Source organism: Gobio gobio (assembly GCF_949357685.1).
Source record: "Gobio gobio genome assembly, chromosome: 21".
Lineage (NCBI taxonomy): Eukaryota > Metazoa > Chordata > Actinopteri > Cypriniformes > Gobionidae > Gobio > Gobio gobio.
Window position 1 is genome coordinate 16,494,757 of NC_137117.1, and position 57,885 is coordinate 16,552,641.

General features: G+C 39.0%; 2 protein-coding genes across 3 annotated transcripts; one reads left to right on the top strand and one right to left on the bottom strand.

Moving 5' to 3' along the window:
• Window positions 1-14,672: 14,672 nt before the first annotated feature.
• On the top strand, window positions 14,673-23,161 carry alkal2a (ALK and LTK ligand 2a). The gene is made up of 6 exons (XM_079803722.1): window positions 14,673-15,424; window positions 16,209-16,485; window positions 17,264-17,317; window positions 17,411-17,491; window positions 17,710-17,783; window positions 22,394-23,161. Exons 2-5 carry the CDS (start codon window positions 16,254-16,256, stop codon window positions 17,772-17,774), a joined length of 432 nt encoding a protein of 143 aa, XP_079659848.1. The 5' UTR covers window positions 14,673-15,424; window positions 16,209-16,253; the 3' UTR covers window positions 17,775-17,783; window positions 22,394-23,161.
• Window positions 23,162-24,607: 1,446 nt separating this feature from the next.
• On the bottom strand, window positions 24,608-57,623 carry acp1 (acid phosphatase 1). 2 transcript variants are annotated; one of them, XM_079803724.1, is made up of 6 exons: window positions 57,561-57,623; window positions 56,149-56,222; window positions 54,197-54,310; window positions 42,732-42,793; window positions 36,893-36,998; window positions 24,608-24,944 (listed from the first exon to the last, which is right to left on the bottom strand). In XM_079803724.1, the coding sequence occupies exons 1-6, from the start codon at window positions 57,601-57,603 to the stop codon at window positions 24,867-24,869; spliced, it is 477 nt and encodes a 158-aa protein (XP_079659850.1). In that variant the 5' UTR covers window positions 57,604-57,623; the 3' UTR covers window positions 24,608-24,866. The 2 variants fall into 2 exon arrangements, with proteins under 2 accessions (XP_079659850.1, XP_079659849.1); XM_079803723.1 differs by lacking the exon at window positions 54,197-54,310 and adding an exon at window positions 54,369-54,482 and having other exon boundaries at window positions 57,561-57,620.
• Between the last annotated feature and the right edge of the window lie 262 nt (window positions 57,624-57,885).

The window sequence follows — 57,885 nt, forward strand, 5'->3', positions numbered from 1 at the left end:
TTTTTATTTAGCCATCTAATTGGCTATAATCAAACCATGGATTGTGACACAAGAGATGTTCTCACTTCAACCAGATGTGCCTCATCAGGAATGGATCACAGAGCTCTCTCTCTCTCTGTTTCTGCCTCCATTTCCTTACCCGGCAAACTCACGCACACGTATGAGGACCACCAACACACTAATAACTACAACCACCGACACACCCACAACCACTCGGACGTCAGCCACTCCTCTCCTGATAGCCTAAATGGTGGTCATAGGACATTATCGTTAGTTCTATCAGAGGACATTTGCTCAGGAAGAGAAACAGAGCCGTGACAGTGGGTGTGGAAGATGAATCTTGCGCACGAATTATGCCGAGACGAGTCAGATGATCTCATCACTATTGATAGTAATGAGTCCAACAGCAAGGAGCACAGATACATCAGATCAAACGGTTTAGGTCATTACCGAGATGCACATGTGCACTCACTCACTCGCAGGCAGGCATACCAGACGTGCAATCACAAATACCGCACACAATGAAAATTATACAAATAAGCACACGCATGCCCACACACATGCTATAGAGGCCAGTGTCCAGGGTTTGACTTCAAATACTCGTATCTCGTACGATTCAACTCAACCATGACATGATACAAGTCATTATACATACACACTCGTAAAAATAAAGTTTACAATTTTACAGTTTTACAGCTTGACAGGTGGTTTAGTCAATTCAACTGAAAAGTAAAGTTGTTTCCAGCAAAAGTTTGAAATTATGAATCTTTCACAGCAAGCACAATAGAATCTTGATAAGCATTTTTATTCTCTAGCAGGGTTTTTAGTGTTAACTAAAACAAACTATAAGCATTTCTGTTAATTGAAATAAAACTGAAATAAAATAAAATATAAATATTAGTTGAAAAACTTAAGCTATGTGAAAATTAGAAATGTTGCCTTGGCAATAAAGTGAAATACAGTTAAATTGAAGCACTAAAATCATTAACTGGAAATGAATAAAAATGAAAACTAAACTGAAATAAAATAAATTAAATAGCAATATTTAAAAAAATATAAAACTAAATTATAAAAAAATTAAACAAAAATTTACATGAAAACTAAAACTAAAAAGCTAATTCTAAATATGAATAACTAAAAAGTGAGAACTTTTTTAAGAGTATGTGTATCGTATTGCAATTTATCAGATGCTGTTAAATATTTTAGCTAATTTAAAGGGATAGTTTACCCAAAAATTAAAATTAGCCTATGATTTACTCACCCTCAAGTCATGTGTGTATGACATTCTTCTTTCAGACGAATAAAATCAGAGTTATATTAAAAAAGTCCTGGCTCTTCCAAGCTTTATAATGGCAGTGAGTTGTTGGGTCATTTTTGAAGTCCATAAAGGTGCATCTATCCATCATATAACTGCTCCACACGGCTCCGGGGGGGTTAATAAAGGCCTTCTGAAGCAAAGCGATGCGTTTGTGTAAGAAAAATATCCATATTTAGAACTTTTTAAAGTAAATATCTAGCTTCTGCCAGATTCTATATTCAACTTACGGAAAAAGTGTAGTGCCTCTCAGAGTTCACAATGCTTACGCTATATCTGACGACATTGCACACCAGTTTCCGATTTGCCAGAAGCTAGATATTTACTTTATAAAGTTCTAAATATGGATATTTTTCATAGACAAACGCATCGCTTCGCTTCAGAAGGCCTTTATTCACCCCCCAGAGACGCATGGAGCAGTTATATGATGGATAGATGCACTTTTTGCATCTAGAGCTAAACCTTGACTCACTAGGGCCCAGGTCAGGAAGCAGACAAACTGGCTAAACCGACCGTCTGCTAGCTGTCTCACGTTACCGGAGTCAGATAAATCCCAGCACATAGAGACTCTTTCACCTAGATATTATCATATAGAGACTGTGTCTGTTCCCCGAATAAGTAAATACAAAAAAACATCAAAACCATTCAACAGTAAAAATGTAATTGATGTCCAACAAATAAACAAAAGATATAATACAGATGAACAATTGATAAAGCTTGGGTTGCTGAATATTAGATCCCTTTCCCCAAAAGCGCTTATTGTTAATGATATTATTACAGATAATAATCTAGATGTGCTCTGTTTGACAGAAACCTGGCTAAAACCTGACGACTACATTACCTTAAATGAGTCCACCCCCCAAGATTATTGTTATAAACATGAGCCGCGTCTGAAGGTAAAGGGGGAGGGGTTGCTGTAATTTATAATAATATCTTCAGTATTACTCAGAAGTCTAGTTTCAAATATAATTCCTTCGAAGTTTTGGTGCTTTATGTAACGCTATGTAGTGTACATGATAAAACCCGTTCAACATTTGTGTTAGCTACTGTATACAGGCCACCTGGGCATAATACAGACTTTATCAAAGAATTTGCTGATTTTCTATCAGAGTTAGTACTGGCCGTAGATAAAGTACTAATTGTTGGTGATTTTAATATCCATGTAGACAACGGAAAAGACGTATTGGGATTAGCATTTAAAGACACACTAAACTCTATTGGAGTTAGGCAACACGTGTCAGGAGGCACTCATCGCCATAATCATACTTTAGACCTAATATTGTCACATGGAATAAATGTTGATACCGTTGAAATTCTGCAGCAGAGCGATGACATCTCAGATCATTACTTAGTATCATGTATACTTAATTTAGCTAAGGTTGCAAAGCCGCCCCCTCGCTTCAAAAATGGCAGGACAATCACTGCCGCTACTAAAGATTGCTTTTTAAATAATCTTCCTCATCATTATCATCTGCTCAGCATCCCAGATAGTATAGAAGAACTCGATGTTGCAACAGAAACTATTGACTCTCTCTTTTCCAGTACTTTAGACACAGTTGCTCCTCTGCGCTTAAAGAAGATTAAAGAAAATAGTCCAACGCCGTGGTACAACGAGCACACCCGGGCCCTTAAAACAGCAGCCAGAAAAATGGAGCGCAGCTGGAAGAAAACAAAATTAGAGGTATTTCGTAATTCGTGGAAAGAGCACATGATCACATACAGAAAGGCCGTAAAAACTGCTAGATCTGCTTATTTCTCAACTCTCTTGGAAGAAAACAAACACAACCCAAGGTATTTCTTCGATACAGTGGCTAAATTGACCAAAAATAAAGCTTCAACTTCTGATGATTGTAAACAGCACAGCAGTAATGACTTTATGAACTTCTTCACATGTAAGATTGATAATAGTAGGAAAAAAATGTTAACCATGCAGCCGTCTACTACAGTATCACATCAGACAGAGCATTGTAGTGTCACTGAGGAAAAATTACACTCATTCACTGCAATAGGAGAAGAAGAATTGGCTAAACTCGTTAAATCATCAAAATCGACAACATGTATGCTCGACCCTATACCGACTAGGCTATTAAAAGAGATGCTACCAGAGGTCATAGATCCTCTTCTTAATATAATTAATTCATCTTTGTCATTAGGATATGTACCGAAAACTTTTAAGTTGGCTATTATTAAACCACTTGTTAAAAAAACGCAACTTGATCCTACAGAATTAGTCAATTATAGACCAATCTCAAATCTACCCTTCCTGTCAAAAATACTTGAAAAGGCAGTGTCTTCACAATTATGTTCCTTTTTTAGAAAGAAATGGTATCTGTGAGGATTTCCAGTCAGGATTTAGACCGTATCATAGCACTGAGACTGCTCTCATCAGAGTTACAAATGATTTACTCTTATCATCCGATCGTGGCTGTATCTCTCTATTATTGTTACTCGATCTTAGCGCTGCATTTTATACTATCGACCACAACATTCTTTTGAATAGACTCGAAAATAATGTAGGTATTAGTGGAATTGCTTTATCATGGTTAAATCATACCTATGCGACCGTTATCAGTTTGTAGTAGTAAATGAAGATATGTCACACCGATCGCAAGTTCAGTATGGAGTACCACAAGGCTCAGTGCTAGGACCGCTACTCTTCCCCCTGTACATGCTACCACTGGGAGATATCATTGGGAAGCATGGCGTTAGTTTTCATTGTTATGCTGACGATACTCAGCTCTATATTTCTTCACGCCCTGAAGAAACTTACCAATTCACAAGATTAACGGAATGCATAGCTGATATAAAACATTGGATGACTGGTAATTTCCTGCAACTCAATTCAGAAAAAACTGAATTTTTAATTATTGGACAAAAAAGCTCCACAAGTAGTAGCCTAGAATACTGTCTAACACTTGATGGCTGTTCTGTCAAGTCCTCGTCGTCAGTGAGGAACCTGGGTGTGCTCTTTGATACCAATCTTTCGTTTAAAAGCCACGTTTCTAGCATCTGTAAAACTGCTTTCTAGCATCTTAAAAATATATCTAAATTACGGCATATGCTCTCAATGCAAAATGCTGAACAGTTAGTTGCGTTCATGACCTCAAGGCTAGATTATTGTAATGCTCTACTGGGTGGTTGCCCTGCTCGCTTAATAAATCAACTCCAGCTGGTCCAAAACGCAGCAGCTCGAGTTCTTACTAGAACCAGGAAGTATGACCATATTAGCCCAGTTCTGTCAACACTGCACTGGCTGCCTATTAAACATCGCATAAATTTTAAAATCTTACTTATTACTTACAAAGCACTAAATGGTTTAGCTCCCCAATACTTGAGCGAGCTCTTAACATATTATACTCCATCACGTCTACTGCGGTCTCAAAATTCTGGCCAGTTGATAATACCTAGAATATCCAAATCAACTGCAGGCGGTCGATCCTTTTCCTATTTAGCTCCGAAACTCTGGAACAGTCTTCCTAACATTGTTCGGGAAGCAGACACACTCTGTCAGTTTAAATCTAGACTAAAAACACATCTCTTTACTGTGGCATACACATAAAACACTTTTTCAATGAAATGATTGTTAGGCTGCATTAACTAGGTCAGCCGGAACCGGGAACACTTCCCATAACACCTGAACACCTGATCGTTACATCATCAGAAGAATGGCATCTACGCTAATGATAGTCTCTCTGTTTTATCCCGAGGTTTACTGCAGTCAGCCGGATCCGGGCCGTATCCAGTTCAGATGGTGGACCTGCGCCCAGAGAAGACCAACACAGGACCCTGAAGTGTCTGAGAGACCGTGATTAGACTCCCCCTGCAACTGCCTCATCGACACGTCATCTCAATAAACCCGTCTCCGGCGTGTTGACTCAGATTGTTCGAATATTACAATTAAATAATACTTAAATCGATATGTCATCCTCAATAAACCCGTCTCCAGTGTGTTGCCTCCGATCATTCGAATATTGCACTTTAATAATTATTTAATAAACATCATCGTCAATAAACCCGTCTCCATCATGTTGCCCCCGGTCCCTCGAATATTCCGATCTATTATGACCTCTGAGCTGTAAAGCTGCCAGAATAATAATAATAATACGCTGTTTGTTAATTGGCCAGAGGAGAACTGGCACCCCGACTGAGCCTGGTTTCTCCCAAGGTTTATTTTTCTCCATTAGGTCACCTAATGGGGTTTTGGTTTCCTTGCCACTGTTGCCTCTGGCTTGGCGTGCTCAGTTGGGGACACTCAATTTTTCAACTAAACATTGAAATAAATCTAATTAATAAACTAAATTAACCATTTAAACTAAATTACTGATCGAATTATTGATCTAAAGCCCACTCTGTCACTGTATGATAATTGAAATGAACTGATGACATCAGCGTTTTTTCCAGAATGGCTATACAGCTGAATAAAATTATGCTGCATTATTTTCCTGTTTAACACTGTAAAGCTGCTTTGAAACAATCTACATTGCTAAAAGCGCTATATAAATAAAGTTGACTTGACTTGACTTTTATGGACTTAAAAAATGACCCAACAAGTCACTGCCATTATAAAGCTTGGAAGAGCCAGGAGATTTTTAATATAACTTTTATTCGTCTGAAAGAAGAATGTCATATACACCTATAGGATGACTTGAGGGTGAGTAAATCATGGGCTAATTTTCATTTTTGGGTGAACTAGCCCTTTAAATATGCATGTTCAACACGTTTAAATGTATATATTGAATATCATTTTAATGTGTAGCCTATTAATATATAAATTAGTAAAAATAATAATAATGTCCAAAATATTATTCAGTAGATCTGTTATACATGACTGACCATTTGTTGAAAAAGTAACAAAAAATCATCCATGTTTTTAACTGATAAACAGTCATTTAGCATGATAAAAGTGAAATAAATTAAACATACACACTCGAGTATAACATAAGAGGGTAAGAACTTATTTTTAAGAGCTGATTTGCAGCAGAATTGAATTCTGTTTGCATCATTGATCATTTCCTGTTTATACTGTAAAGCGGCTTTGAAACAATATAAGCAATATAAATAAAAATTACTTTACTTGACTTGTTTTCTTGAGTTAGAGTCTGGCTCATGAGATTTTCTGATCCCAGTGTTGCTCAATCTATTACTGCTTCCTGTTCTCTTTACACTTTTCTCTCTGTGCCACAGGACCAAAATAATGTAAAAAAGGCATGATATGCAAATTCAACTGCTGTCACGTTAACAATAGGACATGCGTGTATGTAGCTCCAACCATGCAAGAGAGCATTTGCTTGCTGAAAAGCAAGTGACCCAGTTCAGCAGATTCCTTCTTGTTTTATTTTGACAGCATTTGGGATTTTGATATGTGCTTTCTTCATTATTTTTCATTACACTGGCATTTTTCACTATATCAGTTGACTAACATTCCTGCAGCTCAGTGCGTTTATTCTTGCATAACATCTTCAATCTTGGTGTTCCACAATCATCAGTCAATCACTCAGCTGAACCTGCAGAGAATCACTCAACATTTAATATTAAATATTTTGGCTATTTTAAAAATGCATGTTTAACCAGTTTAAATGCATTTTGTCAATTCACACTTAAATGCTCACAATGACCATCAGACAAAGGTTATGTATTATTTATATATCATTTTTAATTATTAAGTTATTTGCATATAATTTTAATGTCAGCATTTAAAAAAAAACATTTTGGATATGAATATGATCTAAATAAAATATAAATTATTAAAAATATATTAAACTAATTTTAAATTGACATTATTCTTCTATGATATTATCTCTTCATCACAGCACCTGTTAGTGGGTGGGATATATTAGGCAGCAAGTGAACATTTTGTCATCAAATTTGATGTGTTAGAAGCAGGAAAAATGGGGAAGTGTCAGGATTTTAGCGAGTTTGACAAAGGCCAAATTGTGATGGCTAGTCAACTGGGTCAGAGCATCTCCAAAACTGCAGGTCTTGTGGGGTGTTCCCGGTCTGCAGTGGTCAGTATCTATCAAAAGTGGTCCAAAGAAGGAACAGTGGTGAATCGGTGACAGGGTCATGGTTCTGATGCTCCAAGGCTCATTGATGCACGTGGGGAGCGAAGGCTGGCCCGTGTGGTCTGATCAAACAAACTGAAGCTAAAATGGCTCAAGAAGTTAATGCTGGTTCTGATAGACACATGAGCATCAGAACTGGACAACGGAGCAATGGAAGAAGGTGGCCTGGTCTGATGAATCTCGTTTTCTTTTACATCACGTGGATGGCCGTGTGCTTGTGCGTTGCTTACCTGGGGAACACATGGCACCAGGAGGCAGTGTGATGCTTTGGGCAATGTTCTGGGAAACATTGGGTCCTGCCATCCATGTGGATGTTACTTTGACATGTACCACCTACCTAAGCATTGTTGCAGGCCATGTGCACCCTTCCATGGAAACGGTATTCCCTGGTGTCTGTGGCCTCTTTCACCAGGAGAATGCTCCCTGCCACAAAGCAAAAATGGTTCAGGAATGGTTTGAGGAGCAGAACGAGTTTGAGGTGTTGACTTGGCCTCCAAATTCGCCAGATCTCAATCCAATCGAGCATCTGTGGGATGTGCTGAACAAACAAGTCCGATCCATGGAGGCCCCACCTCGCAACTTACAGGACTTAAAGGATCTGCTGCTAACATCTTGGTGCCAGATACCACAGCACACCTTCAGTGGTTTAGTGGAGTCCATGCCTCGACGGGTCAGGGCTGTTTTGGCAGCAAAAGCAGGTCCAACACAATATTAGGAAGGTGGTGGTAATGTTATGCCAGTGTATATTATGTATAATCTTTTATTTATATCGATTTTTAATGTCCACAATTTTCTCATCGTTAAATATTTTTCAAAATGATCTAAATAAAATATTATATTAATATTAAAATTACATTAAATTAATATTGTATTATTATTATTTTAGGCCCTTTTTTCAACCCTATTCCTGAAAGACAGACAGAGAGTGAGAGAGAGAGAGACTGATATGCCTGAGATCTGCTCATCTTCAACACCTCTCCTCCACAGGTGGCTATCTGAAACTCTTCTCTCTTGCTTGTTGACTTTGGCTTGTAGCTGTTATCCTAACTTAACCTTTAAAAACTTTTCAGAAAGAGAGAGAAATATCCCTGACACGTCCAGAAGCTTCCCATGCACGGTGTGGCTGCTGTTCACCCAGTCTCAGAACAACAGCTCAGCGAGTGTATGTAAACAAGACCTCTACACTCAGCTCCATCATTTCATATCATAACTATTTTCTTTTTGATGGGGAATGTGTTTTGCCCTCCCCTGACAATCAATCCCACTGGAAACTGTGCACGCACGCACACACACAAACACATTTATACAAAGCATTTGATAGGGCTGTTTGAACTGTTACAAAAAAAACCTGTTGCAACTGCAAACCACCACGTCTTTCATTTTGTCACTCGGCACCACAGATCTGCATGAAAACAATTCATAGATAAAGGCCAAACTGACAGTGTGACATCATTCAACAATCATTCAATCTGTCTATCTGCTGGATTATAACTTAGTCTTACAAAAGACACATTTGACACATAATCAGTCATAATTTGTGATTCTATGCCAATTGACCATTTCAAAATGCATGTAAATAATCAGCATGATCACGCATGCCTTTCACAAATACTTTAAACACCTCTGTGTTTAATACACCTGTGTTCCCTAGGAGCCACACCTATCAGCACTTTGCACAGAGTTTAAATCCTTTTTTAAACAAGACTACAATTGTATAATATATATATATGAAGTACTGTGCAAAAGTCTTAGGCATGTTAGTATTTTTACCAGATTTTTCTGAGCCAGTTATTTATATCTTTTGCTGTAGTGTGTGAGTAGGAATTATCAGTTTACATTTCCAAACACTCCTTTTGCCATTAATTGTAATAATCCAGTGAGATTTATGTATGCACAAGGAGTCTGACAACAGCCGGTATGATCTGATCTCACCATCATCGAGTCTGTCTGGGATTACATGAAGAAACAGAAAAAACTGAGACAGACTAAATCCAGAAGAGCTGCGGCAACGTCTTCAAGACGCTTGAAGAAACCTTCCTGCAAAGCTGCCTGAATCTATGCGCAAGTGCACCTGGACAAAAGCCGTTTTAAACGCAAAGGCAAAGGTGATTTAGAAGGTAATTGATAAATAAAATCTATTTTTTTACATTATTTTTGAAAGCATCCTCACTTTACAGCAGGTTTCTTCAAGTGTCAAGTGTATATACACCGATCAGGCATAGCATTATGACCTAATATTGTGTTGGTCCCACTTTTGCAGTCAAAACAGCCCTAACCCGTCGAGGCATGGACTCCACTAGACCCCTGAAGGTGTGCTGTGGTATCTGGCACCAAGATGTTAGCAGCATATCCTTTAAGTCCTGTAAGTTGCGAGGTGGTGCCTCAATGGATCGGACTTGTTTGTTCAGCACATCCCACAGATGCTCGACTGGATTGAGATCTGGGGAATTTGGAGGACAAGTCAACACCTCAGACTCGTGCTCCTCAAACCATTCCTTAACCATTTTTGCTTTGTGTCAGGGCGCATTATCCTGCTGAAAGAGGCCACAGACACCAGGGAATGCCATTTCTATGAAAGGGTGTAATTACTAAGTAATTAGTTAGTGTAATTTACTTTTCCCTTGAAAAAAGGGAGTAAAGTAAGGGATCACTCTTAATTTTTCTGTAATTTAATTACAGTTACTTCTAATGTAATTGAACTAATAGTGTGTGTAGACTGTAGAACAATAGTGGAATTGACATCACAATTTAAAGTCTAACTTTAAAATGCATGTTTTATGTATTTATGTAATACTTTGGTCATTTAATAAGAATAATTGATGTAGTTTTATTATTTATTTGAATTAAAAGAGCCGTTTCATGTTGAATCACTCAACTAGTCTAGGTTGATATAGGATTTAGAAAGTAATAATAATAACAATTTAGTTAAATACTTTTTGGAGAGAGTTATTTGTACGGTAATCTAATTACACTATTGAAGATGTAATTAATAACTAGTGATTTATTACTTTTTTAGAGTAACTTACCCAACACTGTCCCCAGGTAAGCGATGCACACGCACCCGGTCTTCCACGTGATGTAAAAGAAAACGTAATTCATCAGACCAGGCCACCTTCTTCCATTGCTCCGTGGTCCAGTTTTTACTTTAAAAGTTTTTTACTACGTACAAAAACTTTATTTATTTTTGAAAATGAAAATTACCCACATGGGTCGCTCTCAGGAGCTCAGTGAATTCAAGTGTGGTACCGTGATAGGTTGCCATTCATGAAATTTCTTCTATACTAAATAATTCACGGTCAACTGTTAGTGGTATTATAACAAAGTGGAAGCAATTGGGAATAACAGCAACTCAGCCATGAAGTGGTAGGCCGCGTAAAATCACAGAGCGGGGTCAGCGCATGCTCAGGCGCACAGTGCACAGAATTCTGCAACTTTCAATAGCTACAGACCTCCAAAATTTGTGTGGCCTTCAGATTAGCTCAAGAACAGTGCGTAGAGAGCTTCATGCAATGGGTTTCCATGGCCGAGCAGCTCATCCAAGCCTTACTTCACCAAGTGCAATGCAAAGCATGGGATGCAGTGGTGTAAAGCACACCGCCACTGGACTCTAGAGCAGTGGAGACGTGTTCTCTGGAGTGCTGGAGTGACAAATCATGCTTCTCTGTCTGGCAATCTGATGGATGAGTCTGGGTTTGGTGGTTACCAGGACAATGGTACTTGCCTGACTGCATTGTGCCAAGTGTAAAGTTTGGTGGTTATGGTGTGGGGTTGTTTCTTCAACCCGATAGAACAGCTTTGGAATGAGCTGAGCAGAGACTCCGAGCCAGGCCTTCTTGTCTAACATCAGTGCCTGACCTCACAAATGCGCTTCTAGAAGAATGGTCAAAGATTCCCATAAACACACTCCTAAACCTTGTGGAAAGCCTTCCCAGAAGAGTTGGAGCTCTTATAGCTGCAAAGGGTGAGCCAACTCCATATTAAATCCTATGGATTAAGAATGGGATGTCATTAAAGTTCATGTGCATGTAAAGGCAGACATCCCAAAACATTTGCAATATAGTGTATCTTCAATAAAGTTTTAGTTTATCATAGACAGTCTCCAGGTAATTATAGAATAAATCAAATGCAGGGATAATCAATCTTGCTTAAGGGACAAGTTGTTTTGATGCCAGTGTACTTTACCTTGGTTACAAAAGGCTAATTTTCTCTCATTGAGGTAACAAACAAATTAGCAAACAAAAACCATCTTCACCAACATCTATTTAACATAAATATATCCTAATTTGTCTTGTAAATGCTTTGTCAAAGAGCTGCCTAGAGGTGTAGTGCTAAAGTAGCAGGGTTAAGTTTAAGTTTGACTATTCTCAACATGTAATTGTCTTCTATGAAGAAAAGTAAAATATCTGAAGCTTCTAGAATAGCGTGTCATGTTTTTATTACTTAAAAACATCAGCTATTAATATGGCAGCCATTTAAATTTATGTCAATTCTGCTAGCAGAGCCGTGGAAATTGCAGAGATTCTATGGACTTCACCAAGAAGTTCAGCCAACATGAAATAAAAGAACACAATATAAGAAATGTATTGGACTTAAAGAATCCCCAAGTGGACACATAAAAAATACCCCACCATCCAAATGCTAGAAGAAGATACTTTTTGTCCATTTCAAAGCTGAGAGGACAAAGGAAGATAAATAGACAAACCAGATGGGCAGTCTGAGAAAGACTCCAACTGACGGAAAAGGTGAATGAGGATGCAATGAGGAGAAAACTCCAATAGTGAAACACTCGGTTATGAAATTGACCACTTTCATCAACTGCAAGAATGAGATCTGCACATTTAAGACTTTTAAGAATTTTGTGAAAAAGTAATGTATGGTGTACTGCAGTGCAACCGAAGTTATGTAAAATATCATCATAGTCATGTAAAAAAGGTCATACTTTCAATTCGGATTAACTCATATGCTTTGTTTGCTTACAATCTATTCTCATAAGGCCTAGTGTTTACCCTTCAAAAGTCTTCAATGATTTATGAGGGAATCCTTTGAGTGGCATGTTTGAATTATACATTTACAGATATTTACAGTTCTCTCAAGGTTTATTTTAATTATTTGGTACAGGTCAAGAAGAGTGGAGATTCAAAGATATCGGGAAGGCTGAATTTTATTTACCTGAAGTTTCTATATACAGTGCATCCGGAATAATGAGAAGGTGAAAGATATTTGATTTAAATCTTTGCAATTTTATTAAAAATTCACATAAGTATTCACAGCCTTTGCTCAATACTTTGTTGAAGCAACTTTGGCACCAATTACAGCCTCAAGTCTTTTTGAGTATGATGCTACAAGCTTGGCACACCTATTTTTGGGCAGTTTCTCCTATTCTTCTGTGCAGAACCTGTCAAGCTTCATCAGGTTGGATGGGGAGCGTCGGTGCACAGCCATTTTCAGATCTATCCAGAGATGTTCAATCGGGTTCAAATCTGGGCTCTGGCTGGGCCATTCAAGGACATTCACAGAGTTGTCCTGTAGCCACTCCTTTGTTTTTTTTGGCTGTGTGTTCAGGGTCGTTGTCCTGTTGGAAGATGAACCTTTGCCCCAGTCTGAGGTTCAGAGCGCTCTGGAACAGGTTTTCATTAAGGATGTCTCTGTACATTACTGCATTCATCTTTCCCTCGATCCTGACTAGTCTCCCAGTTCCTGTCTCTGAAAAACATCCCCACAGCATGATGCTGCCACCACCATGCTGCTATGGTATTGGCCAGGTGATGAGCGGTGCCTGGTTTCCTGCAGACATGACGGTTGCCATTCAGGCCAAAGAGTTCAATCTTTGTTTCGTCAGACCAGAGAATTTTGTTTCTCATGATCTGAGAGTCTCCAGGTGGGCTGTCATGTGCCTTTTACTGAGAAGTGGCTCCCGTCTGGCCACTCTACCATACAGGCCTGATTGCAGAGATGGTTGTTCTTCTAGAAGGTTCTTCTCTTTCCACAGAGAAACACTGGAGCTCTGTCAGAGTGACCGTCAGGTTCTTGGTCACCTCCCTGACTAAGGCACTTCTCCCCCGATTGCTCAGTTTGGCCAGGCGGCCAGCTCTAGGAAGACTCCTGGTGGTTACAAGCTTCTTCCATTCACAGATGATGGAGGACAGTGTGCTCATTGGGACTGGACTCCAATCAAGTTGTAGAAACATCTAAAGGATGATCAGTGGAAACAGGATGTGCCTGAGATCAATTTTGAGTGTCATGGAAAAGGCTGTGAATACTTATGTACATGTGATTTTCTTCATTTTTTATTTTTTAACTTCTTTCACGTCGTCATTATGGGGTTTTGTTTGTTGAATTTTGAGGAAAATAATGAATTTAATCAATTTTGGAATAAGGCTGTAGCATAACAAAATGTGGAAAAAGTGAAACGCTGCATGTGAATACTTTTCCGGATGCACTGTATATAATAAAAATACATGTAATTTTAAAGTAACATATTGTTACTGCAAGGTTTCCATTTATTTAAAATTTTCATAATTTTCAGTGAAAACCGCTAAAAGGACTTTTCCCCGGATAATAGGATTACGTATGCTTATCAGTTATTTACAATAAAGTATTTAATGCTACATTGTTATTTTTGCCATACTTTTCAAATATCATTTGGGGGTGTGCTTATTTAAACTATGCACATGGAAACCACACAAAATGTTAGATTTCTGGGTGAACTATTGCTTTAAATTCACGAGGTTTGAATAACTTTTCAGAGACTATGCAGTCTAGCTCTTCAACCATTACGTTGACCGTCATTCTTTAGGTCTCACAGTACAAAAAATGGTTTTATGATATCTGTAGTATAATCACTTTATCATGTGTACCTGCCTTTATGAGCACTTCACTCGACTGATAAGATAACCAAACACATTAAGCTGTTTCCATGTAAACAATTCAAAACAGTGGAAGACAACGAGTTTCAACAAAGTTTTTAACAGGATAATGTTACGTTGTAATAAAAAACACACAGAGTGAGAGGCCGTAGACAAACTGGGCCCTCCTCGTATTATCATGAATTTCCCCTTAACTTGTTCTCTCAATGTTCAGGCTTAATTTTGTGTAAGACAGTGAACACTCGCGGTGTTAGGTGTTGGTCTAATTGACTTCTAGTGGCCCTAGACGGCTGCCTACCTTTGCCTGTGTTGAATCCGCCCAAGCACAGATCACCATTCGTGACCGGGATGGGAGCCAAATTGCTCCATGTTCTCTTTTGCTTTGAGGGAGTGGTATGAACGAAAGCAAACACAAACTAATCCGAACTCACTTTTCTCTGGTCTGTTTGCCTGACTGTTTCTCTTGTGCTATCATTACCATTACGCAGAATAATTACATCAGCTGCAGCCACTTCCAGGCATCGATCTGTAACTCGAATCAATCCTCTGGAGACACAAAGGGATGAAATGGTGATCTATGGTGGTGTGTGAGGGGAAAAAACCTGACTTTCAGGCACTATAGGAGTTCCAGTCTGTGCAATGGTGGGACAGTTCCTGGTAAAGCTTCATCTCTTCCTGCAAGCTTCCTAAGTGCTTTAATGAGATAGTGGGCAAGAAAAGAAATGTCCATGGGATGCTGCATGTGAGAAACGGGAATATGAAGATGCGCAGCGTATGTGTAACGAGTTTCTAATTAAAGACACGGCGATGTAAGACCACGAGGGACAACTCCTTCCGTCTGGGAGCCTCAATAAATTGGCGAGAATCGACGGCGAATGTTTCGAGACGTTCAAGACAAGCGCGCTCAGTGTCCACGAGGAGCTAGTTTCACTGGAGTTTTTCTCAAGTCTCGGACACATCAGAAAGGAGACTGACCACTCGAACTTCCCACGCTTTGAGGACGATTCGCTTTGAAGGATAGCTCCCTCTCCCTCTCTCTCTTTCTCAGCTCGTTTTGCGAGCCTTGCGTGGGGTTATATAGGCACCGGACGCTCGAGACTCAATAAAACACACCGCGCGCTCAATCGCCTCAGGCTGTGCCGATTGAGAGAAAGAAAACGCAGCCATAAGACCGTCCTCAGGTAGGTTTACTGGAGGCATTTATGACTTATGGTGATTGTTTTTTAAACATTGTTTATAATATCATGCCTTGCCATGTAAGCTTACACATTTTTTCTCCAGAACTATCTTCATATACAAATTGGATTAAATGAGGGGGAAATCATTGCGCTTCTATGGGCTGTGATGCTTTAAAGGCGAATGTGCAGTTTAGCTTTTGTATTTTCATAGTTTAGTTACTTACAGTACCAGTCAGTTTGGACACGCACAACTTAATTTATGTTTCTATTGTATGTCTCTTTAAGTGTGCTTATTTATATCGAATGTCTCGTATATTTTCCATAAAATTCATAAGACATAACGAACACTGGTTAACAAAGTAAGAGTATTCAGGTGCATCGCTCAGATTATTCGGTCTTGGAAGAATTTGATGCTAAATATACTATAAATATACTAAATACTGAAACTTTTGATTGCATGTGGGTATCTTTCCAAATCTGAGCACAGACATTTTAGAAATATAACCTAAATGAAAGAAAACACGTGTGAGTTTTCTGGGATCTCTTTCATAGGCATGTAGCCTAGTGATACTGCTGTCGAGGAGAAAGAAATCAGTTTTGATGACTTTACGATTGCCCTTAAATATTAAAAAAGACTTCTAAAAAGAATGACTAGGTGTGTCCAAACTGACTGTATAGTGAAAGTTAAATAACACTTCTTTTTTAAGAAATCGTTAAAGCCTCCGAAGTTTATTTTTAACTTAAAGTGGACTTTTGCATCTTATAAACCCTGTTACTTCTTCACCAGGACCTGGGCAGTGCGGTACTTGCGCGCACTCTGGTTTCGGGAGCGATGCGCGCGCTGCGGGCTCCGGTGATGGTAATGGGGCTCGTAATGTTAATCTATACCTCAGCACAAGGCGATGCCAGCGCGAACAAGGTCGAAAAAACGTTCAGACTGATAATGGACATCATGAGACAAGCGGAAAACAGATCTGACGACGCGAGCGCGCAAAAGACGGAGAGCGCACTCGAGCCAAAGAAAGCTCATAATCTCAAAACGGAAACGGGGGAAACAATTTTAGGTAAGCAGAGCGTTAAATGTTCTCAAACAAAAAATGTACGAATGTCATTGCATTTGATGATAAAATGTGGCAAGTTGCATTTATTTGAAAGAAGGATAGCTCACTTTTAAATGGTAAAACGTTCAAATGAAGACAACACTTAAAACGTTAGTGTTACATATCCACGTCCCTAACGAGAAACCGACTTCATCCACTATAAATCACCTTGAGGCCAGTTGATCAAAAGTCATTGTAAAATGTTTCAGAAAAGTGAAGTTAGTTCAGAGAAAGCTCTAGCATAATTTGTTGCCATTTGGTTTGATATTTTGTTATGTAATGCAATGAAACCACACTCTATATGCCTTATTTTTCCTTGACCTACATTTAGGAAGGATATGACTTACCCACTAGGGCACAAGCCAAAATCTCAACTCTCAAAGCATTGGGTGAAACAGTTTTGCATTGCACCTGTTGTGTGCTGAGTCAGTCACGTGGTGTTGGTGATCAGTGACTCCCAGTTACACTGGATTTTATCATATAACAGATATATTTAGTGTACTTTAAGTACTGCAGATACATTAGCAGTTATAATATTGGCGAGTGTGTTTAATGAATACTAAGAATTGGTGATCGTGGTGTGTACAGAAAGCTTGTTTTTTGGGTTTAAACCGCTTAGTCAGACCATGTTCATTGCTGGGGAATGTTGAGCTGAGTATTTGTCTGAGCTTCTGAATCGTCCTTCTAGAAGGATTAGCGGATATCCAGGATTTGACCTTTGAATGTTTCTTTCTCTTTGCAGAAATCTTTCCCAGAGACCTCAGAAAGAAAGAGAAGGTGATAAAAAACTTAACAGGTGAGGCACTTTGAAGTTTTCTGTGACCTCAAAGCAACAAAGGAAAACAAATGTGTTTGAGAATTTTAACTGGGTTCTTTTCCTTTCCATCAGGTCCTCTTTATTTCAGTCCAAAATGCAGGAAGCATGTCTACAGGCTTTACCATAACACCAGAGACTGCACCATCCCTGCATGTGAGTATAGTCAAGCATTCCCATCTCTTCAGACCCCACAAACTGGTGACACCTCTACCCACATGCACCACGACTTATATTCATGACAGTCTCATGTCGGCTAGGTTCCCCTGATTTACCCCTGCACACAGAGTTTTAACACAGAAACAGTATAGGCTACAAATTCAGGACTCATCCAGCTGATTATCCAACTCACCAGGCTTTACTCCTGTCCTCAGACTTCAAAAGGTGCGCACGACTCCTGACGCGACTGGCGGAGAGTCCCAGATGTCAAGAGGGTTAACTTTACCAGGTAAGACACTTTTAATTCCTTTTTTGGGCACACTTTATTTCGAAAGTCCACTTTACACATTCTAAGTAACTTTGCAACTACATGTCAACTCTTATTCAGTTGCAACTAGAGCCGCGTTTCCACCGCAGGAACTTTCCCCAGGAACGGGACTTTTGGGATGGTACACGGTGTGTTTCGACCGCAGGGACCAGGGTCTAAATTAAGTTCTGGGTAAATATTTCCCCCTCAAAATGGCCCTGCTCGCAAGGTAGCACTTTTTAAAGTTCAGGAACTTTTGGGGGTGGGACTTGGGCGCTGAACATGCTGATTGGTTGACTTCACACAGCATTTTATTTCAACTACCATTTTTAAGTCTGTTGCGATGCGTGCAGTAAGATTTGTTTGCTATTCGAATCAACAATGGAGTTTAAAAAATACGACCGATGGACCGACAATGAGGTTCAGGCTTTATTAAGCTTATATGCGGGAACTGGAAAGTCACGCGCAGTCCTAGTCCTACGTCACCGGACGAATCTTCATGGTACTTTAGAAACGCAGACAGCACCAGGGCTGGGGGAAAAAAACTTCCTGGGAAAAAAGTTCCTGAGACAAATTGTTCCAGGTAATTTCGGTGGAAACGGGGCTTACATGTCAACTCACTGTCATTAGAGTATTAGAAGACTGTTAGGTTAGGGTAAGTAGAATAAGTTGATATGTACTTGCAAAGAAAACTTATAGTCAGTAGAATGTCTCTTTGGGGGCCATCAAAATATAGTGTTAGTAGATATTAAGCAGAAAATTTACTGGTGCTCTAATGACAGGTGACTTGTAGTTGCAAAGTTGCTTATAGGTAGTAGAATGTCTAAAGTGGACCATCAAAACAAAGTGTTACCCTTTTTACACATTGAATGTAGGAAAATTGAGAGTGAGAAGAAATTGGAGAATAGAGGGGGAAGAGGGGGAATGGCATATGCAGGGTTCCTATGATCCTGAAAAAGTCTTAAAAAGTCATGGAAAAGCCTAAATTTAAAGGTGCACTATGTAACTTTTCCATCCGCTAGAGGTCGCCTATTCAAAACAAAGGCGTAGTTTGATGACGGCAAGTTTGAGCGCTGAATCTTGGGATGTGGTCTTCACCTCACAGCCGGTGGAAAAGAATCGGGATAGGACTCGGGCAGAAATCATGTTCATGGATGTGATTATTAACGTTACTGTAGTATGAAGCAGAGCAGGACCGAGTGTGTGGGAGCTGAGCAAGGCCGCAGGAGCGATTGTTAATAAGATGAACGCAACACACAGCGAGCTGCAGAGCTTTTATTATGACACAGTCGCCGGCGCCAGCGCCATTTCCGCTCATGAGTATGAGGTAACGCTGCTCTGTTGATCATATTAGATACATTTGAGTGTGTTGAAAATGATGTTACGATGTTAAGGCCTGTACACACCGGGACGAATATCGCGCGCGCTTATCGCCAGCGTTTTTCGAGCCGTTTTTCGGCGCGTATTGAGAGTTCACACCAAAGCGATTTTCAATGACGATGCGCCGAGTGAATGTGCAAATTCAGTAGATGGAGCTCCCGGTACACAAGGTGGTGCTGCGGCACTTTACGCTTCTGACACTCACTTGTCAAGCAGAAGAAAAAGAGAGACAGTATTTACGTGCTTGCAAAAACCATTCACACACTTTTTGCTAACTGGCAAGCAGCATTAGCAGCTCATCATCTTCTTTGTCTACCTACTTCTTCTTTGTCGTATCAATGTGTGCTCGGCAAGACCGTTTTGTGCTTGAGCGCCACCAAGTCGTGTTTTACTGTAACTTCAGCAGCTCCAGGCACGATCTCATTGGTCGGCCAGTTTTTAACACACCGCGCCGCGTTTGTAGATAAGGGAAGAAGGGAAGGAGGCGGGAACCGGCGAATGTTCAACAGACTTTAATCAAATAATAATGAAAATAATCGCCGCTCACGGACGACTGCCGCCTATGTACAAAACAAACAGAAACAAAACACAACATAAAATTCCAGGCCTGGCCCTCTCTCGTCCTTCACTGTCGACGCCCCTCCTTTATGCTCCCGTCACTCCTCCGTGAGACTCGTCCCGCTCTCACAGTCCCTCAGCCTCGCTGCTCGCCACATACCCCCAACGCCCCATCGAAGGCCGGAGGGTACTCCCGAGCCTGCGCTCTACTCCCCGGGCAGGAACCGGCGAACGTTCAACAGACTTTAATCAAATAATAAACACAAAATAGCTGTTTCCATCCACCTATTTGTATGCGCATTTTGGGATATCGCATCAAAAAATGCTGAATGGAAACTCTAAATTCTAAAAATGCACATTAAAAACATATGTGCTTGTTTGAGTCGGAAAGATTTTCTATCCGATATGAAAACATGCGCATAAACTACGATGGAAACGCATTTACCGAATAAATTCCTTGATGTGCATAAAGAAAATCATGTGACTTTCGCCATGTAACAGCATAACTGTACTAACCAGCGGAAAAATCTTGTTTGCACAGCATCTAAAATGCTGTTTTGGTCTTTCAGAAGTATGTTGTCAAAGATGCTCGGTATATTTCCCTCTATTCCCGTCTTACACGACTGCGTTCCCAAACAGCACATCTGCCTCTGAAAGCATGAAAACACGTTTATTGAGACGCACGAGTTTCTCTGAGATGCAAATAATTTATTATATAAGAAAATGATTATATATGGTGGCTTCTCCTATGTTTCTTAGTGATTTTTTAGCGGTAGTTTATCAGGAAGTGACGATTATGTTCTCTTCGACTCACTGGATGGAAACGGTGCTTTATTCGCAAATGTTTTATGCGATATTACATTTTTGCGCATAAATTATATTCGCAACTTTGGATGGAAACATAGCTAATGAAAATAATCGGCAGCAGCCCCTCACGGAAAAAGCCCCTGCCGCCAACATAAAATTCCAGGCCTGGCCCTCTCTCGTCTTTCACTGTCGTTGCTCCTCCTTTATGCTCCCGTCACTCCTCCGTGAGACACGAGGCCAACGCTCATCATCATTAATGACCGCAGCCTCGTCCCGCTCTCACGGCCCCTCAGCCTCACTGCTCGCCACATGAACCCAATTTCTTTTTTAAATGGCACTTTTACGCCTGCCGTTTTGAGCGTCGGTGTGCACACTCACATTGGCGCCCTTTGTTTAGTCACGAGGCGTTAAACGTCGGCGATAAACGCGCACAAAAATCTTCCCGGTGTGAACAGGCCTTTACTCTGTGCGTTCACTCTGCGGCTGCTATGACACTTGATGCACACTGCAGTCAGAGTGAAGCGTTTCAGCAAAATAAAACCGGAAACCGAGGGGAACGCAGATATGACGCAATTGACAGGCGACTCCCTCACACGTCCCGGTTCCTTGGTTAAAATAGCAATTTCTCACGATTTACAAATAGTTGGAAACATTTAGGATATTGTAAGTAATCAATTGAACAAAATATATAACACTGGCCTGGTGGTTTTTGGATATTTTACTGAAAAGAGTGTTACATAGTGCACCTTTAAATCATATATAAATTGAAATCATATATAGTTCTGTGCAAAAGTCTTAGGCACGTTAGTATTTTAACCCCCCAAAAATGGTTTCAAGCCAGTTATTTATATCTTTTGCTGTAGTGTGTCAGTAGGAAAGACCAGTTTACATTTCCAAACATTTTTGTATCATTTTGAGTCTGACAACAGCCGGTATGATCTGATCTCACCATCATCGAGTCTGTCTGGGATTACATGAAGAAACTGAAAAAACTGAGACAGACTAAATCCAGAAGAGCTGCTGCAATGTCTTCAAGATGCTTGAAGAAACCTTCTGTTAAAGCTGCCTGAATCTATGCGCAAGTGCACCTGGACAAAAGCCGTTTTAAATGCAAAGGGTGGTCACACCAAATATTGATTTGATTTAGTTAATTGATAAATGAAATCTATTTATGATATTATTTTTGAAAGCATCCTCACTTCACAGCATTTTTACACGCGTGCATAAAACTTTTCACAGTACTGTAGCTTCAAGCGTCTTGAAGACGTTGCCGCAGTTCTTCTGGATTTAGTCTGTCTCAGTTTCTTCATGTAAACCCTGATGGACTTGATGGTGAGATCAGATCATACCGGCTGTTGTCAGACTCCATGTGCATACAAAAATCTCACTGGATTATTACATTTTAGGGGGCTGAAAAACGAACGTGCCTAAGACTTTTGCACAGTACTACCTATTCAATTTCACATTTGTCAGAATCTGTGGGAACTCTGTATACGAGATGCAAAGATATTGAATATTGAGTCCAACAAAAAAGGGATTTATTCGGGACATTCAGAGAGGATGAATGCAGTTAAAGGTTTTATGACTGAGAACACATTCCAGGATTAGATAACTTATCCAAGCTTTTACAGATAAACCTTTGTGCCTTAGCGTTAAGATCTCTTAAGCAGGTATACAAACTTTACATATCAGTGCTTTGGAGACCACTTTGGAGGGAGTGCATGTAACAAACCCAGTTTCCCAATTTTTCACAGAAGGGAAAGAATTTTCAGATGTATCCAAGTGCACACATGTATGTGAACACAGCCAAGTCTGAAACATCACTGAACTTCACATCCTTTATCAAGCAGGTTGAAGCCAAACCAGAGTGACCCAGAGAAAAAAAAAACAGCAGTCAAAGTGCCTTTGGACAAGAGAAGAGAATTTAAACCAACACGCAACATTCCACATAATCAGCATATCGTGTCCAGAACACTGCTCTGCCTCTCCGGAGAATAGATGAGAGAATTGGAGAGAATCTGGAGAATTGAAAGAGCGGAAACGGACACAGAATAGAGGGATGCACTTGCCCAAGGACGGTGTGATGGACTCAGCATGGAGCCGATGTTCAAATACAGGACGTCAGAGAAAGCAGAAAACGCATCTGCCGCATTGAGTTCAGAACCTGCCAAAAAAGAAAACCAGAAAAAAAAGGGATCGCCGTGGTTTTCGCGTTTCGTTCTCATCCAATGACGAGACTCGTCGCAGTCAGTGATTGTTTCTTGTGACATGCCTCGATGGGGTTACAATTCAGAGCTGTGACGAGAAAATGTCCGTTATGGTTCATTGCAACGAGAGAGCTTTCCTTTTCTCTGTGCTAGAACTGAAAACCAGTTAACTGCATGAACGTGTCCTTTCGCTTCTGTTTGCCAGCAGACAGGTTGATCTTTGCAGTAAAACCGTGACCAAAAGCTTTCCGTTTTTGTGTGAGACTACGAGTGTATGACTGTGGAATATATTCAGTATATTTTGATATGTAAATTATTGTACAAACATATAAGCGTCTGACGTACGACTGCTTCGTTGGGATATGTATATTTAAAAGACGATATATTTAAATAAATTATGATTGTTTAAACACTGTCGTCTTTAATATAAATGCACACCAAAAGATTAAAGGTTCATCTTTTGCAGGATAAAACATAGCGTCTCTAGTTTAACAGCTTATCTTGGCATCAGAAAATATATTTTTAAGGGAGTTCAGGACCTCTTATCGCTCATGGTGGATGCTTCGGATGCTTCTGAGATATTGAATATTTTGGTCTGTAACCACACCAAAGATAACGGACAACTTCTGTTGCTAAATATCTTAGAGATGGGGGAAATTCTCCAGAGAGTTCCCGAAAAGAGGAAGAGGATGAATGAGAGGGAGAGAAAGGCCTGTAGGATAAAGGGAAAATGACACAAGTCAGTCATGTGGCATCCATCTTTCCTAATTTATCAAAAGCACTGGCACAACCACACTCATATCCTCCTGGGACCCAGGAATAGACTTTTGTATTATATTTTAGTGAATTTCTCTGACACCATACATGTCACAGTTTTAGTCTGGATGTCCTGTAAAGAGCGCGTTTGGGCCTTTGCAGAGATACCAAATGTTTGGAGGTTTCACCAGGACAACAACTTCTTGGTCTTTAAAAACGGCTGACATTAATGTTTAGCACTCTTATGGAAATGTAATATTTTGTAATTATAATTTAAATGAGATCAATTTTACAATTGTTTGTTATAAATCAACATCTCAGGAAAATGTTATGGGTTTCTAATCAAAATATGACTTTCTGTTACAAAACAGAATTTGATTTCATAAAAGTCCACTGTAGTGGACGCCAGGACTTAAATCATGTTTATCAGGCATTTTGGAGACACAACAAGTGAATAGGGAAAGAAATTACATATCAATATTCCTATGAAATAGTAGATATTATTATGAAAATGTTGCCAATTATTACTCCCATTATTACACTTCTTTTTTTCATTACATGTTGCACCAAGAACACATTAATATACAAATTAGATGCAGTGTATAGATACGTTGTATTGAATGGGAAAATCCAAGTGTGGCCATTTTAACGATATATTGAATAAAGTAAAATGGTATATCAATGCATTCCCTTATATCTTTAATAACATAGTTCAGAATCATCTTTAAACAAAGTTTGGTTAAAAAAAATCCTGAAACCTAAAAATTGATTGGTGAATTAAAAACAAATCCCATTGTTTTTGCCTATACGTGCACTTTCATGTCATTTTATTTTTTAAACAACCGAGTCCTGGTGTCAACTACAGAGGAAATATCATAACATATGAATAAAATACATTTTTTCAAAAATGTATTTTTTTTTTCTTTCTTATACTCAATGTAATGAAATGAAAAAATACTAAATTCAAAAAACTTTTTTCCTGGGTCCTAGGAGGATATTCAAATAAACTAAAGGAAAAAGCCTGTCATAGAAATGTACTAGAATTTTGTTAGAAAGTGTTGGTCTAAGAGGAGGAAAAAAAAATTCAGAAAGCCATTTCAGCATTTTTAGCTGTTTTATTTCGGTGAATTTACTCTCTTTAGAGAGCATGGTCAACAAAAGCAGTTTACCACTGCTCAAACAAGCATATGACATTGTAACTTATTTTACAATTAAGACAAAGTGCTTCTCTATAAGCTGATATCATTTGGTTTGTGTGTTTTGCTTATGAAGACACTTTCAATCCGTTATTTATATGTGAGTATCTCATGATGAGGCGTCGCAGGTTTCAGGAGATGTTGTTGTGCGTGTGTGTGTGTTATGAGTGCTGCTCCAGGAAGGCTTTGCAACACCTTGCACACTGTTCATACACCGTCTCGAAGTCTTTATCACTCCCCTACAAGCAAAAACAAACAGAACCCATTAGACACCAGATCAAAAGACAGCACAGATGAAATGTCTAGATAATTGCTTATGAGCATATTTATCCCTAATTTACAACCAGTGTTTTTTTTCTCTAGAATGATTATGTGCATTTGTATGACTGAACGGAATACTTTTCTATTTTGCCTAATTTGAGTTAAAACGCAATTCCTATTAAATACTTTTGTCAGATTGTATTATTATTGGCAAACAGTAGAGATGCACCAGTATTACAACACTGGCCAATAGAATTATTCTGTCTACATAAATAAAAACAAAAACACTAAAAAACTCAAATCAGTCGTTTTAAATGCTACAGATGTATTTAGGCATCACTACATTATGTTTGAAAAATATATATTTATTTTGAGACGGCTAAATAATACATTTAACAGTGTTATTAAATTATTAGTGTTTTTAAAGATAACTAAATGAGTGTTAGATGACAACAAAGCTAAATCTAAATGTATATGTAAAAATGGAGGAAATTAGTATTTCTATAGGCTGCCATAGACTGCGATATGGAATAATAATAATAATATGGAGAAGACTAAAAAATATAATAAAGGCTTTGCGCGATCAGTGCCATTTTAGTATTATTTATATATTATGGTATTTAGTCATATTTCAATTTTTTTTGTTTGTTGTATATTTCTGTTTACCTTTTTTTCCTCTTTTTTCTTTTTTTTTTAGTTTTAGCTTCAGTAATTTTAGTACTTCAGCTTCTTTTAGTTCTTTACTTACTTCAGTTAGTTGCAAAGGCAACATTTCAAATTTTCGTTTTTTCAAGTTTACATTTTTCATCTAATAATTATATTTTATGTCAGCTTCATTTCAATTAACGAAAACTAATTTTAATAGTTATAGGGCCATTTTCCTAACAGCTTGCGCCAGTGCAAAAAAACTACTGTCAAGGTTTACTAAAGACGCGCAGTGTAAAAATTAGCGCTGAAAAGGCGTGGACAGTTATTTTTGCGGCTGACCTTATTGCATATGCATTTGCAGGGGTTTCTCTTTCAGACACAAAAATTATGGGAGGAGTGTATTTATATGAATCATGCAAAGTGATCTGCACTTGTCAGCCAGATGCTAATTTGCCCTGCTCTCTGTAGATTGCGTTGGTCATTATGGAAATGATCCGGCAGCGTCTGTGTTCTTTAATTTACGTGTCGTCAGTAGATCACGCGCTGAACTTTCCACTCCCATCACCGCTTTTATTGGATTGCGCTCTCACACTAATTTGCCCTGTATACTAAATCTGTCCCGTAGACAGTTGAGAGTAACAACACTGTTTCTCACAATTGGTTTCTTATATTAGCTCAGTTTGAGAAGTTCAAAAGCCAAAATAGCTGTGGATCTTATCTGTGAACAGACCATCCATATCCCAAGACACTGCACTCAAAGAACCACATTTTCTCTCACACTTCAATCTTGGGAGATTAAACAGGAAATTTCATCCATCTGAAGAGTGAGCATCACCGTAACAGCATTTGAAGGGCTGCCCCTGAATAGTCGACTAAACGTTAGTCGATGAGGAGAGGCTTAGTTGACCAAATTTTAATTTGTCGGTTAGTCACCGAAAGAAAGAAAAAAAACTCCAGAGGAATTGGCAAAGCAGTCTGTGACGGACAGATTGTTAACACAACTGGTCTATGTGGTAATTATGTCAAGCAGAAAATCCAAACATTCGACCTCAAACATGGCTTATCTTTTGAAATATTTAAGTAGTAGCATGGCATTTGGCACTTCACATGGCCACTCGCTCAAACGTTAATGTTAACCTGGATAAATGTGTGCTATTATTAGACGCATATCCAAGGGTTTGGTTTGTGCAGAGTTTGGAAGCCCTGAAACTGAAACCATTTTCCGTTGCCACTCCAAAACCCCAAGTATATTTAATATCATAAACGACTAATGAGCAACTACTAGTAGACCACAAAAATCTTTAGTCGGGGCAGCTCTAAGTATTTGGCTGGCGAATTGGATCACACTGCAATCACAGTCCAGGCACTAGCTTCCCACTAGGGCAGCACGATATATTGCTTTAGCATCGATATCGTGATATGCGTATCCGCGATAGTCACATCGCAGGATGTGCGTTGTCAAGTATAAGGGTTTGTAGTTGATCCGTGATCCCCCTGGTTCTGGATGAATTGCAAAGTTTTTGCATGCGTTTAAGCCCTGTTAATTTAAACATCAAGCACAAGAAGACTGGAACTCGCACGCTGTTTTCTGCGCGCGCACGCAGAGCCACACGCATGTAAACACCGAATTCAGATCTCTTTCTCTTCTTTTTGAGCTTGAACGGACATGTGTATGCAAAATTAAGTCAAAATGCCCGTCTCGGCGAGTACCCTCATAAATAAAGTTGGTTATGTGTTGCAAACAACTGAGAAAGAAAACATTACAATGGATCCGCACATTTGTCTGAGGCCGCTTTCACACCTACCTTGTTCGGTCCGGATTTTCGGACTTTTCAGTTTGGTCCGAATCAAAATTACAGGTGTGAAACCTCCCCCGTACCACGGTCCGGATCAAACAGACGAAATTTGGTCCGACAAAAAGAGGTAGTCTCGGTCCGGATCAAACTGAACAAAGGTTCGGTTCATTTCTAGTGTGAAAGCATTTTCTGTATGGTTCGTACTTTCAGACCATTTACAGGAGGTTCCCGTTTATTTTTTATATTATAATGTTATTTTTAAATTTCATCTAGGCTACATTGATTATGAAAAGTGAAAAGATGTGCAATCTGTCAGAAGACAGAAGGTCAGAAATGATTTTGAAAGAAATTTTGTATGATTTTGCTTAGAAAGCCTTTCTTTAATGTGAATTTCGTTTTGTATAAATTTTATCTTAATTTTAATCAATGTTTCATCAGATAATTGCCTGAAATATAAATAAGAAGCAAATAGTCTATAGCAGACAATAATCGCGGGAGCGATCAAATGCTTTGCACATGAACTCAAACAAACCAGGCTACTTGTCTCACAAACATGAGAAATATGTGTAAATAAAGCTTGAAATGTCCACTTTTAAACGTAACGAAAAGAAAATAGTCAAGCAATGCGCACTGTTCAATAGTGGCAACGATATGCATCCGTTCATTCATTGTTGTCAAAGACGCTGACGTCAGACGCACGTCCGTTTACAAACCAATCAATGTCCAGATGCAGCCCACATAGATGATGACGAGTGGACGCGTGTGTCATGTAAAGTTCTTTAGTGCGCTCGCATAATTGCAATGTGAAACCAAATCAAAACTAACCGAATGTATAAAATGTATCAAAACATGAACTTCGGTTGGGACCTTGGTGCGGACTTTCAGGTGTGAAAACGCCCTTAAAGTGACAGCAGCCTAATATACCCGCAGCTGTTTGCGTCACCAATTTTAGAAAGAGAAAATTGTATGACTTTAATAGCTTTAACAAAGATACATTGTACCAATTATTTAATCAAACATATTAATTCTATTTAATTTATACAGTGATGAATGCAGTGTTGATTATATCTGTACCTGAATGTAGTTAGATTTACCGGAAAAACAAAGCACTTTCATTTGTATCTGTTCTATTGTATTTATCTATGCTTGTAATTTGTTATTTTCTATGCAGATGCACTCCCCAACAAAATCACCCCTATCATCCTAGAATGATAAATTCTTTACAAATTGAGCTATTCAAATTAGAGTCAAATTGTATTCAAATCACAGAAAAACTAAATATCAGTCAGTCAGTTTTTTCCTCCAATATCGTGCAGCCCTACTACCCACTTCAGCCAGCTGGTGGTCTGCCATGAAGAAATACTAGAGAGGAAACACACAACTTTACACCTTTCAGCATGCCAAGGATAATCTTCAACAACCTCAGCATGGCTGTGACCCACATGTTCTGGAAGCGTTCAACCTAGTGAAACATTTTCACAATGTGTCCTTAATCCGCCCTTAGACATCTTCTCACCTAAAAGCGAGTTTGCTGACCTTCACAGATGTGTCTTGTAGAGCGGGTGGTGTGAGCGGGATGACCTGACAGTGTCTGGAGGGGGAATGCTAATGATCTCAGTTCGGAGTGGCCCATCAGGGACTTTCCAATTTCTATTTCTCAACACACTCAAGCGTTCCCTCCCTAGCATCTCTCATAATCGACATCGCTCCCTTCCAAACATCAGTTTTGTGGTTTTATCTGTTGGCTAATCAACTTTTCTCTCATAATTGGGTGTTTATGACACTTTGTGACACTAATCATCTCTGTTTAAAACACAAAATAATACTCTTACGTTGGCTTTATTTGAACAAACAGACATTAAGCACGCATACAGATTCATCCAGAGATTTTGGCCTAATTGTTAAAGGGATAGATCATCCAAAACAAGTTACAATTTTGGCATCGTTTATTCACCGTATGCTGTTCCAAACCCATGTGACTATCTTTCCTCCAATGAATATAAAAGTAAATGTATTGAATAATGTGGATGCTCTTTTCCAAGCAATAACAATTGAAGGAAGACTAAAGTTCTCAAGCTTCAAAAAGGATGTAAAAGCACCATAATAGTGGTCGATCCATCTTTTGATCTACATTCCAAGTCTTCTGACACTATATAATAACTTTGCGAGGAACAGTCCAAATTTAAAGGATTAGTTCACTTCAAAATGAAAATGTCATGATATTTTACTCACCCCCATCTCATCGCTAGATAAGACCCTTATTCATCATTTTGGTATCGTTAAAAGCCCTTTGAAGCTGAACAGAAACTGTCATTTGGACCTTGAACTGTTTGGAGCCCATTGAAGTCCATTATATGGAGAAAAACCCTGGACTGTTTTCATCCAAAACCTTAATTTATTTTCGACTGCAGAAAGAAAGACATGGACATCTTGGATGACATGGGGTGAGTAAATTATCAGCAAAAGTTTATTTAAAAGTGAACTAATCCTTTAAGTTTACTAATATTAGTCTAACTAGTCTAATATTAGTCTAACTAATTAGTCTTACTAATAGTACCACTACTTTTGACGACATCCACTCGCCTTAACCTCCTCACCCACAGGGTTGTATTTTTTACAAACATCCTGAAATGCCGTATAGGGTCTTATCCAGCGAAACGATCAGTCATTTTTCAAAAAAAAACTCCACAGGAATTGTACCTACATTTCTCATCTTGCGCTGCTCTGCAACGTGCCACGGATTGCACAATCACGTCGGAAAGGTCACGCCCCAAGCGAACGGGCGAGGACTAATACAAAATACCTTTACCAAAAAAACACTCCATCTTCAACTTCAAAATCGTCCGACATCGTTGATTTGCCTTTTTTTTAGCTAAAGGGCGTTTGCATAAGTCTTCACATGAGCGTTTTGTAAACACTTTGTACTTCAGCCTATGTCTAGTATGACCAGTGTCCGATTCATAAACAAGCCATTCTTTTGAGTCAGATCTCTTCAATGCAAACTGTTCCAAATCAATTGTGCACGAATCAGACTGATCAGGTTCCCCAGTTCAATCGCTGTGTATCAGTTTGAAACCCTCAACTCAAATCACTGTAACTGAATGGGCAAGAGCGACCTGCTCTTAAAAGAAATCCAAGTGATCCAAGGAAGAAATGCAGGCATTGAATGACACGAGGACAGAATTTAAATTTTTAAGTTAACTATTCCTTAAAAGCTGTCCTCACCCACAGGACATTAAAATCCAGTGTGTGTTGACAGTTTGCAGAAACTGCAAACGGAGTACGCCTTAAACACACACAGATATCCACTGAGGAATCCTCATTCTCAATCATCAGTCGGGGGCCAGGACCACACAATGCATCAAATTCTCATTTTTTCTGAAAAGACCTAGACAGAGGACATGATTTATTGGCTAATTTATTGGCTTAGTACATGTTTAAGTTTTTATCCAAGCACACCACAACCAAATAGGCAGCTTGCAGCATTCCCAAAACATTTTCTCTACACGATCAAAAAACCACAACACACACTCACACACACCAATAAACTCTCCGGGAGTAATCTTAATGGTGAAATGTGTATAATTTAAATTATTTAAAAACGCATAAGATTAATTCAAAAGCCTAATGTGTTTAATTAAAGCAAATAACGCACTAAAATTGCCTCATTAACATGATTTACATCATGCACTTTGATGATCTTAGAAGTTGGGAGTTTATCAGACTAATGTAAAGAAATCCAGCAGCCATATCACCCTGTAACCCAAGTTTCCCACTGAAGCTAAGCAGGGTTGAGCCTGGTCAGTACCTGGATGGGAGACCTCCTGGGAAAACTAGTTAGCTGCAGGTAGAGGTGTTAGTGAGGACAACAGGGGGTGCTCACCCTGTGGTCTGTGTGGGTCCTAATGCCCCAGTATAGTGATGGGGACACTATACTGTCAAAAAGCACCGTCATTCGGGTGAGACTTTAAACCAAGGTCCTGACTCTCTGTGGTCATTAAATGTCCCAGGATGTCCTTCAAAAAAAGAGTCGGGGTGTAACTAGGGGTGTGCCATATCATACCGTCCACGATAATACCGGTATACATTTTTACATGATAAAAAAGTGTCATATTGCGAATTTAAATGATATAGCGACGCAATGACGTATGGCGCATTAACGTTCCCTAGTGCGCACAACAACACCTGTCTGAGAGTATACACGAAGAGCAGCATGTCAGCCTCCGGTGACGATTTAGTATCTAAAAAGGAGCTACTTGGTACCAAGAGGTCAGTCCTCTTGACAACTGACAAAACATTGACAACTTAAAGCTGTTGATGTTTGCAGCGCAATATTTGAGCGTAAGGGTAACATTGGTGGTTATTTTCGTCAGTTACGGCTAGTTAGATCTAGCATTCTGCCTCCTTTGAATCAGACACAGCGATAAAGTAGTGCGTAAGATTACATTTATTTGAATGAATGGATTATAGCATTTTAATTAATTATCGAGAGAGACAGATTCGTACCTGCGTGACTGCGTCTGTTCAGCGTCTCTCTTAACAACGAAGATGTGCGTTTATGACTTAAAAATAGCGATGTAACCCCATTGTTGCTGAGAAATATAATGTAGTGATGTAGTGATCAGTAGCGGGTCGGCGTTGATAAGTTTCTGTGCTCCTGAATGCGCAGAGCGATCTCCGCTCTCTATATGAGAGAGACATGTGCGTGTGTGTGTGTGCTTCATGAAAACGCGCATTAATATAGAACAATGATTTAACTGACTTGGAACTACCTGAGCATTAAAGGGTAACTAAACCCTAAACCAGGGTTTTTTTACTTAATGATCTGCAAGACTGGGGCTTTATTAATGCTGTTCATTGATTCGAGTAAATGTTTTGACATTTGGGTATAAAGTATTTTAATTCTATAAAATATGGTGTAAAACCGTCTAAGTGCTGCCCTCTTAAGGTTGAACGGTGGTTACTGCAGTTGAATTTTTCTATTGGACGTTGTGGGTCATCGTGACGTAGGATGGTAGGATCCCAATCACATGATGAGAACGGCTTCACTCCAGTATGATCTGTCATGTTTCATGAAGTAGAAACATATGAATGAAACTTACTTGACACTTGCTTTAACATTGTAATGAAGAAAATGCGGTTAAATAATGCAGTTGTCAGTACACGTCAGGATTTTCTTGCGATATTATTGCCGCCCGTCATGTGTACAGATCACTTTCATACATGAGACACACTATCAAACCCTGACACGCAAGTGGTTGCCGCGGTAACGAACAACAATACCGTAACGTGCTGCGTATATAGTCTAACTTTTATTTGAGGAAATCTGTTTATAATAGGCTATTAGGTTTGAACTTATTGGTCCTGCGTTGCTTATTGATTCAGTTAATTTGAATGAATATACATCGTATGTATCTGATAAATTTTTAGTGGCATTCAGTATAGGGAAAGGATGTTCATAGATTAGGTCAGTTCTCTTGCGCTGCTGCTTCACTAGCATAGTCAGCATCGGGAGTTAACGCAGTTTGAGCCAGCGGCTCGCATTGATAAGACTCTGGGTCTATGTCTACAGACAATTCACCCTCCTCCACTTCAGGTTAAGGTGGGGGAGAATGACCGCTCTGTTGCAAAGCTGCCGTCACTCCAGACATTCTCCATCTTTGCGACTCGCAAGTCAGACAGCTGTCAATCAATCCGTCACTGCGGGTCTCAGGTGCACACCCTCCGCTCAGTCCCGCCCTCGGTTCGTCCCCTCGGTCTCTGCTTTGTTTCCTTTTGTTTGCTGCAATAACCAATAAAACTTTGTTCCATATATTTTTTTCTATATCGTCATAAATATCGTTATCGCAAATATTCTTGAAATATCGTGATATAATTTTATCGCCCACCCCTAGGAGTAACCCCGGCATCCTGGCCAAATTTGCCCATTGGCATCTGTCCATCATGGCCTCCTAATCCTCCCCCTATCCTGATTGGCTTCATCACTCTGTCTCCTCTCCACCAATCAGCTGGTGTGTGGTGGGCGTTCTGGCGCAATATGGCTGCCGTTGCATCATCCAGGTGGATGCTGCACATTGGTGGTGGATGAGGAGATTCCCCCCTTCTATATGTAAAGCTCTTTGAGTACCCAGAAAAGCGCTATATAAATGTAACAAATTATTATTATTATTATTATTATTATTATTATTATTATTAATTAAAACAGAGATAGCAGAGAGAACAGTGACTCGTAGCCAATTATTCATTCCAGTGTGTTTCGCTTTAAAACATGATCTGTGTGAAATACAGAATGAACGGAACGTCAAACCATCCTATGGCCAGATTATATGCATGTTGAAGTATGTTGCTGTGTTTAGTAGGGCTGGGTAAAAATATCGATTCATCAATGCATTGCAATTATTTGTTTCTCAATTCAATATCGATTCATCAAATCCTATGAATTGATTCAGCCCACCGGCCAGTGGCGGCGCTGTGGGTAACACTCTAGTGAGAGCGTTCAGCACGGTTCAGCAAGACGCACTTTACAAAAACAGCAAGATGGCAGACAGCAGCTGCGCTCCGTTCAAGACTGCACCGCCAACGTTAAAAGCCGACATTAAGTAAATAAGCCAAAGGTTCTCTGATCAGCTGTTCAGTGTTATCTATTGTGTTGACAAAATAGCACTTTGTAATGTTATCATATCTATGGTTGCACTTTCTTTTATGAGTATGCACATTTTGTGCTTCTGTTTACATTTCTTTTATAACTTGAATGTATAGGAAGAAAGAAATATACTTTCAACTACTTACAGCTACATGCACTTTAGAGATGTTAATAAAGCACCTGTTTTTTACAGTTGTGGTTTGTATTCAACACATGTACAATATTGTACGGTTTGTTCTGCTAAATAAACCATGACAGGAAACATGCTGGGGTCAATTTGTTCTTAAACATTGATAATACTGCACACATTATTTAAAAATATACTCAGGTACTTCATTACTTGTGTATTTGCTTATTATTGAATCGAATTATCGAAATCGAATCGAAGCCTCAAGAATCGAAATCGAATCGAATTGTCAAATTCCTAACAATACCCAGCCCTAGTGTTTAGTAATACTGAATGTATCTGTGCACTGTAAGCATATGCAGTTGGGTCAAAGTGGTTGGCTTAGGTTTTCTTTGGCATCTCCATGTTGTCCTGTTCGGGATTAGAGGCTGACATTTTTTCAGGGAATCCCGCAGGTCATGGGAAACAAAATCACTATTAAATCACGTGATTGGGACGGGAGCGGATTTTTACCGGGAGTGGGCGGGACCGGGAATCGTATATGATACCATCTATACAAATCTACTGTTTAAATATAAATTAACTATATGTTTTAATTTTTAACTCAATTCTAGTTGCCCTGTCTCTTTATGCTCTCCTGTTTGCTTTGGTGTGGCTGGTTAAGTGAATGACGTGCTCCACACCCGTTACAGTTGGTGGCCATGCCAAACACCAATAATATAAGAGAAAGGCTTCCCCATGCACTTTGTAGCCGCGAAAATCATGATCAAAATTGAGTCAGACATGAAAGCCACGCTGCAAAGACTACTGTTGGAAAATGATACCTCAGTTGTGCTCACCGACATTTTAGGGCAGTCTGAAGTAACCAAAAAGAAGGCGTGAAAACGGCATAAGCTAGCTGCAAGACATTTACTGCGCTCGCGTGTTTGTGTTTGTATTGTGTTTTACGTGGAATTTAATTCGTGCATCGTTATTATATTGAACTGAAAGCCATATTTATTCAACTGGGCATGCTTTGATCTGTACTGAATTTTTTACTGTAACTATTCCGGCCAAAAAAATACATCACGGGAGTGGGAGGGAACGGGAGTCATTCTTCTGGCATTGGGACAGGATGGACATTTTTCCCCAGTTTTTTCGTGGGATTGGGATGGGACGGGATTTCTTTTGTGGGAGTGGGACGGGAGAGGTTTGAAAATCCACTCCCGTGTCACCCTCTATTCGGTATTGCAACTTGACTAAAATGTAAACAAGCTCTTTGCGGTTGCACTGTACACATACTATACACTGTGAATTCTGAAAAGTTCTTTTCTTTCTTTTCTTTTCCAGGGGTGCTTTGGTGTGCATACATCTATGAATTATATGTACTCCTTATATCATTTAGTTATTTGGGGTACTTTTGGAGTCTCCAGGTACCCTTTTTTTTTGGAAAGACACCTAAATTTACCTTGAAAAAAGCGAATTTTTTTGAGAATCACCCCTCAATCTGATTGTTTACTTTGCTGGATATAGCAAATGATGACAAAATTAACGTGTTAAACAAGATAAATGGTGTATGACTAATTTCACGATAAGTGTGCGATTAAAACTTGTGATAATGACACTGGTGAAATACACAGAAACAAATAGTCGCACCCACAAACTCACACCATTAGTTGAGCCAATGCTGTCTGTCAATGTCGGACTGGTCAGGATCATAGACTGTAAAATATATGGACGTAGTGTCCATGATGTTACCCATAGGGTTCTGAAGAGCAGTTTTGAAGCCTCAAAGTCAGCCGTTGTCACTCCCAGATAACAGAAAATAGGCAAAGAGGCGGGACGGAGCTGGAGCTGAGGTGGCGTGATGACTAACAGACAGCAGACAAACGGCAATCCACCTGTCACTCGAAGTGGCCATATCCTTAATTATGCAGAACTTTTAGGCTTTATATAATGTAAACGAATGAGTTATAAAAAAAATTCACCCCCCTCACAGTTGTCATGAAGGGCAAAATTAGCCGTATAGACCAAAACCACAATTTGTACAAGGCTATAAACATGTGCTTTTCTGCTGTAACATGGGGCTCAATGAGATTTTGCTCCCTTTTGGAGCCTGTCCTTAGTGGCCAGTCGATGAATTGCAGTTTAAGGCACCTCCACATTGGCTTCGAGAGAAACTGGGGGAGGTTGCCGCTTGGTCAGGATGTACAAACAGAGCAATGTTTCGATAGTGCCACAGTGTTTTTTAGAAAATCAACTTTACCTACAGTGGACTTACTTCTGGGATAGAAGTATTTCAATATCCAAATAAGTAATATATAAAACGTGAAATTATAAATCATCATAAATCACAAGAATCCTCCTTCCAAACAAGGACCACATCTGAAGATGAATGTCAAAAGGAAGTGATGGTTGTGGGAAACGTCGAAATAATCTAACATCGCTAGGTTGATCCGAAACAGTTCCCACACTAGTAAACAGCTGGAGTCGGACTCAGCTGGAATAGCGATTGTGGGATGAATCATATAAACTCACCATATGTTCTTAGACCATAGGATCTTAGGCATGTGCCTCATTGACCGGATCTTTCATAAACTCTGGGATATACAGTATATATATATATACTTCATTTTATTTGGGCCCATTTTTCATTGCCACTTGAGTTGAGTATTGGCAATAAATTACCAGGGTTTGGGACTGATCCTGCTGTGTGTATGCATGTATACTTACATAGTACGGATCTTGGATAATAAGCTGTTTTTCAGGATCGTAGGAGCCGAGCAGCTCAATCTTGGCTTTGCTGTTTTTTATGCTGCTTGCCTTCTTGTTCAAATCTCTGTAAGAAAACCATAAACACAGCTTAGATCCTGTGCAGCCAGTGGACTGGGGCATAATCATATCAATGGTGTGATTTCTTAAGTTCTTTCAGCCTAATTCAGGAACATGATTTAAGCACCAATAAAACTTGACAGGATCTGTCTGTTCTTTCTGCAACAGTCTCCCAGGACCAAGACATTGCAACACAAACACAAAAAAAAAAATGAAAATAAATTATTCATAATCATAACAACACACATAACGCCTGGGCACTGATAGCTGGTGTGGTTAATCATGAATGACAAGAGTCAAGACTATTAAAAACAAACAACCCCCCTAGGGATGTGCAAAACTACATATCTTCAAATTAGTTTGTGGGTTGTTTGAAACAGGGGTTTTTTCAAACTGGAGAGAAAAACAAATATATTTTTAAAAAGGCACCAAATGTACCAAATTTGACATCACTGTATCATTCTGGCGGGATATCATGAGTTTAATCACAAATATTTTATTCTATTGAAACTTTTTTATTCAGTAAGGATGTATTAAATTGCTATTTAAGACATTTATAATGTTACAAAAGATTTATATTTAAAATAAATGCTCTGGTTTTGAACTTTCTATTCATCAAATAATCACAATTGTTTTCAACATTGATCATAATAATGTTTTTTTTTTTTAAATCAGCATTTCAAATTCTGAAGGATCATGTGACACTGAAGACTGGAGTAATAAGGCTGAAAATTCAGCTTTGCATCTTATGTGAATATCTCAAGAAACTTATCCAATCACTGTCAGGTGAATCAGAAACGAGCCTAAGGCCCTGTCCCTCTGAGTCCACACTTTCACGATGTAATGCCACTTTGACTGCCGGGAAGAAGTGCATAACCCGCACCAGTGCGGGCTCGGCAGAAGTGTGAATCGAGGGCGCATATCGACAGCAAAGGGGACGCTCGCGAGCACCCTTCTGAGACCTAAAATGACAAATGGGACACCCTGCGGTCTTGTGGACTTAACAGACACACGCACGCAGCGTCCATTGAAAGTCCACAAGACCGAAAGTGCACATGAAGTGTGCCATTTGGGACAGGGCCTAGATATACAGGCCTTCCTTTAAACCAGGGGTGGGCACTTCCAGTCCTGGAGTCACTGTCCTGCAGAGTTTAGCTCCAAACCCTAATCAAACACACCTGAACCTGCTAATTAATGTCTACAGGATTACTAGAAGGCTACAGGCAGGCGATTGGGTTGGAGCTAAACTCTGCAGGACAGTGGCCCTCCAGGACAGGAAGTGCCCACCCCTGCTTTAAAGGAAGGCCTGTATAATTAGGCTGGTTTCAGATTCACCTGACAGTAGCCACGTTTACATGCGCACTTTTTTGTCTTTCCGATTAAAATCATTCCGATTGAAAGATTCGGTGGACTGTTTACATGAGACGTTATCTAAACCGATCTGGTGTTTACATGTGCTGACTTTCTGTAGGAATAATTTTGTGACATGCGCACACAGTTTGTCTGCCGCCTCAGATTCGTTACGTACTGGTTACGTATCGTGGATCAATAGTTCTGTGTTGGTAATTTTTATATTTATTTATTTTTCTGTGGGCGGACATGCAGTAGTTTAACCTAATTTATGTCCTATACAATGGCTATTTCAACAGCTGTGAATGATGAATGCAGAATCAAAAATGAATTCAATTCATTTATTTTGAAAAACACAAAATTAACAATAAAATGCACTCAAATTATTAATAAAAACATAGGATATACGGTGAAACATGAATGAAGCATTCAAGACGTGCTCCGCATCATTACTAGTACTAAACATATATATTTCAGATGATTAAGGAACGATACCATAATCACAAAAGGTATAAATATTAACAAAAGTAATTAAAGTACACTGTGGGTAATGTTACTTAACCAATTTGAAGCAGTTGTTGAATTTTTTTTATTTTTATAGCTAACTTAACTAACAAGAAACAGAGAGCAGCTTGAATGTTCCCCGTTGAAATGGCAGCTCTCAACGGCCACCAGGACTTATAGTTTTATAAAAGCTATTTATTATTTGTCGTAAAGTGTAAGAATCACCTCAGAAAAATAAATTATTCTGTCAGGCGCAGTTAAAGCCTAGGACAAACGCTGTAAAGATGAGATGGTGTAGCCAGGCTATGTCTGTGTCATTATTCCAACAACATGTTCATAACATGTTACGAAATAAAAAGTTTAATACCTCAGAAAAATGAACTTTCCTCTCTTGTCAACATTAGCGTGGTGTGAGCGCGTGCTCTTCAGTTGAGGAGGCGCGCGCTGTATATCACGTCACAGAAAGACGTGCACTCAAAGTAATCGGATCAGGTCGTTTACATGGTGGAATTTTTCGTTTGATCGGTTCATGAAAAGGTTTATCCCACCCCTCTCAAACCGATTACAAATTAATTCGGTTTGGCCATTTTTATTCCGATTGAGGTGTTTATATGGAGTATTTTTATTCGGATTGGACTTTTAAACCGATTACAGTGCTCCATGTAAACGTACCTAGTGATTGGATGAGTTTCTTGAGATATTCACATAAGATGTCATTTAAGTCTTGCATTTAACATCAACTAGACAAAGCACAACAAAATTCAGGAATCTTAAAGAATATATATATATAAACACCTGACACACTTGTAACGCTTGTGCCAGGGTTCACCATTTTGACCAAGAGTCTCATTAACTCTCCAGTTCAGGGATCATCCCTTCCGGTTTGAACTTGTGACCTTTAGGATTACCAGCTCAGACCTTTAACCATAAAAGGCACACCACCCATTCACACAACGTCAACATATAGCAGGAAAAATACAACAGTTGATGACCTCACATACATATTTTCAATCTTGATTAACCCAAGACAGATAATCATCTCTAAAGCATGAGTGTGAGAAGTATCGCGTCAGCGTGTTGAGCAACAGAGAAAAGGCTGAGACCTAGAACCACAGAGAGAAGACAAGGAATCTAAAGAACTCAGTAATCTTCTTAATAAGCACTGGATCTAGCAGAACATGTGATTCTGACAATACCCACCCCCGGCAAAAAACAAAAAAAAAACAAAGCCCCTCCTGCCCCCTTTACTTCATTATACCACTCACGGTATGCCCTCAGACTGCTGACAGATCCATGATATAATTCATTCACTAAGTGTTGCTCGACATCAATCATCACCCTCATGTCAGAAAGACAGGCTAAGGGGTAAGGTGTGAGTCTGAGGCTATTTCCACACTCCGCAAATGTCAAGGGCCTCATTGCTGCTCATCAATTGTGTGCTTGCAATCTCAAAGAGAAGCGAACTTTTCTTCACTTTTCTTAAATGCTCAGCAAATGTTCCCTCAAAATGTTGAGTCAAGGCCAATAAAACAAGAAAACGCCACTGCCAGAAACACATGGCAACAAGTAATATAAATAAGAAAAAAAATAGTTACTTTACAACGTTTATTTGATTCAAAAATACAGTAAAAGCAGAAATATTGTGAAATATTATTACAATGTAAAATAACCGTTTTCTATTTGATTATATTCTTAAAATGTCATTTATTTCTGTGATGAAAAGCTGAACTTATCATTACTCCTGTCTTCAGTGTCACATGATCTTTCAGAAATCCTTATAATATGCTGATTTGATGTTCAAAATGTCTTATAATCAATGTTGAAAACAGTTGTGCCATTTAGAAAGTTGTTTAGAAAAGAAAATTCAAAAGAGCAGCATTTTTTTTTACTATAAATCTTGTGTAGCAACTTAAAAGTAGAAAAAAATACAGTGTCAATATAAATGGGTCTACAACTGCTGGTCTTATGCCTGGTAATATTTAAGATGCATTTTCATCAATCCGATCACAAGTAGACGATGCTAAATACAGGTGTAAAAGGGGTCTAAAAACATTGAGCTTTTTGACCACTTCCAGAGGTAGCCGAAAACACATTTGTCATGATTGCTTTCGTAATGTAAACACTCATGTAGTCGAATGTATTTGAACAGCCGCAAAAGACCGTCTGGGGTCCGTTCTTCGTACGTTGCTAACTCAGTTAGCAGGATTTGATTGTTGACATGATCTGGATTGTTTGGTTCTTCGAAACTCCTCCTGGACTTGCTGTCATAGCAACAGGTCCGTAAACTCAAAACTGCCCGTTGAGCGGCTTATTTCATGTAAACAGGACTAGATTGCATCTTGAGGTGATACTTACAATCTGTCCCAGCCACTGCTACTTTATTACAAGAGTTCATTACTGAAGCAGGGGCAATAATAATTTTAAATAATAACAATAATAATATAAAAATGTATTTGAAAATTATGTTGTATATAATACTATAGACACAGCCACTTGATTGAGAGATTTATTTGTGATGGAATAATTACTTTATAATGTTATCGCAGTCTTACACACATGCTGTACAGTTACTCTGAGCCGTGCATTAATTCAGTGATGAAGGATATTATGGGAGTGGCTTGATGCAGTGCAGAGAACTTGATTAAAATTTAATAAAAAATTAAATGCTAATTACAACATTGAAATAAAAATGTAAAGGGAGTACAAATACTATAAAATTGTGAATATAAATAATTGGGAATCATGTTTAAAAAAAAATATAACTTTTATGTTGGTTTTGTCGTTTGGTTGTTTCCTTATAAAGGTCCAGGAAATGTGTGTGTTTTTTTTTTCTTTTTCATTTTGCCAGGTGGCTTTTTTAATTATATGATGTCATTATGTTGCTGTCTTGCCGCCAGCCAATCGCTGCATTACTGATCGTGATTTCGAGTATCGATGCATCTGCCCTCTTCAGGGGACATGAGAACGCACAGTAATCTTAGACAACTTAATCCAGATATTTGAATCCAATCCGCAAATTCGTTTGAAGAATCAAATTAGCCAGAGATCAGTTATCACGATTAAAAGATCTGGGATCTGTCAAATCATCTCAGATGTATTAGGTACGAAGAACGGACACCTGCTCTCCGCCTACTGACCTAATGAGTAAACATTATGGGCATTATATAAACATAATTATTATATAAACATTATATAAACATTACGTATGTTTTACGTCGTCTCCGGTCGCGTTCATGTTAATTGCGTGAGCTTATTTTGTCCATAAGATCAAAAGATCTGAAAAAGACCATACATTTACCCGCCCATAGAGCCTTCCCTAGAAGAAATCAGGACAGAAGTGGTTGAAAGTGGACAAAAGAGACGGACTTAAACACCAAGTGTAAACGAGAATGTGTCTCCCTCATCTACTTGTGATCTGATCGACCAAAACACATCTTAATACCAGGTGTAAACGGCCATAATCACTGAGACAAGAACCGTTACTGACAGTATCAAAAACAGCTGAGTGTCCGGTCTCGCACATCGCACCCATCTGTCTCTCAAAGAGAAGCATGCAGAGATGAGCATGTTTGATCATATATAGACCTACATAGGATTGATTATATATAGGCCATCCTTGGTTGGCTGCTCTCTCTCGCTTCGCGGAGCTGGTGAGCGGAACCCAGATAGTGTGATCATATACCTATAACTGTATATATACACACACACACACACACACATATATATTTAACTGTATACAGTATATGCACACACACACACACATAGACTCTCATAGGTAATGCTTTTTGGGGATGGGGCGACGGTGTCATATATTACACAAGGTGCTAGAGTAAGCAGATTTAGGGTTTTCCCACCACCAAAATCCCATTTGAACCCCTGCACATACCTCAAGTTGCTTTCATCCATGCAAAGGATGTATTCAAAAGTCATGAAGTCATCTTTGGTGACCTAACAAACAGAAAGACTGTATAAGTAATGCACGTAACACTTCATTCACATTGTCCTGCAGTGACCCATTAAGCACGGGCCAGTGGTTTCGGCCCACAGCCACCCCCCTCTCTCCATTTCCCTCTAATTCATCCTCCCTTTCACCAAAAGAGGCAAATCTGCAGCCAAAGGAGCACGTTGCTGGCTTGGACAAGCTCCAGGGAACTTGAGCAAAGGGCCAGAGAGCGGGTAGACGTGCTGTCTTTGTCTGTTCGAACATTTGCTCCCCTCACTCAAGACATGGAGTCAAGAAATGGATCAAAGCACATCTGTGGCTGCATTTATATGTGTGCATATATTGAGCAAGAACATATGATTCATCTGGGATGCCACTGCAGAGAGTGAGCCATAATAGGAATGCATGTTTCCAATTTTCAAAAACGACAGAGCAAAAACTTGAAATCATGAACAACACATATACGTGGGGGGAGAGGGAGGGGAGGTCAAGGAACGCCTGCTCGGCTACATGTGTTTTCTTGTATAATTGGGGCTGTTGATTTGTGTGAGGTCAACGGGATAAAGATGTCTTTAGTGTGAGCTCAGCTCCGTACAGCCCCGTATGAACCTGACCTCTAAAGGCCGAGCTAAAGCCTGCCCACATGACTGGAATATCTGACTGACGGCTGGAATATGTGGGTGGAAAGCACGCGAGTTAGGAGTTTCTCTAGGTCTGGCAGTAATAGGCCAGACCATGTATATTTCAGGCAAGGTGATGCAGCAGCCAACTTGTTTGGCATGTTTCATCAAAGCTGTATGTGCCAAACAGGTTGCGATGGCCAGCAACAGAAATCTAAATTAAAACTAGTGGAATAAAGGCCATTAGTAACAACAAATATGCTTACACGGCTAGCACCGGTGCCGAAATCAGTGACCTAGAGAAATCGGTGATTTCGTAAAGTCTCTCAAAAAGCATTTTGCTCTGATGTGAACAGCAGGGTCACCAAATCTGACAACACAGCATTAAAGGTTACCGAAATACAGATTTTGTGACCCTGCTGTACTGTAGCTGTTCACATCAGACCGAATGCAGGTAATACCATAGATATGTATACGTAGATGCCCCATTCGAACTCTCCAAGCACGTCGACGCGCCGCCATTTTAGAACGGTCAACACACGTCAACACTTCCAGCGCGATTTAAATTCCCGAAGAAATTGGATAACCTTTCACAGATGACAATGTGTTGGTTTGTGTTTTCATATTTTAAATAAATGTATAATAATTTCTCATTGTGACTCATAATTTATAATTTTCCCTGTTCTTAAAAATGGTTTAAATTTGTGATGTTGATATTTTATGACGTTTTTTTTAGGATGATTTTTGAGAATTTAAAGCTTTCAGATAATACCTATGATGGTTACTTAAAACATGGGTTGAATAAATAGGCTATATTGATGTTTATTAAACACATTACTAGCTAATTTATTACTATTTTTGTAATTTATTTACTTTGATGGCTGACTGGTTGATGGTTTATGATTTCTTTCCAATTAACTTGTTTATAATGAGTTCACTGCGTTCATTAAAAGCTGAGCAATGTGTCTGTAGGGTTCTCTGATGGTCAATATTAATGATATTAAGAAAATGTAAAAGATCTTTAACCAATATTTTTTGGAATATGCAGAATTATCTACCATTAATGATAAACGAAATCCTAAATTCATTTCATACATGCTTGTGTATAACTAAGGTTGCAGACGCACAGGCAACATTTGAATATTCACAAAGCGCGTTCACACTTTGACCGTTCAAAAATGGCGGACGGCTAACGTATAGCGGCCCATAGAAACAGTCGCTAATGGGGCATCTACGTATACATACAGGGAGTGCAGAATTATTAGGCACGTTGATTTTCTGATCCAATTTTTTTTCCAGGCACATTTGACCAATTCCAAACCACAGTAATCCTAATAACTACTATTGATTTAGTATTTAATAATGTATAAGTGATATATAATTGTTCATGAAGGCTGGAAATGAAAATCACCTTATATTCAGGTGTGCAGAATTATTAGGCATGTTTTCTTTTACAGATAAATTGAGCCAAAAAAAGAGATTTAACTCAGACTGAAAAGTCAAAAAGTATTAAATGCCCATGAGAAGGATGCAATACTAATGCAATACTAGACATTGCAGTTAAGGCGTGACCATTGGACAGTGAAATGCTTATTGGGTCAGCAGGGTCAGACAAAAACATGTGGCGGAGAAAAGACACCTGTTAACCGCAAAAGAATTAAGAATTAAGGTGAAGAATTAAGGGTGAAACCATCAGGAACCCTTTAGTCTCCAGCGCCACCATTTTCCAAAGCTGCAACCTACCTGGAGTCTCCAGAAGTGCAAGGTGTCAGGATCTCAGAGACTTCAGTTAGGTAAAGAATCCTAAAAAATGACCCCCACTAAAAAAGAATCACAAGCTGAAGTGTTGTAAAATACATGAAGAAGGTTTTTTTATAGGCTTTATGGACAGATAGGTTGAGAGTGACTCTTGAAGGACCAGCACCACATCCTCTAGTACCACTGTTTGAAGAATTCATCTTCCAGAATCTGGCAGTACGTTTTGGGAGTTCATTTTAGTCCATCCTGAAGTCCGTTTTGCAGAGATGGACTAAAAATGAACTCCCAAAACGTACTGCCAGATTCTGGAAGATGAATTCTTCAAACAGTGGTACTAGAGGATGTGGTGCTGGTCCTTCAAGAGTCACTCTCAACCTATCTGTCCATAAAGCCTATAAAAAAACCTTCTTCATGTATTTTACAACACTTCAGCTTGTGATTCTTATTTAGTGGGGGTCATTTTTTAGGATTCTTTACCTAACTGAAGTCTCTGAGATCCTGACACCTTGCACTTCTGGAGACTCCAGGTAGGTTGCAGCTTTGGAAAATGGTGGTGCTGGAGACTAAAGGGTTCCTGATGGTTTCACCCTTAATTCTTCACCTTAATTCTTTTGCAGTTAACAGGTGTCTTTTCTCCGCCACATGTTTTTGTCTGACCCTGCTGACCCAACGAGCATTTCACAGTCCAATGGTCACGCCTTAACTGCAATGTCTAGTATTGCATTAGTATTGCATCCTTCTCATGGGCATTTAATACTTTTTGACTTTTCAGTCTGAGTTAAATCTCTTTTTTGGCTCAATTTATCTGTAAAAGAAAACATGCCTAATAATTCTGCACACCTGAATATAAGGGGATTTTCATTTCCAGCCTTCATGAACAATTATATATCACTTATACATTATTAAATACTAAATCAATAGTAGTTATTAAGATTACTGTGGTTTGGAATTGGTCAAATGTGCCTGGAAAAAAAATATGATCAGAAAATCAACGTGCCTAATAATTCTGCACTCCCTGTATCTATGGGTAATACACTCTATCGCTCTCACATTAATACAAACATAAGTTTACGTTGCTAACAGTGGTTGCTAAGTGTGTTGTGCCAAAGAATCGTTGGGTGAAGCGGTCATAGCAGTGTTTCATCGTGAGCTATTGACCAATCAGAATCAAGGACTGGTTTTATAAATGTGAACATTTAAAGCTACACTGTGTGATATTTTCCCCCATCTAGAGGTGAAAAGGTATATCACCATCCAGTGAATTCTAGTTTCTGTTCCTCTCAATTCCGATTTCGTTTTAACTCCTACGGTGGCCGATTTAGTCCAAGATTAATATGGCTTCCAGTTCGACCTCGTCCACATTCGACACGGTGCCATCGAGTGTTAAAACGCGAAAGGCGAAGCTTGAATTTACGGGTATGTCCCTCTTTGGCTGATGTACTTTCAAGATGGAGGGGCAACATGGCGACCCGCATTGGAACCCCTCACCCGTATGTATTTTCAATGGCATATTATAAACTTACGAGAATGCTTTATTACTTGAAAGAAGAAATATACATTAATGAGCACATATATTTTTGAAAGAACTAAGTGTTTTTAGCTAAGAATAAACTAAAAAAGTTACACAGTGTAGCTTTAATGAACTGCGAACATTTAATGAACTCAACTGGTCACAGATTTCTCTAGGTCATTTTCTACTGTTGTCACATTGCTCAGCTACTACAGCCCCTTTATTTTCCCTATCGGCCTATAACTGAATTATTGAATTTATATTTAAGCAATAGGCTATCACACGAGCAAGAGCGCTGTTGTTCCAAATATAAACACGGAATTTCAGATTGCAGACCAGCTGCACGTGATGTTTCTATACAACAGTTCAATAAATAACAAGTTAACATTGAGTAACATTTTAGACAAAGTTTTTTGAGTTACTTTGTCTGTTTTCGTCACCAACTGAAATAATTCCCAACAAAAGGCAAACGTTGTGTCTCCTAGCAACACAGTATTGGCCATAGAGACAGAGCGTATTTAGGCCATGCCCACACCGGGGGGGGAAACAATCCAACGCTCTCCATTGACTTTGCATTGCGTGAGGCGGCCTCATTGTCATTTCGGACTTATAACAAAAAACAGAACAATGTCTGAAAGCTGATATGTGACAAGGTGTACAGCAAACAAGCTAAAAAACACAAGAAATACGTTTTTATAAGCTGTCGACCCAAAAAAAACGTTTAAGAAGATACGTTTAAGAAGATAAAAGTGGATACAGGCAATACGAAGTGAAGCTTCAGCAGGAAGAATGGAAGAATGGGTACATTTTGGGATCCTGACACTCAGTATGCCTCAATATGTCTGTGTGTGCAGTAAACATTTTGTCACTGTTAATTCAAATATCCAAATGTCCGTTTTATATATTATATTTACTGTCGCTGATTACGTTCCCCTCTAGTCGCCGTAGTTCTCAGTGTAATATGACCCGTCGTGCTCTGTCTCAATGGCCTGAATCCACTTTTTTGTCCTTAAACGCTCCTTTTTTGGGTCAACAGCTTATAAAAAGTTCTAGGTTTTGTTTAGCTTGTTTGCTGTACACTTTGTAACATATCTACGGTGGCCCAGTAGTGCACAACACAACGAAATTTAAAAAGCATACATAAGTTCACAACACAACAAAATAAATCCACAACACAACGGAATGAAACCACAACACAACGAAATCAAGCCACAACACAACGAAATCAAGCCACAACACAACGAAATCAAGCCACAACACAACGAAATCAAGCCACAACACAACGAAAAATCCACAACACAACGAAATAGCCACAACACAACGAAATAGCCACAACACAACGAAAATGCTCCCAACCACTCAGGGGCACTTGGAGCGCTGTAAAGTTGCCACTGTTCTATAGAGTCGGCAATCTTACAAAGAAATCAATACCACAATTAGTTTTAACAGTAGGCTAACCATTGTTTATCTATATGAAATATTAATTTAAAATCACATCACCTACATGCATTATAGCTGCAAATTTATGCTCGAGAATGCTTTGACCCGATACCACGGCGCTAAGGGAACATCTGCCAATTCCACCAATTGGTTGAAATGTATAATTTGTATGAATTAAAATAACTTTTAACATTTAAAAACAGACATGTTAAAATTCCACAGCTTGATTGTATTGGTAAAATTGACTTAATAATGCACAACACAACATTGGAATTTGAAAATAAAAAAGTTAATTTAATTCATACAAATTATTTCAACTTGGTGGAATTGGCAGACGCTCCCTTAGCGCCGAGGCAGCGGGTCAAAGCGTTCTCGAGTATAAATATGCCGCTATTATGCACGTAAGTGATTTTTAATTGATATTTCATGTCGATATACAACTGCACACTTAAAACTGATCGTAGTGTTTAAATATTTGTAAGATTGGCGAATCTATATAGAACAATGCAAGGAAAACTAACTTTACCGCACTCCGAGTGCCCCCTAGTGGTCGGGAGCATTTCCGTTGTGTTTTGGCTATTCCGTTGTGTTGTGGACTTTTCGTTGTGTTGTGGACTTTTCGTTGTGTTGTGGACTTTTCGTTGTGTTGTGGACTTTTCGTTGTGTTGTGGACTTTTCGTTGTGTTGTGGCTTGATTTCGTTGTGTTGTGGATTTTTCTTTGTGTTGCGGCTTGACTTCGTTGTGTTGTGTCTTGATTTCGTTGTGTTGTGGTTTAATTCCGTTGTGTTGCAGTTTCATTCCATTGTGTTGTGGATTTATTTCGTTGTGTTGTGAACTTATGTATGCTTTTTAAATTTCGTTGTGTTGTGCACTACTGGGCCACCGTACATATCAGCTTTTATATATTGTTCAGTTTTTTGTTATAAGTCCGAAATGACAAGGAGGCAGCAATACAAAGTCAATGGAGACGGTTTGATTGTTTTCCCCCCCGGTGGGCGTGGTCTTCAGATTATGAAGCGTGTGGAATCACTTGTCGCCACCTACTGGCGTAACTTAGTAAAGGAAACCCCTCCCCTCCACTTAAAGGTCCCATGGCATGGCATTTTTCTATTATTTTATAATGTTTCCTGAGGTGTACTTATATTGTTAGTATGACTTTTACATTATAAAATGTCATAATTTAGAAATAAAAGGAATTTTTTCAATATTGCTGTTTGCCCTGTGGCTGAATGCCCTGCTTCAAGAGGCGTGTCTACTGTGAGACTTCAGTAAAAACGCCCACTGTTGTGATTGGCTGACATCTTGTATTTTAAATGAGCGGAGGGGGCGTGGTTTAACGAGGTCTACGAGGCACCAGCAGGCACGAGCTGCTGCCAGAGAGACAGATGGACCTGAGTTCACTTCACATCAGTTCTCAGCATGTCTGAACTGTTGTAGTTACAGCATATACTTCAGGTTATTAGTCTATTTCTAGTCGGAGGGACTGTCACTCATGTCAGAAAGTTAGTAACTTTAGTAAATTATGGATCAGCGCTGACTGGAGACGCGAACCGTTTAGAACGATTCAGTCCGATTTGGTGAACTGATTCGGTTCACTAAAAAGAACCGGTTCAAAAGAAAGATCGTTCGCGAACCGGACATCACTAACGTACCAGAGACGGAGATCAGCGATTGCTAACAAAGTTATTTATAGTAACTACTGAGTTGTGAGAGCGCTGTCAGTCAGCGCGAGTTTATTGTGTTTGTATCTGAGACTTCTGAATAAACACGAGTCCCAGTCACACCGAGTCCGTCTTCATCATTATTACCAACTTATTAACACATGCAAAGTACCATTACAGCTGTCGAGATGAACGAGTTAAAAGTAAGTGTTGATAATAGCATTATTTTTCAAATAAAATAAAAGCGTCAGTGACGCGCGTTGAGTACACAGCGCAAACAAAGACACAACAGCAGTAATCGAATGTAATCCAGTTTATTGTGGGGCTAGGCTGGCTAGCCCGAATATGCTCACGCTTACCCCCTTCTGCTTAATCTCACGCCGCGTTTGGTGCCTCCGCTGTGGGCCAGATGCAGTACTGGGGGTCGGGGATGTTGAAGGCCAACGGCCAGTGCAGCCCGAGCCTCTGCGTGTGTGAGGCCGATGTTGAGCAGAAACTCATGACTGTATGCACATTTTAGAACCGATAGACGCGACGAGGACGTACAAAACACTGACTCACAAGATAGAAAACACGAAAACACCGTTCTGTCTGGAGAGAGAGAAGCCGCATTGTGTGCACGAATAATAAATAATTAGCTACACATCAGAAATCACTGATCACAGATCAGAAGGAACTGAAAAAAGACTTCTGTTTTCATTTGTACATCCAAACACTGAGAAACTGCCAGCATTCACTCGTTCACAACCCATGATCTCTCGAGCGTTTGCATGGGCGTGCCAGATTCTCTGGGCGGAGGAAAGGGAGGTAACCGTTCCTGCTTGGACGTCAAACCCGGAGACTTCAGGATTGGCTCGTCTGGCCTGTCATTTTCTCAAAGGCAGAGAGAGACAGCCAGAACTCGGGTTTACACCGATCAACATTTCTATCCACTTGGGGACAATATTCAGGCTAGGGGAACTCATATTAATGTTGAAAAACCTCATAAAATGAAAATTTCATGCCATGGGACCTTTAAGAAAAAAAACCTTTATGTTTGTTTGTGGGACAATTTCCCACCCAACAACAGCACCAGTACAACCTCCCTGGAAAGATGGTTTGTTATCTTTAATTGATCTCTTTTTGATTTATGTATGTGCTATGAAGGATATGCTGGTGATGGACCGACTGTGTTTTATCAAAATACATACCAAACACTATTTGGAAGTCAATTCAAAACAACAAACTTTGTGGAGAATTTCCAAAGGAAATGTAGAAGAAAGATGACAGAAAACTGGCAGAAAACACAGAGGAAGATGGAGAAGAGGGGTCAACGGCAGATAGGCAGTGGGAGTCTGTCGAAATCAATTTATAGGCAAGTTAAAAATAAGGAAGAAAGATTAAACATCGTGTGTGCTTTTGGCTGTAAATTACGATTAGATTATTCTCACACAACTTCTTTATTTGTGTATCTGCAAGGTTTTCGTATGAGTGACATTGACTGAAGTTAGTGAAATTTTGATAAATGTGTCATATATATCGTACCGTACAACAATACCGTGCTGAAAGCTTCTTGCACTCTCTCTCCTCCATCTATCCACCTTAAGTTAGGGTGTGTTCAGTTTGCATGGTTCGTTTGGTATGGACCAAAAAAAATTGAGTCCTGGTCTGCTTAGCGTTTAGATTGGCATTTTTATCACCGAACCTTAAGGCAAAGGGATACGTTCACAACCTGATTAGTCAGTTTTTATAAGACGGAACTTGGTTCGTTTACATGTCTTTGGTCCGCGTTGCGTTCATATATCATTCAAACCGCACCAGAGTTCGTTTGGAAGCGTATCAAGACCCATCTTTTCAGCGGTCTCGGCCCGCTTGTTTGGTGTGCACCAGGGTTCGGATGGCAGTATTCACACTTATTCAAACGAACCGCACTAACAGAGCAATCGCAACAGGATTCGTTTTAATCGAACCAAACATGCCTTGCGTGAACACAGCCTTAGAGGATTAGTTCACTTTAAAATAAAAAAAGCCTGATAATTTACTCACCCCCATGTCATCTAAGATGTGCATGTCTTTCTTTCTTCAGTCGAAAATAAATTAAGTTTTTTGAGGAAAACATTCCAGGATATTTCTCCATATAATGCGGTTGAAGGTCCAAATCAATGCCGTTTCAAAGGGCTTTGAAGGGCTTCAAAGGGCTCTGCACGATTCCAGCTGAGGAATCGGCTCTTATCTAGTGAAACATCTGTCATTTTCAAGAAAAAATACAAATTTAATATAATTTTTAGCCACGAATGCCCGACTTCAGTGTTGTGATTATTCACGGTGTGTGACGTCATTACGTCGGAAAGGTCACGGACGTGGCGTAGGTGAAAGTACCGTCCCAGTGTTAAAACGAACGTGCAAAGACTAAATCAAACGCCCTTTACAAAAATTTGAGGGCACCTATTATGCAAAATTCACTTTTACATGGTGTTTGAACATAAATGTGTGTTGGCAGTGTGTGTACACAACCACCCTATAATGGTAAAAACCCACCCACTCCTTTTTTTATCCTCATAAATCATGAGCATTGTCTCAGAACAAGCCGTTTGCAGATTCCTGGGAATATGACGTCACATTTCACAAGTCCCACCCACAAGTGTTGATGGACACTGCCTTATTAGCAAAGACCGCACCCTCAGAGAGCTGTACACAGTCCGCCATGTTTATCTCCTTGCCAAAGAATTTAACAGCAGCATTCAAGTAAGAAATGTGTTCTTAATAAAGCTACTAAATTTCTTTCAGTCAAGAGCCTAAGTGATTTTCTGATTTTTCTTCTGTTTGATTCGTATTAACAGCAGAAATTGCTGTAGGTACTGTTTATTACACTGCTTTCACTTTAGTACACAGATCTAACATACACACACAGGATGTCTGTACTTGCTGCATACATACACAGACATAACCAACTGTTTTCATGTGAACTTTGTGTGTTTCTGACATAACCTTGTGTGCATTTGACAGTTAAATCGCAATAACAGATGAAACAGAACTAGTCTAGTTTAATAGCCTACTCACGGACGCGCCGACATCCCGCTCTAAAACGCATGCAGATGATAATATTTCATGATGAAGAAGAACTGCAATGTCACATGAGTGTGTCTGTGATAGAGATGATCATCAAAACAAACAGATGCATCATGTTTCAGTTTTCATTTGCATGTTCACTGGTGTTCATGAGCTGTGAAGGCTCCGCCTTCTGGGGCCAGGAGCAGCAGTTAATTTGCATTTAAAGGAGACACAGAAAACAGCAAATTTTTCTCAAACCAAAAATTGGTATTTTCAAAATGGTATATTAAATGATCTATTAGGAATTTTGATCTGAAACTTCACAGAAACACTCTGGGGACACCTGAGATATTACATCTTGTAAAAAGGGGCATAATAGGTTCCCTCTAATGTAAAACAACGATGTCGGACGATTTTGAAGTTGGAGGAGAACATGAGATGGAGTTTTTGAGCACTGGGTTGGTACTTCCACCTTCCACGTGTGACATGATGACGTCATACGCTGTAAAGAATTACTACACTGAAGTGGAGCATTCGTGGTTAAAAATTATATACATTTTTATTTTTTATTGAAAATGACATATCATTTCGCTAGATAAGACCCTATTCCTCGGCTGGGATCGTACACTCTAAAAAAAAGAGGTTCTATATGACACCAAAAATGGTTCTTGCCTCGTAATCATAGGGGAACCTTTTTTAGTGCTATCTAGCACCAATTTTGGTGCTTCAGTGGTTCTTCACCGGTTCTTTGACTAAGGTGCTATATAGCACCTCTGAAGAACCGCTGAAGAACCACTGAAGCACCAAAATTGGTGCTATATAGCACTAAAAAAGGTTCCCCTATGATTACGAGCCAAGAACCATTTTTGGTGCCATATAGAACCTTTTTTTTAAGAGTGTACAGAGCCCTTTGAAACTGCACTGATTTGGACCTTCAACCGTTTGGTTGCCATTGAAATACATTATATGGAGAAATATCCTGGAATGTTTCCCTCAAAAAACGTAATTACTTTTTGACTGAACAAAGAAAGACATTAACATCTTGGATGACATGGGGGTGAGTAAATTATCAGGAAATTATCATTTTAAAGTGAACTAATCCTTTAATGTAAGAGCGTTAACTTGAATGTGCAAGGCTTCCAGTTATATTGGCTGTACAAAAAAACGTCCATTATGCTGCTTTATGTTGCAAACTATTATGTTATCTATCTTGGTATTTTATCTTGTTGTCATTCTCATTAACACACTGGCTTGTAGTGCAGATAGTTTTTCTATTTTCCTATACCGGCTAATGCACCGTAAATCTTACAGATTCAAAGAAAACGGCTCACTTCTGCATTGCAAAAAAAGATAATACATGTACACACAAAATCCCACATCTGCAGTACCTGTCGTGCCCTGTGATCTGTCTCTATGCCATGTTTCCTGAGGCAGGCCAGACCACGGGCGTCAGGAGTGCTGCCAATATTCCAATCTGAGGTGGCACCAGAGTCTATAACCCACTGTAACACACAGAGAACACAGTTCTAGCGCTGAGTGCTAATCAGGACCCCGCCGTACCTGCCGCGCCACGTGCCTCATGGACACGCCGTGTTTCTTCATGCAAGCCTGGCCACGGTGATCCGGGGGGTTTCCGATCTCATAGGTGGACGTGGCGGCACTGTCTATTCTCCACTGAAGAGACACATACACATAGCATTGACGATGATAATGAAATTATACATTCAAACACGCATAAACACACACAACAGAACAAAAGAATAGCATTTACAGAGAGGACATACAAACTGCATGTTATTTTTTATTTAGTCCTGTCCTGAAAAAGATATTTTGCATAGAAAATGTTTACGTATAATCAAGACAAAAAAAATTGCTGAATTTGTTAAAATGACCCCATTCAAAAGTTTATGAACCATTGATTCTTAATACTGTGCGTCATTACATGGATGATCCACGGCTGTTTTTTGTTTTGTGATGGTTGTTCTTGAGTCCCTTGTTTGTCTTGAGCAACTGCCCAACGTTCTTCAGCAAATTCTTCAGTTTTCCAGCATCTTTTGTATGTTTGAACCCTCTCCAGCAGGGACTGTATGATTTTAAGATCCATCTTTTCACACTGAGGACAATTGAGACACTTAAAACACAACTAAAAAAGGTTGAAACGTTCACTGAATGCTCCAGAAGGAATTTGAAGATCAAGTTAAATTGTACTTAATTTGTCTTCCGGGAAACATGTAAGTATCTTCTGTTGCTTAGTTCCGAAGGGCAGTACTAAATGAGAAAAAATTATATTTAAACAAAATAAAGATTTGGACATCTTCATTCTGTTCAAAAGTTTTCACCCCCGGCTCTTAATGCATTGTATTTCCTTCTGAAGCATCATTAAATGTTTTAACTTTTTTTTAATAGTTGTGTTTGAGTCTCTCAATTGTCCTCAGAGTGAAAAGATGGATCTCAAAATCATACAGTCACTGCTGGAATGGGTTCAAATATGCAAAAGATGCTGAAATTTGCAGGACCTGGAGGATTTTTCTGAAGAACATTGGGCATATTAACTGGTCAGGACAAACAAGAGACTCAAGAAAAACCATTAAAAAAAACAGCCGTGGATCATCCATGTAATGACACAAACTTTTGAACGGGGTCATTTTAATAAATTAAGCAATTCTTTGTCTTGTTGACTATATGTAAAAAAATAATTATGTAAAATATCTTATTCAGGACAGTACTAAATTAAAACTATCATGCATTGTGTATGATCCCTCTCATTTAGTTACAATTATTAACATTTTCACAGATTCTGCAAGCGGTTCACACACTTTTTCTTGCAACTGTTTGTTACTCTATAGCGGTTTGTTACTGCATGTACAATGGGATCACGTTGGCCAAGCATTCACTTAAACTTTAGGGCTGGAATGAATCTGAAACCGTTTCTTTGTATTCACGAGGCCTCACGAGGCTAAGGTTTTGACTTCTTGTCAAACTTTTTGCACAGCAAAATTTATATTGATCCTTGTGCAACCTCAGGAATAAAGTCAAATCTCCATAAGAGCAAGTGTATCTGGCAAAAAAAAATTATCACGATGCTGATGCTCTCATCCAAAAGGGTAGATGATGAGGTGCTAGGATAAAAGTACTTAAGAGCTTTTGCTCTGGAGTGCCAATGGCACTTTTTTACATACCTGCTAGAACTTCAAGACCAGCCAAATACAGTCATCCAGAAGATGATGCACTGTCCAAATCAATTCACTGAGGCACATGCGATTATTTGTCTTTGTAAGCTGGGACCAAATATTAATATATACATAATTCAATAAAAGAAGCATCACATGCAGTGACTTACCTTGTCCACCTCCCCAGTGTCTGTGGCCATCTTCATGAAAACAGCCTCAGCGATTGGGGATCTGCAAATATTCCCTGGGTATTGAGGAAAGGGAAAAATTGTATTGTTTAGTAGCCATCTATTACATGTGACCAAATTCCATACACAATATATCCCTTTTATTTCATATAGAAAATTAAGCATTAAGTTAAGTTACTTCTTGGTTTGACAAACGGCATAGGTAAAACACACTTGATCTGTAAGTGAATCTTTTAAGTTATTTATTTGATCTTCTTATAGACTTATTTTTCCTTGTTTGCTTTCTACATTGTGTAGTAAATGTCTATTCACTACCATTCAAAAGTTTGGGGTTCGTAATACGTTTAATTTATTTTTAAAGACGTATCTTAGTCTGATCAAAGCTGCATTTAGTTGATTAAATATACAGTAAAACATAGCATTATGTATAATCTTGTAACATTTCAGAATAACTATTTTTATTTTAATATATTTTGCGATATAATTGCTTCCGGTGGAGATGCAAAGCTGAATTTTCAGCATCATTACTCCAGTCTTCAATGTCACATGGTCCTTCAGAATTCATTTGCTGCTTAAGAAACATTTCTTATTATTATCAATGTTGAAAACAGTGGCTGCTTAATATTTTTGTGGACACTGTGATATCCCTTTTTTCAGGGTTCTACTCTAAAAGTCTTTATTTTCATAAAATGAACACATGCTGAATTAAGTATTCATTTCTTCAACAACAACAACAACAACAAAAGTTATGACCCCAAACTTTTGAACATTGATGTAAACTTATATAATTGTATGTAGGGTACTTTCTTTAAATAAATTCATGAATAAAATCCATAGAAAATAAAGCATAAAATCGTATGCAACCTGTAAAGTGCATACTAAAAATTACCCACACTAACGTTATATCGAATTAGTTTTGTGTTGAGCATTAGTGCTGCCTTCACGTGCTATCAGAATTATCGTAAATATAAGTTTCCTATGTAAAAAATGGACATGAACACCCTCTCAAGTCAAAATTTGAATGCAATGAACTCGTAATCCCGACTTCAGAAGTGGGAAGTAGGAAACTTCCGATAGCACGTGAAGGCAGCATATGACTCAGCCTAAAACTATGCTCTAAAATTTAACATAGCTTTAAGAGACAATATTAACACGAATTGCTCATTCGTGTATGAATAGATGAGATCTGCGTATGATTGCATCAGTATGGCGATACCATACAGTTCACGATGACAGCTTTCATTCAATGAACGAGGCCAGTGAAAGAGTGATCATTGTTTGAAACAGTGATGATAGTTTGACGGTTTCCTCCAGCTGAAATATTACTTTATCAGCTTCCCGTCTAAACATCACGAGTTAGAGAAAGCATGGCTATATTTTATAATCTTTCTTACCCAAGCACACGAATAACACCGATCTTCCACTGGGAGCCGCCATTTTGGTCTCTATCAAAGTTCCTCGTTGAAAGTTGCCCGAATTTCTGCCTGTTCCAAATTCACCAAAAAAAGGGTTTGAGGACATATGAAAGTGTTAAATATATGAAAGTGGTTAAAATATATGTTTGTTTTTAAATTGTATTTTTAATATATTACAAGTGTACAGTATATGACATTAATAGAGTGAAAACCTGACCTACAGACACTTTCAATTTTATTCTCTCTCATACATCACAAAACATTAAGCTATGAAGTCCTCTAAAAACTAAAAAATTATGTATTT

What these genes read in the sequence shown, in the direction of transcription:
- alkal2a (XM_079803722.1), top strand. Translation starts at nt 16,254, where the DNA reads ATGCGCGCGCTGCGGGCTCCGGTGATGGTAATGGGGCTCGTAATGTTA. An exon ending in AACGGGGGAAACAATTTTAG is followed by an intron (nt 16,486 to 17,263) that starts GTAAGCAGAGCG and finishes TTCTCTTTGCAG; the next exon opens with AAATCTTTCCCAGAGACCTC. An exon ending in AGACTGCACCATCCCTGCAT is followed by an intron (nt 17,492 to 17,709) that starts GTGAGTATAGTC and finishes TCCTGTCCTCAG; the next exon opens with ACTTCAAAAGGTGCGCACGA.
- acp1 (XM_079803724.1), bottom strand. Translation starts at nt 57,603, where the DNA reads ATGGCGGCTCCCAGTGGAAGATCGGTGTTATTCGTGTGCTTGG. An exon ending in GGTGTTATTCGTGTGCTTGG is followed by an intron (nt 56,223 to 57,560) that starts GTAAGAAAGATT and finishes CTCAATACCCAG; the next exon opens with GGAATATTTGCAGATCCCCA. An exon ending in ATGGATGAAAGCAACTTGAG is followed by an intron (nt 36,999 to 42,731) that starts GTATGTGCAGGG and finishes GTTTTCTTACAG; the next exon opens with AGATTTGAACAAGAAGGCAA.